Source organism: Callorhinus ursinus, unplaced genomic scaffold (assembly GCF_003265705.2).
Source record: "Callorhinus ursinus isolate GAN/ISIS: 27379988/994484 unplaced genomic scaffold, GSC_fseal_2.0 scaffold10, whole genome shotgun sequence".
Classification (NCBI taxonomy): domain Eukaryota; kingdom Metazoa; phylum Chordata; class Mammalia; order Carnivora; family Otariidae; genus Callorhinus; species Callorhinus ursinus.
Genome location: NW_027397072.1, coordinates 82,675,703 through 82,728,202, shown reverse-complemented (window position 1 = coordinate 82,728,202; position 52,500 = coordinate 82,675,703). Strand labels below are relative to the sequence as shown.

The 52,500-nt window shown below is 37.2% G+C and overlaps 1 pseudogene; it reads left to right on the top strand.

The window, feature by feature from the left end:
- Positions 1-32,795: 32,795 nt before the first annotated feature.
- LOC112821708 (ubiquitin carboxyl-terminal hydrolase 39 pseudogene) lies at positions 32,796-34,966 on the top strand (annotated as a pseudogene).
- The last annotated feature ends 17,534 nt before the right edge of the window (positions 34,967-52,500 follow it).

Below are 52,500 nucleotides of genomic sequence, written 5' to 3'. Positions count from 1 at the left end.
GAGCCTCTCTGTACGGGGTGCTCTCTGGTCCCATGAGCACCTGCCCTACACGGGAAACAGAGACCACAGACATGCAATTGATTATGAATATTCAAGGAACAGTTCAATCCTCTTCTACTTTGTAATTTTACTGGAAAGTCTATGAAAAACATTCATAGGAGTCCAAATATGTGACTTATAGTGTTATTGTTGGGTATATTCTTAAAAATTGTGTCCAAAATGAGATGTTTGATTGCATCATTTGTTTTCATAAATCCACCAGCACAGAAAAGAAGATCTTATGACTCTTTAACTAGCTATACAATCCTTATTTTTATTATTTTTTTTAAAGATTTTATTTATTTATTTGAGATAGAGAGAATGAGAGATAGAGAGCATGAGAGGGAAGAGGGTCAGAGGGAGAAGCAGACTCCCTGCTGAGCAGGGAGCCCGATGCGGGACTCGATCAAGGGATTCCAGGATCACGACCTGAGCCGAAGGCAGTTGCTTAACCAACTGAGTCACCCAGGCGCCCCATTATTTTTACTATTAAACAAACCTAGAACCAATGGAGCTTCTAACTCCCTTCCCCCATGCTAAGAGAATGAATCATTCAAGCCAGCACTCAATTTGAGCAAAATGACAGATGAAACTTACAAATGTTTTTTCAAAATTAAAAGAGAAATTTTTGACAGAGTGAACTAATCTGAACATTAAATAATAATAATCTCCAAAGGTCCCAATTTGATAAAGGGAGAGCCAACTATAAGAAACATCTGATTTTCTTTACCTTGGTAAATCTTCAAGAAATTATCTAAACTCTAATCTTACCTATATCATTATAATTATGCAAGACAAATTTAATATTAGTGTTATACTTTTTGGCAAAGGCAGCAAAACACATTCCAGTAACTGAGGATAAGAAATTTGAATTCCCCTGGGGCGCCTGGGTGGCTCAGTCGTTAAGCGTCTGCCTTCGGCTCAGGTCATGATCTCAGGGTCCTGGGATCGAGCCCCGCATCGGGCTCCCTGTTCGGCAGGAAGCCCGCTTCTCCCTCTCTCACTCCCCCTACTTGTGTTCCCTCTCTCGCTGTGTCTCTCTCTGTCAAAATAAATAAATAAAATAAAATAAAAATTAAAAAAAAGAAATTTGAATTCCCCAAACACAAAGGCGTATACACAAATGAATTAAACAACAACAAAAAAACCAATTTGCAGATAAACTGATACCACCCTTAAGTCATTGATCCAATTATATTTATCTCATAAAACAAATCTAAAGATCCAGTATCTAGATTGTCTCAAGTTACAGGATTTAGTCTGTCCCTGTGAGTTTTTTGAATAAACAGCCTACTTTATTAAAAATGATATAAAGCACTCTTTTGACAGTTTTGAATATTCACCTTGAAGATCCGTGACATGCTGCAATTTGTAATTTGCTGAAGTATCTATTAAAACCCCACCTACTCTGTACTGCAACTAATGTGAAGATAAAAGATTTTTTAAGGACATACAGTATGGATGGTTTATGGATATTCTCTTCACCTTGTGGCTTTCACAAGGTGTGTACATCTACATTTCAAATTGGTCCTCAAAGTAGCCAGCAGAGTGTGAGAAAAATTACAGAATGATGACTCTTATGAAGAAGAAGATATTTTGATGAATAGAAGAGTCTAAGATTGACTTTGGGGGGACTTGGCTAAGATTTGGACAACACTTTCAGACACTATATAGCTGATCTTTATATAACATGAAGGTTGAGGGTGTGAACCCCCACACAGTTGAAAATCCAGGTATAATTTTGACTCCCCTAAAACTTAACTACTAGTAGCCTACTGTTGACTGGAAGTCATATCAATAACATAAATGGCATATTAACACATATTTTGTATGTTACATGTATTGTATATAGTATTTTCAGAGTAACATAAGCTAGAGAAAAGAAAATGTTATTAAGAAAATCATAAGTAAGAGAAAATACATGGTACTGTACTTATTTATAAAAAAAAAATCCACCTATAAGTGGACCCACATTGTTCAAACCTGTGTTGTTCAAATGTTGACAGTATAAAAAAAGGGAAAAACACAATCATGAAACTATCTTCATATGAACTTCAGCTAGTGACAGATCATCATTTGTGAGGTTCTATACTCATGAAAGGTAATATGATTCAGAAGAACTCTGGATTTTGTTTTGTTTTGTAGGGGTGTGTTTTGGGGGTCTTCTCATTAGCCTAACCAACTGAGGTTCAACTCATATTAAATACCACCAGCAGGGTAAAGATATTTTTGTCTTACCTCCAGAGAATCTTTCTGAAAACAGGTAATATAGCATACAGGTCCAAAATTGAAGTCACAGTGCCTGGATTTAAATATAACCTCCTATGAATTCTAGCTGTGTAACGTTTCTAAACTAAATGGGAAAAAACTAGTAACACCTACATGAAATTTTCACAAGGCTTAAAGAAAAGGAGTCATAGCAGACATTCTGCTGGACCCAGTTAAGGCACAAACATCTGCCTTCCATTCCCTGGAAAAGCCTGGGAATCAAGGTCCCAAGGGACAAATTCTGACTAATCCAAGACAGGAGATGAAAAAGAGCAAGCATAGAAAAGTATTCTACTTTTCTACTCTTAGAAGACATCTCTGAGACACAGTGGTTCCATGTGGTCTGTGTAGAAGTCATCCTACTGAGTCTGAGAAACCCGCTGGGTTTTCTTATAAAGCTGCAGACACTTGGTCTTTCCTCTACTTCCTTGTCTCACTTCTTTCTCTCTTCCATTCACACTGGTCTGAGGTTGTACTCCTTTTTCTTTTTTTAAGATTCTTAACCTATTTATTTGAGAGAGAGAATGCATGAGAGAGCATGAGTGGGGTGGGGGAGGGGCAGAGGGAGAGGGAGAAGCAGACTCCCCACTGAGCAGGGAGCCCAACACAGGGCTCCTCAATCCCAGGACCCTGGGATCATGACGTGAGCCAAAGGCAGACACTTAACCAATTGAGCCATCCGGGTGCCCCTGAGGTTGTACTCCCAATGAAGCCTCGGCACAGAAGCTTTTTATGGGTTTTATCTTCTCTGCAACTTAGACCAATAAAGATTCTGATTTTTAGAAAAGAACAATAAATCTTTGACCAGAATTTATGAGAGTGAGAGAGAAAGAAAACACACGATTACTCGTATCAGAAAGGCAATAAGGACTTCACAAAAGATCCTGCACATGTTAAAAAAATAACAAGAGAAAGGTACTAATAACTTGATATTCATAAACAAAGTTTAAAGTTGTTCAACAATTTGGTTGAAATGGAAGAATTTCCTGAAAGAAAAGACAAAACTCACCCAAAAACAAATAGGTGTCCTGAAGTGTCCCATATCTGTTAAATAAATGGAATTCATAGTTAAAATCCTTTCATCAGAAGAAACTCCGGGGCCAGGTGACATCACTGGTAAATTATACCAAGTGTTTAAGGAAGAAATCATATCAATTTTGCATGGGTTCTCAAGACAATAGAAGGATAGATAACATTTTTCCAGTTCATTTTATGATGCCAATATCACACTGATGTCAAAACCAAAGCCATTGAAAGAGAAGGAAACAAAAATACCTTCCATGAAGTTAGCCACAAAAATCTTCATCAAAATGTTGGAAAATTGAATCCTGTGCTTTCTGACCAACCTGAGTTTATCTCAGGAATGCAAGGCTATTTCCAAATTCAAAAAATTCATCCACATAGTACACATACAAACAGAAAAGAGAAGGAAAAAATCCAATATGATCATCTCAAAAGATGAAGAAAAAGTATTAGGGAAAACTCAACAGCATTCCTGATTAAAAAAAAAAAACCTCTCAGGAAAATAAGAAAAGGAATTCAATTAAACCAATAATGAGTATCTATAAGAAGCCTATTATTCAAGAATAATTAATTATGAATGATGGAGTGTGTTTCCTATTAGATAGTACACAAGGCAAGGATGTCCAGTATTACCACTCCTATTTAGGATTGTTATGTAAAATACAGGACGTTCCATTAAATTTGTATTTCTGAAATTATATATTTAGTATAAGTGTGTCCAATACAATATTTTGGACATACTTGCACTAAAGAAATTATTTGTTATTCATCTGAAATTTAAATTTAACTGAATGCCATAGATATATATATATGTATGCATATATACATATACATATATAGCTAAATATACCAACTCTACTCCAATTAATCACTGTACAAAAGATTCTGGAGACTCAAATAGGGCAAGAAATAGAATAGAAGCCATACAAATTGAGAAGGACTGAATAAAATTGTCTGTATTCACAGATGACATTATTATATTTGTAGAAATGCCAAAAATTCTAAAAGGAAAAAAAAACAACTAGAAATAATAAATTAGTTTAGCAGGGTCACTGAATATAAGATGAGTACATAAAAAATCAATTGAATTTCTATATGGCAGCAATAAAAATTGGAAATTAAAATTTTTTAAAGTAACAGACATAATAATACAAAAATGGAATATTTAAATATACCCCTATCCAGATACAGAAAGAATATAGTGAAAAGTACAAAACACTAATGAAAATAAGCAAACACCTCAATACCTCAAGATATAACATGTTAATGGTTGGATGACTCAATGTTATTAAGATGTCAGTTTTCCCCATACTGATCTATAGGTTCACTACAGTACCAAACAAAATCCCAGAAGGATGCCTTTTTAAAGAAATTGACAAGCTAATTTTAAAATTTATATGGAAGGGAAAATGAAGTAAAATAGCCAAATCAATTTTGAAAAAGAACAAGTTGGGGAAACTCATGTTACTTGATTTCCCATTTACTATCAAGTCATGTAATCAAGACCGTGTGATATTGGGGGAAAGAACGATACACATGATTGAGTCCAGAAAATGGCCCACACTAAAGGTAAATTGATTTTTGACAAAAGTGTTAAAGTAATTACATGGGGGGAAAAAAAGAGTCTTTTCAACAAAAGAAACTGGAATAAGGGATATCCAAATGCAAGAGAAAGAAGAATTTCTTCCTATTCCTGCATCACATAAAAAAGTAAACTCAAAAAGAAACATACGGCCAAATATCAAGCCTAAAACTATAAAACGTCTGAAAGAAAACATAGGAAAAGATAGTTTTTCAACTTGAAAGAGGCGAAACATTCTTAGATAGACACCAAACCATGATCAATAAATGAAATAATAATTGATCATTGGACCCATTAATAAAATGAAAAGGTAATCCTCAAGACAGTGAAAAAGTATTTGCCAAAACACATCAGCATGTATATTCAGAGTACATATAGACTATGAAAAAATATCAAAAATAGGAAACCAAATAACCCGGTAAAAAGAATGGTCCAATGACTCGAACAAATGTTTAACCAAGTAGGAGATGTGGATAGCAAATAAACACATGAAAAAAATTTAAAAAACTCAACACCGGGGAGTAGCAAGATGGCGGAGGAGTAGGAGACCTAAATTTCTTCTGGTCCCAGGAATTCAGCTGGATAGGGATTAAAACATTCTGAACACCTACGAACTCAACAGGAGATCGAAGAAAAGAACAGCAACTCTGAACAGAAAAGCGACCACTTACTGGAAGGTAGGACGTGCGGAGAAGTGAATCCGAGGCGATATTTGGGAGGATAGACGGTGGGGGAGGGGGCCTCCGTCGGCCGCTTCTGGCAAGTGCTAGAGCCGCGGAGCACAAAATCGGACCTTTTAGAAGTCGGCTCCGCTGAGGGACATCGCTCCAGTGGCTAAGCGGGGGGTGGAACCCTCCCGGGACAGTGTGGTCTCAGGACCCTCGGGGTCACAGAAAGACCGGGGGTGCCTGACAGTGGCAGAGCTCCCAGGGATCAGAGCGGGGAAGCCGGCTGCAGAGACGGAGCCGAGGAGTGGGCTGTCAGCTCGGGGTTGCCATAAACTGTGATCCGCGGCACAGTCGGGCCACTCTTCTTCCAGCAGGGACCCAACAAGCGGCAGATCTGGGTAGACTCCCCTTCCTCCCCTGGGAGGAGCGGCGTGGGAGCGCACTGCAGGGATCTGCTGGGTTTAGAGACTCCACACGGGGTCAGGTGCCAGAGATAGAAACGCTCAGTCACAGGCCGGGTGAGCACGGAGTGCGGCCAGAGAGCAGGAAGATGGGAGTGACTGACTACTTTTCTCTGGGGCGCACTGAGGAGTGGGGCCCAAGTTCTCGGCTCCTCTGGGGCAGAGATTGGGAGGCCGCCATTTTCACTCTCGTCCTCCAAAGCTGTTCGGAAAACTTGCAGGGAACAAAAGCTCCTGAGAGCAAACCAGAGCAGATTCCTTAGCCCAGGAGGCTGCAAGGGCGGGGCAATTCTGCCTCCGGCAAAGATATTTGGGAACCATGGCAACAGGCCCTTCCCCCAGAAGATCAGCAAGAACCGCCAGGCAAGACCAAGTTTACTGATCAATGAGAATGGCAGAACTGCAGCAGTAGGGGAATACTGCACATAGAATTCATGGCTTTTTTACCATGATTTTTTAGTCTTTCAAATTTAATTTTTTTCTACTTTCTTTTTCTATTCTTTGTTTTTTTTTTAATATTTCTTTTTCCCTTTTCCAACCAACCCTTTATCAATCCCTTTTTTAACAAATCTTTTTTTTTATTTTTCATTTTTAGAGTCATATTCTATCCCGTCATAGTAGTTAACCTTATTTTTGGTATACATATATAAGTTGTTCTCCCTTTAAAATTTTGGGATACAGTTTCTTCTAACAAACCAAAATATACCCTAAATCTCTAGTGTATGGCTTTGTTCTAATCTCCTGCCTGATCACATTCTCTCCCTTTTTTATTTTTTTAAATCCTCTTCTTTTTTCAACCAACTTATCAGTTCCTTTTATAAAATCTTTTATAATTTTCATCTTTACAGTCATATTCCATCCCTTCATTGTATTTACTCTTATTTTTGTACACATATAAGTTTTTTTTCTTTAAAATTTTGGGAGGCACTTTCTTCTAACACCAAAATATGCCCAAAATCTAGTGTGTGGCACTGACCTATGAACCAGCCTCATCATATTTGATCATATTCTGGTTTTTATGTCTGTTTGTTTGATTGTTAGGGTTTTTTTAATCTTTTTCTTTTTTTATTCTTTCTTTTTTCTTTCTTTCCCTTACTTTTCCCCTGGTTTCAGGTCTCTTCTGATTTGTTTAGTGTATATTTTTCTGGGGTTGTTGTTACCCTGTTAGCATTTTGTTCTCTCATTCATCTATTCTCCTCTGGACAAAATGACAAGATGGGAAAAATCACCTCAACAAAAAGAACAAGAGGCAGTACTGACTTCCAGGGACCTACTCAGTATGGACATTAGTAAGATGTCAGAACTAGAGTTCAGAATGACGATTTTCAAGATACTAGCTGGCTTGAGAAAAGCATGGAAGATATTACAGAAAACCTTTCTGGTGAAATAAAAGTACTAAAATCTAACCAAGTCAAAATCAAAAAGGCTATTAATGAGGTGCAATCAAAAACGGAGGCTCTAATTGCTAGAATAAATGAGGCAGAAGACAGAACTAGTGATATAGAAGAACAAATGATGGAAAATAAAGAAGCTGAGAAAAAGAGAGATAATTACTGGATCACGAGGGCAGAATTCGAGAGAAAAGTGACACCGTAAGATGAAACAATATTAGAATAATTGGGATCCCAGAAGAACAAGAAAGAGAGAGAGGGGCAGAAGGTAGGTTGGAGCAAATTATAGCAGAGAACTTCCCTAGTGTGGGGAAGGAAACAGGCATCAAAATCCAGGAGGCACAGAGGACCCCCCCACACAAAATCAATAAAAATAGGTCAACATCCCGACATCTAATAGTAAAATTTAGGAGTTTCAGAGACAAAGAAAAAGTCCTGAAAGCAGCTCAGGAGAAGAGCTCTGTAACCTACAATGGTAGAAATATTAGATTGGCAACAGACTTATCCACAGAGACCTGGCAGGCCAGAAAGGACTGGCATGATATCTTCAGAGCACTAAACGAGAAAAATATGCAGCCAAGAATACTATATCCAGCTAGGCTGTCATTGAAAATTGAAGGAGAGATAAAAAGCTTCCAGGACAAACAAAAACTAAAGGAATTTGCAAACACAAAATCAGCCCTACAAGAAATGTTGAAAGAGGTCCTCTAAGCAAAGAGAGAGCCTAAAAGTAACATAGACCAGAAAGGAACACAGACAATATATAGTAACAGTCACCTTACAGGCAATACAATGGCACTAAATTCCTATCTTTAAATAGTTACCTTGAATGTAAATGGACTAAATGCCCCAATCAAAAGATGCAGGGTATCAGATTGGATAAAAAAAAAAAAACAAGACCCATCAATATGCTTTCTGCAAGAGACTCATTTTAGACCCAAAGACACCTCCAGATAGAAAGCAATGGGGTGGAAAACCATTCACCATGCTAATGGACACCAAAAGAGCTGGGGTGCCAGTCCTTATATCAGACAAATTAGATTTTAAACCAAAGACTATATAATAGGAAATGAGGAAGGACACTATTTAAAGGGTCTATCCAACAAGAAGATCTAACAATTGTAAATATCTATGTCCCTCACATGGGAGCAGCCAATTATATAAGGCAATTAACAACAAAAGCAAAGAAACACATCGACAACAATACAATAATAGTGGGGGACTTTAACATCCCCCCCTCACTGAAATGGACAGATCATCTAAGCAAAAGATCAACAAGGAAATAAAGACCTTAAATGACACACTGGACCAAATGGACTTCACAGACATATTCAGAACATTCCATTCAAAAGCAACAGAATACACATTCTTCTCTAGTGCCCATGGAACATTCTCAAGAATAGATCACATCCTAGATCACAAATCAGGTCTCAACTGGTACCAAAAGATTGGGATTATTCCGTGCATATTTTCAGACCACAATGCTTTGAAACTAGAACTCAATCACAAGAGGAAAGTCAGAAAAAACTCAACTACATGGAGGCTAAACAGCCTCCTACTAAAGAATGAATGAGTCAACCAGGAAATTAAAGAAGAATTTAAAAAATTAATGGAACCAAATGGAAATGAAAACACAACTGTTCAAAATCTTTGGGATGCAGCAAAGGCAGTCCTAAGAGGAAAGTATATAGCAATACAAGCCTTTCTCAAGAAACAAGAAAGGTCTCAAATACAAAATCTAACCCTACACCTAAAGGAGCTGGAGAAAGAACACCAAATAAAGCCTACACCCAGCAGGAGAAGAGAAATAATAAAGATCAGAGCAGAAATCAGTGAAACAGAAACCAAAAGAACAGTAGAACAGATCAACGAAACTAGGAGCTGGTTCTTTAAAAGAATTAACAAGATTGATAAGCCCCTGGCCAGACTTATCAAAAAGAAAAGAGAAATGATCCAAATAAAATCATGAATGGAAGAGGAGAGAACACAACCAACACCAAAGAAATACAAACAATTTTAAGAACATATTATGAGCAACTATAGGCCAGCAAATTAGATAACCTGGAAGAAATGGATGCATTCCTAGAGATGAATCAACTACCAAAACTGAACCAGGAAGAAATAGAAAACCTGAATAGACCTATAACCACTAAGGAAATTGAAGCAGTCATCAAAAATCTCCCAACAAATAAAAGCCCAGGGCCAGATGGCTTCCCAGGGGAATTCTACCAAACATTTAAAGAAGAATTTTTACCTATTCTTCTGAAACTGTTCCAAAAAATAGAAATGGAAGGAAAACTTCTAAACTCATTTTATGAGGCCACAATTACCTTGATGCCCAAACCAGACAAAGACCCCATCACAAAGGAGAATTACAGACCAATATCCTTGATGAACATGGATGCAAAAATTCTCACCAAAATACTAGCCAATAGGATCCAACAGTACATTAAAAGGATTATTCACACTATGACCAAGTGGGATTTATCCCTGGGCTGCAATTTTGGTTCAACATCTGCAAATCAAGCAATGTAATACGATACATTAATAAAAGAAAGAACCAGAACCATATGATCCTCTCAATAGATGCAGAAAAAGCATTTGACAAACTCCAGCTTCCTTTCTTGATCAAAACTCTTCAGAGTATAGGGATAGAGGGTATATACCACAAGATCATAAAAGCCATCTATGAAGAACCCACAGCGAATATCATTCTCAATGGGGAAAAACTGAGAGCTTTCCCCCTAAGGTCAGGAACACGGCAGGGATGTCCCTATCACCACTGCTATTCAACATAGTACTAGAAGTCCTAGCCACAGCAATCAGACAAAAAAAGAAATAATGGCATCTGAATCAGCGATGAAGTCAAAGTTTCACTGTTTGCAGATGATGTGATACTTTATGTGGAATATCCAAAAGATGCCACCCCAAAATTGCCAGAACTCAAACAGGAGTTCAGTAAAGTGACAGGATATAAAATCAATGCACAGAAATCAGTGGCATTCCTATACACCGACATCAAGACAGAAGAAAGAGAAATTAAGGAGTCGATCCCGTTTACAATTGCACCCAAAACCATAAGATAGCTAGGAATAAATCTAACCAAAGAGGCAAAGGATCTGTACTCAGAAAACTAGAAAATACTCATGAAAGAAATTGAAGAAGACGCAAAGAAATGGAAAAATGTTCCATGCTCATGGATTGGAAGAACAAACATTGTGAAGATGTCAATGCTACCTAGAGCAATCTACACATTCAAAGCAATTCCCATCAAAATACCACCCACTTTTTTCAAAGAAATGGAACAAATAATCCTAAAATTTTTATGGAACCAGAAAAGACTCCAAGTAACCAGAAGAATGTTGAAAAAGAAAAGCAAAGCTGGTGGCATCTCAATTCCGGACTTCCAGCTCTATTACAAAGCTGTCATCATCAAGACAGTATGGTACTGGCACAAAAACAGACACAGAATGGAACAGAAAAGAGAGCCCAGACATGCACCCTCAACTCTATGGTCAACTAATCTTTGACAAAGCAGGAAAGAATGTCCAATGGAAAAAAGACAGTCTCTTCAACAAATGGGGTTGGGAAAATTGGACAGCCACATGCAGAAGAATGAAACTGGACCATTTCCTTACACCACACACAAAAATAGACTCAAAATGGATGAAAGACCTCAATATAAGACAGGAGTCCATCAACATCCCAAAGGAGAACACAGGCAGAACCTATTCGACCTCAGCCACAGCAACTTCTTCCTAGAAACATTGCCAAAGGCAAGGGAAGCAAGGGCAAAAATGAACTATTGGGACTTCATCAAGATAAAAAGCTTTTGCACAGCAAAAGAGAGAGTCAACAAAACCAAAAGACAACCAACAGAATGGGAGAAGATATTTGCAAATGACATATCAGATAAAGGGCTAGTATCCAAAATCTATAAAGAACTTATTAAACTCAACACCCAAAGAACAAATGATCCAATCAAGAAATGGGCAGAAGACATGAACAGACATTTTTCCAAAGAAGACATCCAAGTGGCCAACAGACACATGAAAAACGTGTTCAACATCGCTCGGCATCAGGGAAATCCAAATCAAAACCTCAATAAGATACCAGCTCACACCAGTCAGACTGGCTAAAATTAACAAGTCAGGATACGCAGATGTTGGCGGGGATGCAGAGAAAGGGGAACCCTCCTACACTGTTGATGGGAATGCAAGCTGGTGCAACCACTCTGGAAAACAGTATGGAGGTTCCTCAAAAAGTTGAAAATAGAGCTACTGTACAATCCAGCATTTGCACTACTGGGTATTTACCCCAAAGATACAAATGTAGGGATCTGAAGGGGTACACGCACCCTGATGTTTTTAGCAGCAATGTCCACAATAGCCAATCTATGGAAAGAGCCAAGATGTCTCTCGACAGATGAATGGATAAAGAAGAGGTGGTGTATATATACAAGGGAATATTATGCAGCCACCAAAAGGAATGAGATCTTGCCATTTGCAATGACATGGATGGAACTGGAGGGTGTTATACTGAGTGAAGTAAGTCAATCAGAGAAAGAGATGTATCATATGATCTCACTGATATGAGGGATTCTTAATCTCAGGAAACAAACTGAGGGTTGTTGGATTGGTGGGGGGTGGGAGGAATGGGGTGGCTGGGTGATAGACATTGGGGAGGGTATGTGCTATGGTGAGCACTGTGAATTGTGTAAGACTGTTGAATCACAGACCTGTACCTCTGAAACAAATAATACATAATATCTTAAAAAAAAATAAGAAGAAGGTATCAGGAAGGGAATAATGAAGGGGGAGAATTGGAGGGGGAGACGAACCATGAGAGACTATGGACTCTGAGAGACAAACTGAGGGTTCTAGAGGGGAGGGGGGTAGAGGGATGGGTCAGTCTGGTGGTGGGTATTAAAGAGGGCACGTACTGAATGGAGCACTAGGTGTTATATGCAAACAATCAATCATGGAACACTACATCAAAAACTAATGATGTAATGTATGGTGATTAACATAATGTAATAAAAAAAACCCTCAATACCATTATTCATTAGGGAAATGCAAATTAAAACTATGAGTTATCACTCCACACTCTTAGAAATGATTTTTTTTTTTTTTAACTGACAATACCAAGTGCTGGTGAGAATATGGAACAATTAGAGCTTATACATCACTAGTGGTTTGACCACTCTGGAAAGAGCTTGGCAGTTTTGTATGAGGTTAAACATACATTCAGTATGCAGTCAGCAACCTCACCCCCAGGTATATACCAAAGAAAAATAAAAACTCATATTGGTACAAAAAACTGTATGCAAATGTTTTGAGGGCTTTATTAATGAATCATCAGGAACTGGAAATAACCCAAATGTCCTTTAATTAATGAATGGGGTGGGGCGCCTGGGTGGTTCAGTTGGTTAAGCACCCAACTTGGTTCCGGCTCAGGTCATGACCTCATGGTTGTGAGATCCAGTCCCATGTAGGGCTCCGCCCTCAGGCAGAGTCTACTTGGGATGCTCTCTCTCCCTTGGTCACTCCCACTCACGCTGTCTCTCTGTCTCTCTCTGAAATAAATAAATAATATTTTTTAAAAAATCAATGAGTGGGGTAAAGTTGTTACATTCCTGCAATGAAATAATTCAGCATTAGAGAGGAATAGATTACTAATACACAAAGCAATATGGATATATTGTGAATGTAATATTGCTAAGTAAAACAAACAAACAAAAAAGACTTGTCCCATTCATATGACATTCTGGAAAAAGGAAAACTGTAGACATGTAAAAAGTCTAGTGGTTGCCAAGATCTTGGGGCTTACCTATAAAGGAGCACTTGAGAACTTTTAGTGTGATTGAATGATTCAGTACCTTTTTCTGTGTGCAGTGCTAGTTCTACAACGTTACATTTTTCCAAATTCCAAATTCACAATCCAGTACGCTAAAATGGTTGACTTTTTCTTCATGTAAATTATACCACAATAAAATAAAAGTGAACTGGTAGAAATTAGTAATGATTCAGAAGGTAAGAGTAATACCATTCTAGAGGTGAAAGGTAAATTTTAGTAAAAAAAATGAATAAATAAAATTGACTAGACTATGGGATTGTGGAGGCAGATTTAAGGAAATTATACACAATAAAGTGAAATAAACAATGGCATACGAAGATTATGATGACTGGACATTAGATAGATCCAACATGCCAAGGTTGGTGTTTCTGATGAATAAAACTGAAGAGAGAACAGACAAAATTATTTATTAAAATATATTAGAAAAAACATTTTTTGAATTCCCAGTATGACTCTATTACCCAAAGAGAGTTTTCTTTTTCTGTTTGAGAAAACCCGGTGATGTCACTTAATTTCAAAGCTATGCAATGGAGGATTAACCAGAAAAATAAATCACCTTGACTGGCCCAACATTATCTCAACCTAGGCTTCTCCACAACCAGGGTCAATTCCTGTACACAGTAGGTCAATGTCAACAAATATCTGAGCAAAGAATGTACTAAGAATTTTATAAGGAGGTAAATTTTTCTTTAAGTTCAGAACTGCCGTAGTGACACCAATAATCCTTTATGGAGAAAATAAAATAGTATTGGAAGATGATATTCAACAAGCCCAGAGATGAAATCAAATAAAGAACTAAACACTTGGAACTCTATGGCAAGTGCTAGAAATGAATGTGGACTTGCTTAAAAGCACTAACACTCTGGATGCACAACATGCTATTATTACTAAAAATTTTGAAAATCTAGGGGTGTCTGGGTGGCTCAGTTGGCTAAGCGTCTGCCTTCAGCTCAAGTCAAGATCTTGGGGTCCTGGGATCAAGCCCCTAGTCCTGCTCAGCAGGGAGTCTGCTTCTCCCTCTCCCTTTGCCCCTCCCCACCGCTAGTGCTCACTCTCTCTCTCTCTGTCAAATAAATAAATAAAATCTTCAAAAAAATACATTGACAATCTAAAAATAAATCCATGACTAGCAAAAATCAGAAAATCCAAGACCAGATTGTATAAGAAAAAGTAACTGAATTTTTTTTTGAAGATTTCATTTATTTATTTGACAGAGAGAGACAGCGAGAGCAGGAACACAAGCAGGGGGAGTGGGAGAGGGAGAAGCAGGCGTCCCAAGGAGCAGGGAGCCCGACGACGTGGGGCTCGATCCCAGGACCCTGGGATCATGACCTGAGCCGAAGGCAGATGCTTAACAACTGAGCCACCCAGGTGCCCCAAAAGTAACTGAATTTATTACTTCATCTTTACTCTTTCTACTCAGGTAAAAAGTAAATACTGCTAACGTTGAAATAGTTAATTACTGAACAGAAGCAAAGCGGCGCTAACCACCAGCCCCTCCCCAATTTTTTTATTTTATTTTAGAAGTATCCTTTACAAATATCTGAGGTAAATAAACATCTACTTGTTATTAAACAACTAGTCCAAATTTATTTTCATTCTTTTTTCTGTTATTCAAATAAAATAAAATTTAGTATTAGGTTCTGTTTTTATAATTTTTTCTGTCTACGTATGATTCCACCTATCTATTCATTTATCATTCTATTTATATAAATGAAGAGAGATATATCTAAAATGATCTGAAATAAATATTAGAGCATTCAGTCTCTGAGTAGCAGGGAATAGGGTCATTTCTTGGTTTATTGTTGAATTATTATGCATTGCTTAAATTTTTGGTAATGAGCCTAATTTTTTATAAAAATAATATTGTATGTGTAAAAATTATAGAAAGTATTTGTCTTTGTATAATATGGAGTTTAAATGAGATGTTATGTCAAGTGATAATGTAAGATAGCTTCATTATTTTGCTTTTGCTTTCTTAGGCCGGCCTGTTTCTGATTACTATTATTACAATGATTATGCCAGATAATAGAATAAGGCACTAATATCTGGCAAAGAGTTTTGTTTCCATGTGCCAAAACCTAGGGGTTATTAATGATAGCCTGGAGAGCATTGCTGAGAATGCTGGCAACACAGTCTTCGGGCTTAGAAAGAAAGAATGCCTTTATCAATTACACCATTTGTCCTAACTAGGAGAGTTAATATGCCTGGATTTATTTTAGAAAGATAATATGTGTGCATTATGTTAGGGCCGAATTTATAAAATCACTGAGTTTTTGAAAGAATCGGTTATTTTGTGAGGGATACTATACCCATATCAATATAGCTCATAACAGGTTCAGGTCAACGAAGGACCATTAGAGGGGAAACCTGCATCACCTTATATGCTACTTACATTGTCATGAACAGACTATTAGTAAAATGGACATTAAAGATGCTGGTGTCTCAGAAGAAAGTGAGGAACACGTTCCTGGAAAACAAAAGAAGGGAGGTCCTTGTTATATAGTGGCAGAAAGTTTAACAGAATTTTGTCCTGCAGTTACCTAGAAAGCACAACTTGTGAAAAGATGAACCTGGATAATCAGCTGAGGAGACTCCCAAGAAAAATGTTGCAAGCTTTTCTGGCATCTTCATTCTGCTGATAGTGACATGGGCAAGGAGAGAGAGAAATTGAGTGAAAAAACTTTTAAACAAAAAGGAACCAGGACTTGATTATTTGGGAACTTACTGGCCAATCCAGATGGCAAGAGACAATGAAATTAAGAGATTAACTCAAAAACTGTGGCGTAGTGTAAAAAACTAAGTTTGTGGCTGGACAGTGTTTTACAAAAACCCCAGAGACATCGAAAGACCAGCAACCTGAGTCACACAAAAGGCTCTTTGAATAGATTAAGGACGTGCCTCAGAGATCCTCTTCATGAAAGCAGAGCATCTGTAGGAAGATTTAGGGTGTAGACTCTCAGCCATGTCAGCAGAGACCAAAGATAGAGAAAGCATTATCTCAGAAAGATTTGTGGACATGGCTTCTGTCTTACGGAGGGAACCCCTGTGAAATTCACATAAAGCTCACAAGGCTCATGAGAATTTTACATCAGCACTTGCTTGGACAGAAAGGGGACAGAAATGAAGGAAGGTTGTCAGACCCTCAAAATTCTACTGCAGGAAGCAGGCTAATGAAAATACTCCTCTGCAAATATTGGACTGGCTATTGACCTTAAGGCAGATTCTCTGGGGTTACCTTGGTTGACCCAATTTAATCACATAAGCTCCTAGATGCAGAGAAAGTTCTTTGCTGGAAGTCAGAGAGATGGGGCAGGAGGAGACATCGGAGAGGTTGAAAGAATGAGAAGGACTCAACCTGTCATTGCTGGACCAAAGCACATGGAAAGCATGGGAAGGAACATAGCTTCCAGTAACAAACATGAGTCTCCATCTGACAGTCAGCAAGTAAACAGGGACCTCGGTCCTGCAACCAAAAGGAACCAAATCAAACCAACCCCCTGAGGTTCTTCTTCAGAGTCTCTAGTAAGGAATGCAACACTACCAACACTATGACTTCCGCCTTGTGCAAGTATCAACAGGGGACCCAACCAAGGCCACTGGGCCTCTGAACTGCGGAAATTCTGAGATTAAAAATTGTGTTGTTTTAAGCCACTAAGTTTATGGTAATACATTACTTTACATCAGCAATAGAAAACTAATACAGTCCCATATTTCTTTAATGAGAAAGAGATTATTTAACAGAAACATAAGAGAGACTTCTCATCTGAACTTTGCAGGAAGGCCTATCGATAGGAGATTCCAAAAAGTGACCCATTATGTTAATGAATTTAATCAAATAATGGGGCAATATAGTGAAACCCATTAAGCCATTTTTTTGTTAAAAAAACAAAAACAATTCATTTTTAAACCATTGGCCATGTCAGCTACAGCAAATTGAAATGTTAAAGCTTTTCCACGTTTAGAATTATGAAAGCTTTAGGTGTCAGTAGCCTCTGAGATGACCTCCAATGGTCCCTGCCTCCTGGTTGTTTATACCCCTGAATAATCCCCTCCCACACTGTAGCTGGGCTATTCTTTGTGACCAATAAAATGTGGGAGAATCAGTGGCATGTCACTTGTACTTTTAGATTTGAAAAAGCACTGTGGTTTTTTTCTTGGGTCCTCTCCCTATCCTAGTTCATTTGTCTTGAGAGAAGCCAGCTGCTATATCATGAGTGGCCCTATGGAGATGCCCGTGCAATGAGGAACTGAAGTCTCCAGCTGTCGGTCCCAGGAGTGCACTTGGAAGTGGATTGCCATCCCAGTCAAGCCTTCAGACAACTGCAGCCCTTGCCAACATCTGAACCAAAACCTAATGAGAGACGCTGAGCCGGAACCACCTAGCTAAGCTATACTTGCCTTCCTGACCGACGGAAGGTAAATGAGATAAAGATTTGTTGGTTTTAGTCACTAAGTTTGGGGTAATTTACTACATAGCAATAGAGAACTCATGTACCCCACTAAGTCAAAAAAGGTTATCCCTTCCACAAGCAATTATCCATAGAAAATAAGTATTAAACTCATAGGTCCTACCACAGAACTCTTAAAGAATTCATACCAAGTGTTGATCAGTTCACCCCCAGATCAAACTTACATTAACTCTGGTTATAAACAGACTCACAGGAGTCAACACAGAATTACCACCAGAATGTATTGGGACAAAATGGTAAACTTCAGGTTCACCACTGTCTCTCCATTGTCTAACTTCATGCCTACCATACACACACATACATATACAAAGTATTCAAATAATAGTTTTGAACAAATGATTGATTGGTGGCGCACCTGCATGGCGCAGCTGGTTAAGCATCTGCCTTCAGCTCAGGTCAAGATCTTAGGGTCCTGGGATCGAGTCCCACCCACATCGGCCTCCCTGTTCAGTTGGCAGTCTTCTCCCTCTGCCCCTCCCCCTGACTCAGACTCTCTCTCTCTCTCTTTCACTGTCTCTCTCAAATAAATAAATAAAATCCTAAAAAAAATGATTGATTGGATGAATGCCCATATTAAAAGACTGTAACCTGGAAGTTCTTACCTATTGCTGCTCTTGTTCTCAGCCGTGATAATTACATCTACTACCTTTTCATTGGCCAGGGTCTGAATCATTCTCATCTCTTTACCTGTGTGCTTGTCGACCCTCCCATCCAGATTTGGCAACAACTTACAACCCTATTCATCATCTATTGCCACCGAGCAAGGCACCTAACAAAACCCAGATGCTTGAACAAAAATAGATGAAGAGCCTAAAGAACCCAGGTGTGGGCAGGACAGGCAGGGTTGACTTTTAATTGTACCATATATGTATCAATATATATGTATTTATGAGACTGCCTGAAAATGGCATTAAAATTCTAGGATTTGGGCTGGTGATGCTCCATGTTGCTACCATTTGGCACCTCTTGATTAAAATAATCACTCCAAATTGTACCTTCGGGATGCACTTCGCAGTTGTGCCTAATGGAATAACAATGAGTTCAAAGTCATATTGAGTCATTACTGACTATCGCTCAGGGAAGATGAGTTTCCTAAGTCTCTTCTAACTGCCACTGTAGCGGGAACATCCACATCAGGAGTTATTTTGGGTTTTGCTTCTTAGCTCTTTAAGTCAAAGCTTATCAAGGAAGTCTGTGCCTATGGCGTCTTTGACACCTCTGCCACCTTTTACGTCCTTTCTTTCTTTTTTTGTTTCAATAGACCAGCAGCAGCAGAAGAAATGAATGTGGCTCAGACTCATTAAAACTGATTGCCAAGGCACCTGCTAAGTAAGTGCTCTCAATATCACTGACCTTTGATCAGAATTCTGTTTCCTGTAACACAGCCATTGGAGCAGCAGCTCTCTGGGCTGCAAATGATAATATTAGGAAAGAAAGCTGACTGTTCACTGATACTGATGTGTGATGGGTTATTTGACTGAAAGGTTTTATTCAAAAGGCAGGAGATTCATCAGGAGAAAAGCAGGGCATAAAACGTTTGCAACAATATGTTTCGGCTACAACATGCCCTAACTGCTACTTCTGGCACACAACACCCCAAAGGCAGTAGATTCATAAGGGGGACATCATGAAAATATATTGTGTCAAGTGGAATTTGTCTTTTAATCATTGTCTATTTCTTCCCTGCCCTATTATGATTCTCTATCTATACGTCTATGTATCTAAATATTTTGCTAAGTGGGAGGAGGTTTCAATGGAATTAAATTGCACAGCTGTGCTCTTGGGGAATGCTTTATATATAATAATGAATAAGCTCCTTTTGAAGTTTGGTTATTTGAATCAGACAAGCCATCTAACATTTCATTACTTAGTAGAACCTTTTATAAACCCTATGATATAAATAACTAAGCAATAACAATCACAGATATATATTTCTTCTTACAACTAGATTCAAATATTGCAAATAACTGGTTAGCTTCTGTACCTATATCTTTGTGTGAGTGTGTGTGTGTGAATTCACAAAATAAAATGATAGGAAAGGCAACAAATCTGGAAAAGAGGAATTCAAATTTAAAAAGAAGTCAAGTCAAATTTGCTGCCCTGGTTATTTGACTGTAAGGTATTCATGAGAATGGAAACATGAAGTCAGGGGTTAATCTAACCATAACTGAAAATTTTATTGCACTAGGTGCCAAAATACTGGATTTCCAATGAGTCTTCTCTCTGAAAGAGAATTGCCAGATAAGAGGGGACACAGCTAAATTGGCTGTTGCTTGATAAACAACAAATGATGTTTTTTTAGTAATGGTGTTTTTTAGTATCAGTATATCTTAAATATTACAAGGGACATCCTTATACTATAAAATCATAGTTTATCTGAATTCCAAATATAAGTGAGAGTTCTATATATTTATTTGCAAAATGGGGCAACCCTACCTGTCTACCCTTTCTATTAGGCCAGAGCTTGCTAGGTTTGCTTGATTCTGGATCAGTTGTAGTACCAATGTATTTATTTTTCAAAAAGATATTTATTTATTTAATATTCTCTCTTATTCATAAAATGGCTTCTTTCTTATGACTTTTGTTGCAAAATCTCATACACTTTTAAAATAGAGCACGAGAAAACAATATGGGATAAGTAACTAAAAATATTAATCGTATGTCAAAATAAGATGTTGTCAATGTTTTTAATTTTCCTGACATCCCTTCATAATAACAGTTTATAAAAAAAAAAGGAAAAGTATTTGAGCACATCCAGTGACAACAAGGTGAAGAGACAACACCTGAATGGATTCTCTAGTCGACATTCTTATCTTTCTTTACCTAACCCTTGGAAATCTAGACCCATACAACTGTCCCCTCGCAAGGCCAGTGCCCTTCCTGGCAACACTAAGCAGAGTTAGCACAACACCCCTGTGATTGACCTTGGGTTATCTCTACTAAGTTGCCATCTAGCAAATATTTCTCCTAAAACTCGTAATGTTGCACAGTAGTAATGTGAAGAACACAAATGACACTTAGAAACTCCTTTCAGTAAAAGTGAATTAAAATACAGGACTCAAATCCAGAGCGTGAGTTAAGAGAACTCTTAACCCCCTATAAATCTAGGGAGAATATTCAATAAGTTATAGGGGCCACCATTTACATTCATCAAGATACATTGAAAACAATTCATAACTGTGTGTCAGGGATTTGTACTGAAGTCTGAAATAGAAAACTAGGAAATCTTTATATCTCTGAAGATTTTAAAGCATTAACAGCGAAAACCTATACCTTCTAGCTGCCCCAAAGTTGAGGAATACTTATTTTAAATTCTATCAAAGTATAGTTGACATACAATCTTATATTAGTTTCAGGTGTATAGCATAGTGAAGTGAAAGTTCTATACATTACACCATGCTCACCATAAGTGGAGTTACCGCCTGTTACCATACCCTATTAGAATATTATTGACCTTATTCTCTATGCTGTACTTTTCATTCCCATGACTTATTTATTGGATAACTGAAAGTTTGTATGTATTAATCCCCTTCACCTAGCCAAATTAGTATTATAGACTCCTTAAAAATTAAGAATTTACCCCAAAAAAGTGCTTAATTAAGAGTAGCCTATAAGAAAATTCAGAATGCAAAATTGCATTTGATTATTAAATGTAGACTTATATATGATAAAGCAAGTTCTGAAAGAGATTATGGGCCAAAAAAGCTACATTTACTGAAGTTACAGAAGTGCAGTTAAATGCAATTTAAATCTTATATTTAAAGTTCCAGCAATGTATTATCATATTAGTTTTTTAATTATAATTAAATTTTGAATTATTTTTTCATGCCGCAGGGAATATTTCTGGAAACTACATTCATATACCAAATATTACCTTAAAACAAAACAGTGGCGTCTCAAATCCACTTCAGACCTATTTTTATCTTTTATGTATCATGAAAATTTGGCACAAATATCCTTTGAAATGTACAGTTTTTGTGTCTGTTCTATGTACCATACATGAGAGTCACAACCATGCTTCATGAGACTCATAAATAAACAAGAAATCTGAAAACACTATCATTTTATCTTACATATTTTAGCTAAACAAACCAAAAATCTCACATTAGTTGCACCAGAAAATCTGGGACCAAGTGTTTGTACCTAGAGGGTAAAAGAGCATTCCTAATAATTATTTTCTGAAGAATGTTGTCAGACTTTGACACAATAGAGCTAATAGCACTAGAACCACAAATAAACGCAGCAAAACAATGATTTTGAAATCACAGCAACATTTGCAATTTAAAAGATGTATTCTTATAATCTCTATGAGACAAAATACACTATCGAACTGACTATAGTGCATGTGAAACCGGAAAAGGTGTTCTAGAAAATTTAAGTGCACTGGAGAGCTAAAATGGCAATTTATTCTACCAGACTTAAAGTGAGGGGTACAATAGGGAGAAGTGCAAGCTTTGATCTGCAGCAAATCTTAGGGCAGTGCTGGGTTGATGTTTCTCAAGCAGATAGATAGTCACTTGTTGGTGTCATCATCTATGCTCAGGGAGGCTGTGCACCTTTCTCTAGAGGTAGGCACCTTTCTAAACATTAAATCGCTCAAGGTGGGGTGTTGGGGGAGAGAAGGTACCACCTAGATGATCTTTATGAGTTGGCAATTTCTGAGTTGAAGGTTTCTATCCCACTCATTTCTTTATTCCCTCTGTATGGAATTTAAGGAATCAAAAAGTCTACACGTTTTGTCTGTCTGAGGTCTCTGATGATTCTTTCTCATTCTCTGATGACAAAGTAGAGTTTTGCTCCATAATTTCTAAACCTAAGTAGTTTTCTCTTTTATCATACTAATCTTTAGAAGGCATTGCTTCTCGGGCACCATTTTTTTTATTTTTTTTATTTTCTTAAAGATTTTATTTATTTATTTGAGAGAGAGAATGAGATAGAGAGAGAGCATGAGAGGGGAGAGGGTCAGAGGGAGAAGCAGACTCCCCGCTGAGCAGGGAGCCCGATGCAGGACTCGATCCCGGGACTCCAGGATCATGACCTGAGCCGAAGGCAGTCACTTAACCAACTGAGCCACCCAGGCACCCGGGCACCATTTTTTAAAAAACATAGCTTCAAAAATGCCATGTGGGAGCCAGAGCATAGTTATCCAATGATTCAAATTCACACCAGTAGGATAAAACTGTTTTGTGTCTTTATAGCAGTGGTGGTCACATGAATCTACACGTGTGATAAAATAACAGAGCTATAAACATTGCACCAGTGTCAATTTCCTCGTTTTGATATTGTACAACTATTTAAGTTGTAACCATTGGGGGAACCATGTGAAGGGCACATGGGATCTTCATGCCTTATCTTTGCAACTTCCTATGAATCTAAAATTATTAAAAATACAAAGTTAAAAATAATCACACTACGTAATTTTATTTCTTTATAAATATTATGACTTTGGCGTTTTCTCCTTCAAGGTAGCCTCCTCCCCCCTACCACAGGAAGGTGGGGAAACAGAATGAAACAGAGAAACAGTTAATTTCTGATGAAAATAGAAAGATACTTGAGACTCAAAAGACAAAGGGGGAAAAATAGACTAGAAAGTGGCTTAGACAAATAAGAATTTTAAAGTGAAAAATGAGAGGAAAAATAACTTGAGAAACAAAGCACATATGTATTTTGAAAATTCAGAGAAGTTAGAATTTCAGAATTAGTAATGTCCTGAGTTCATCTAGTACATTTGCCCCACAAGAGCAAAGTTGTGGCATTGTTCCAATGAGAAATAATGTCTATTTAGTAAATGAAAACCTGAAAGTCAATGGGCAGGCTTGGAGTTCAGGAAACTGGTAGATCAAAGCTAGATTTTGAAAAAATAAAATAGAAATAAATGATGCACCTAATTTTGAATAATAGAAAGTCAAATAAGCCTAAATTCAAATGCTGGTGCCTTACTGTATAATCTTAGGCACATTACATAATGTCTTCAGACCTCATCTATAAAACTGGGTAAGGACACCAACTTTTTCCTATGATAATGTGAAAATTGAGAATGTGTTGAACATGCATGCCTATATATTAGATATATTAAATATATAATATAATAGATATATTAAATGCATGTGATAGATACAAGATACTCTAACTAGTATCATTTAGAGCAATGCTTCCCAAATCCTATCATTACTTATTGCCTCACAATGTAGATTGCTGTCCTGCAAATAAACAAATGAAACAAAATAAGCAAACACACATACAACTGTTATCTTAATTAAAAAAGAACATACTATGTTCCTCTCCTGAATTTTCACCACTTGAACTAGCATATTAAAATTCCTGGAGTCAATAATATTTGTTGCTTAAACACATATTTCCTGAACTTATTTAATGACCCCACTGTTTAAGAAGGCTTTATTCTATCTTGTGGGGCACTGCCCTTGTTCAAATGGCCCAGAGAGATCGTCTAGGACCGAGATTTTTCCAAACACTTTCAGCAACAGGATTCTTTCATTTTTTTTCTAACTCCACTATATAAAATATACAAAGGTGATGAATACTTTCTTCAGGCGGTAAAAATCTTCATTATTTGATAGAATATACTTTAGTGTTTGCAGAATCCCTAAAGCAACTCAAACCTGTCAGGAAAACAGTTTGAAAATCCTGAGAGGATGTATCCTTGTGTTTCAGAAAAAGAATTCATCTCCATCAGTTATTCTCAAACTGAGGATCACAGACACATTCTCTGAAAGGCTTTTTAAATCATATTATTTTCATTTTAACTACTCCTTAAGAAAGTCAAATATCCTGAATGAACTTTGCAGCCATCTTACCACTAGGTGCCCATGTGTACCTTTGACAGCACACATTCTCCTACGGAATCAATGTTTAACTTCAGATCCTCTCAGAATTCTGGCAGATGTTTTTCTTTGCTTAAAAGGAAAAGCTGTTCCTTTTAAATGTAAGGAAATGTTATATAAACTATTTTGGAAAATGTTTTTCTCCCATTTTTTAAATGATCAAAAGGAAAAAGATTCCTTCTCACATTAGGAAAATATTAACAATGAAACATTCAGTATTTTCCATCATCTATCACATTTCCTTTTTATATGCTTACAATTGCCCTATTTCTCTGTTCATAGGGTGCTCATATACATCCTTTGGCTCCCTCCAACCCCGTAGCATAGTCAAAAATATTTGTGCTCCATGAAAAAGAAAAAAAAATCTATGCTCCAGAACTCGCTTGAATATAATTTTTCTTCTCTTATTCCAATCAAATATCCCTTTTGGTCACAGTACCTATCTCCCAGATTTTAAAAGAATGAAGTTGATTCATACTTAGAACATTGAAACCAGGGGACAACAAAACTTGGTCCTTGATGTATCATAGGTCTTACAATCTCCTCCAGGAAAAGAATGGAAAAACACTCTGCATATATTTACACACTGGGGAAAGTGTCATGAAGGAAATAAAGGATATACATTTGATGTAGTGATAGAAAACCCCAGAAAAAAATTAGTTCAGACTTTATTCTCAGAGCCATGGCAATCTCTTGAAGGAATTTTTGTAGGAAAATCAGGTAATTAAATAATCTTTAAAAAGTAACTTTGGGGAGTGCCTAGGTGGCTCAGTCGGTTGAGCACCCGGTTCTTGATTTCAGCTCAGGTCATGATCTTAGGGTCCTGAGATCAAGCCCCACATCAGGCTCCATGCACAGTGGGGAGTCTGCTTGAGGATTATCTCTTCCTTTCCCTCTCCTCCTCTCTCCACCTTCTCTCTCCCTCCCTCTCTCTCTTTAAATAAATAAATAAATCTTTAAAGAAAAGCAATTTTGGCTGCTGTGTGAAAAACAGATTGGAAGAAGACATTAGTAAAAGAGAAGACCAGTAATAGAGCTTTTGAAATTTTCTAGGCAAGAGGTAATGGTGAATTGGACTAAGATGGTGGAAACAGGTAAAAATTTGAATGCAAAGACAATAAAAACTTGCACATATATTTTACGCATGGGGTAAGCAGAGGGAAAGATCAGTGGTGACTCTAGATTTATGACATGACTCAGATAGTCCTTCCAGTTACGGAGAAAGAGAAGACTGGCAAAGGAATAAATTTTAGGTGGGGTTAAGGAATCAAATGTTTGATTGTGGATATGCTAAGTTCACTACACCTATAAATAGCCTACCCAAGAGGAGGTTTTATATAAAACTTATATGGCTGATTATAACAGAAAACATTTAGATTCAACATATAAGTTTAGGAGATTTTATCATATAAATGATTTTTAAACCCATGAAAAATGATGTTCTTATGAGAAGGAAAGACCCATTACCGAGTCCTGGAAACCTTCAATATTTAGTTTGGATAAGGAAGAACAAGAAAAAGAGGCCAGCAAAAGAGGAAGAAAAGCCAGAAAATGATCTGTCACAGAGGTAAAGGGGGTAGGACAAAGAAGTTTCCAGAAGAAGAAAGTGGGAAATTATGGTAAATGTCACTTAGGCACCAAGATGAAAACCGAACTGTGATCACGAGTGTTACAGTGACCTTGAAAGAGCATTCCATGGAATATGTGGCTAAAAGACCAATGGGAGACTTAAAAGCTTAGAAACTGAAAATCACAATTTCCTAGACTCTTCAGAGAACTGAGGTTACCACAGCTCTAATGTCTGAAGCAACAGGCACATCCTGAGCATACTGAAGATTTGTTTACATGGAATCCATGAGCTGGTAGAACAATTAAGTGGTAATTACAGAATTCCTAGAGGCTGAGTCTGAGCTACTATGAGACTGAGAAACTCCAGGGGACTGAAGTCATGGGAGGACCCTACATTTTTGCAAATTTTCCCTCCAGAAACCTCAGTAGATCCTCGGGGTGAGGAACTGAGAAAGATCCCCTCATGGCTCTGGAGTGGAAGAATAGTCACTGTGAGATACTCTTAGACTCTTCTCACTAACAAAAACCCAATCTCCAAGTAGGAGGAACCCCTCAGAGGGTAATTCTGAAATCTTATTCCAGCGAGAGGAAAGGAATTCTGCCTCACCCCTGCCAGTTCCAGGCTTCTTGTCTTACCTAAGAAAAAAGAAAATCAAAAACAAATGGAAATATAGTCATCAGGGGCTGGGCTTCAAGGAAACAGGGAATGCTACTGCCATAGAAGGAAGTGGGAAATAAGAGATAAGGTGGAGCCTGGAAAAGCTATAGAAACATTTGTGAAGAACCAGCTGAGACATGGGACCAAGACTGAGACTTAATCTGTGCACCACAACATCAACAAGATTTCATAATATTAATAGAGAGCTAGAAGAGCTGTAAAAGGCACAGCCTTTATCCGAGGAACAGTAAAAAGGGAAGCCACAATGCCATGAAGAGAAAGGAAGACAAAATGATAGAGGAATTTGAAACCTTTGGTACCTCTGGCCACAACAAACCTTAAACTCAGCTCAACTTCTAAACAGATTAGCATAAATCCTTGCACTAAATGTCTGTGTCACTCAGTACCTATTACCCAGTAAAATTTGATGTCCAGATTTCAATAAAAAATTATGGGGCATACCAAAAGACAAGAAAAAACACAATCTGAAGTTTCAGGGCAATTATCAGAAACAGACTCAGATAAAACACTGATATGGGAACAAAAATAACTTAAAGTAACCATGATTAATATGTATATGTTAAGTATGCTAATGGAAAAAATAGAAAGTATGCAAGACCCACCAGTAATACCAGTAAAAAGAAGGAAACTATAGGAAATAAACTAAAAATGAAAGACACAGTAACTGAAATAAAGAATGCCTTTGATGCATTCATTAGTGAACTCAACACAGGTGAGAAAATAATTTGAATTTGGAGATTATTCAATCAAAATTTTACAAAATGAAATGGAAGGAGAAAAATACCAGGAGAAGAAAGAATAGAGTAGCAGAAATCTTTGAAGTAATAGTGGTTGAAATCTTTCCAGTATCAATTGACAGATACCACACCCCCAATCTAGGAAGGTCAGAAAACAAAAGAGGTTAAATTAAAAAAAAAAAAAAAAGGTATGTCTCAAACTTCAGAAAACCTAAGACAAAGATAAAATCTTAAAAGAAGTCAGAAAGAAAATATACCTTACACATCAAGAACAAGGACAAAATTTACATTGGCCTTCTCTTCAGAAATCACACAAGAGAAGAGTGGAATGAAATATTTAAATTATTGAAGGAGGGAAAACCCACTGAACTAAAATTATACATGCAGTGAAATAAATCTTCAAAAGTGAAGTAGAAAAAAAAAACTTTCTCAGATACACAAAAACTGAAAAAGTTAATTGCCAGTAGACTCATCCTGAATAAAATATTAAAAGCAGTTCTTCAGGCAGAAAGAAATCTAGGTCAAAAACATGGATCTATGTAATGAAAGGAGAACACTTGAGAGGTAATAAATTAAAATATATATATATTTGTTATTTTTTATTCACAATTAAAAGATAATTTTAATACAACAATAGTAACCATGTATTGGGAGATTATAACATATGAATAAAAGAAATGAAAGACAGCAACATCAGAAGGAGCAGATATGAAATATGAAAATACTCTTATAGGTTAATAATATTAAAGGCTCAATTAAAAGCAGAGGGGCAGAAAAAGACATAAAAAACATATGCAGTGAATAGAAACATTTATAAAGGTGATAGATTTCAGGGGCGCCTGGGTGGCTCAGTTGGTTAAGCGACTGCCTTCGGCTCAGGTCATGATCCTGGAGTGCCGGGATCGAGTCCCACATCGGACTCCCTGCTCGGCGGGGAGTCTGCTTCTCCCTCTGACCCTCTTCCCTCTCATGCTCTCTATCTCTCATTCTCTCTCTCTCTCAAATAAATAAATAAAATCTTTTAAAAAAAAGTGATAGATTTCAATCTAGCTATATCGATAATCACTATCATTTGTGAATGGTTTCAAAACACTGGTTTAAAGACAGAGATTATCTTTTGATTTAAAACAACAAAAGCAAGAAGACCCAAATCTATGCTGTCTATAAGAAACCCATTTTAAATGTAAAGATTCAGATGAAAAGTAAAAGAATGGAGAAGTTTATACCAACCTAACACTTGCCATAAGAAACCAGGAATCGCTGTATTTTTTTTTTTTAAGATTTATTTATTTATTTATTTGAAAGAGAGAGACAAAACATGAGCAGTAGGGTCAGAGGGAGAGGAAAGAGAATCTCAGCCAAAGTCTGCGCTGAGCATGGAGCCAACGTGGGGCTCGATCCCACCACCCTGAGACTACAACCTGAGCCGAAACCAAGAGTCAGATGCCTAACTGACTATGCCACCCAGGCACCCAGCAGTTGCTGTATTAATTTCAGACAAAGCAGACTTCAGAGTAAGGAAAGTTATGAGGGATAAAGAAGGACATTACATAAGGACAAAGAGAGGACACTACTCCAAGAAGACATAACAATCCCAAATACGTATGTACATAAGAACAGATCATCTCCATACATGAAACAAAAGTAAAAGAACCGAAAGGAGAAACAGACAAATCCGTGTGGGAGTCTTCAACATCTCTCATAGAGAGTACCCCCAGATAGAAAGTAAGTAAGGATAAAAAAAGAAGAAGAAGAAGAAGAAGAAGAAGAAGAAGAAGAAGAAGAAGAAGAAGAAAGCAGGAAGGGGAAAATGAAGGGCAGGAAATATGAAGGGAAGACAAACCATGAGAGACTATGGATCTGAGAAACAAACTGAGGGTTCTAGAGGGGAGGGGGGTGGGGGGATGGGTTGGCCTGGTGATGGGTATTAAAGAGGGCACATTCTGCATGGAGCACTGGGTGTTATACGCAAACAATGAATCATGGAACACTACATCAAAAACTAATGATGTAATGTATGGTGATTAACATAATAAATTTGTTTTTAAATCTCAAAAAAAACTAATGGTGTACTATATGGTGACTAACATAACATAATAAAAAAATAAACAAAAGTAAACTCTGGTACTGTTTAACATATAAAAAAATAAATAAAAGAAAGTAAGTAAGGATAGATAACTTGAACAACAGGGTAGCAATATCAATCAACATGATCTGATTGATGTGTGTAGAATACTCCATCCAAAACAGTGGAATACAAATGGAACATTCCCCAAGATAGAAACACACCATAACAAATTTAAAGGAATGAAAACCATATAAAGTATGTTCTCAGACTTCAACAGAATTAAACTAGAAATCAATAACAGAAAAAGAACTGGAATATTATTTTTAATATTTGGAAACTATACCATGTATTGCTACATAATGTATGGATTAAAGAAGGTCTTAAGATCAATTACAAAATATTTTAAACTACACAAAAATAAGAACACCACTTTTAGTTTGAAGATGTAATGAAAACAATGTTTAGAGGGAAATTTACAGTATTAAACGCATGTGTTGGAAAAATATCTAAAATCAATAAGCTAAGTTTCCCTTTTAGATAACTAGATAAGGGAGAGCAAATTAAGCCTTCAGCAAGCAGAACTCAGGATATCATAAATATTGGAGCAGGAACCAACAAAACTGAAAACAGGAAAACGATGGTGAAAGTCAACAAAACAAAAACTGGTTCTTTGAAAAGTTCATAAAATTAATAAATGTCTTGACAGGCTAATGAAGAAAAAGGAGGAAAGACATAAATATTGATATCAGAAGTGAAAGAAGTGGTAAAGGCTAGTGATCCCTTCGTTCGGGAATCAGGAGTATTAGAAATAGCTTTGTGCCACAAGTCTGATAGTTTAGATGAAATGAATCCATTTTTTTGGACAACATGATCTAACAAAATTCATCCAAATGAAAATAGAAAACTTAGTCTTACATCTTTTAACAAAGTTATCTTAATATTTAAAAAAATTAAAAACAAATGAAATCCACCATGCCCACATGTTTTCCCAAATGAATCCTAATAAATGATTAAGGAAAAATAATACCTATTCTCTACAGTCTCCTCCAGAAACAATAGAAGAGGAGGGAACACTTCCCAAAACATTTCATGAAACCAACAGTAGCCTAATACCAAAACCAGATAAAAAAATCATTACAAGAAAAGAATATTGCAGACCAGTATCTCTTATGAACGTAGTTGTAAACATTCTCGAGAAAACAGTAGCAAATCAAATTCAACAACATGTAAAAAGAATTATATCCCAGGTATGCAAGGCTGATTCAGCATTCAAAAATTCAATTAGTGTAACCCACCATACTAACAGCCTAAGAAGAAAAATCCCATGATCATATCAATAAATATAGTAAAAGCATTTGACAAAATCCAACACCTATTCATGGCAAAAACCCTTAGCAAACTAGAAATAAAGGGAAGCTTTCTCAACTTGACAAAAGACATTTACAAAAAATTCCTACAGTTATATTGTACTTAATAATAAGAAATGGGATGCTTCCCCCCAAGATTAGAAAGGAGGCAAGGATGTCCTCTCTCACCACTTCACCATCTTACTGGAAGTTCTAGTAGCACAGTAAGACAAGGAAAACAAATAAGAACCTAATAGGTTGGAAGAAATAAATAAAACTGTCTCTGTCGTTCTAGGTAAAAAAAAAAAAAAAAAAAAAAAAACCCCACCCCAAAAAAAAAAAAAAAAAAAGTATCTCTGGTTTTGTAAAAAAAAAAAAAAAAAAAAAAAAATCTCCCCCAAAGTCAACAAAAATATCCTGGAAGCCAGTAAAGCAAGGTCACAAAATATAAGATGAATGAATAAAAGTTGATTCCTTTCCTATATACCGGCAATAGAATGTTACAATTTGGAATTTGAAAATAAAACAAAATGTACAACACATTAGCACCCACCTCAAAAAGAAATACTTAGGTATGAGTCTAACAAAATGTGTGCAGGATAAACATGTGAAAAATTATAAAACTTGGTAAAATAAATCAAAGATGTAAGTAGTTTCAGAAATGAGTAGAGACTATAAGACTATAGACAGAAGAAGCTATACATAAACAATGTACTCTAGTTGATAAAGTTATTCATTGTAGGGATATGAATTAACCATTTAAAACCACTGTACATGTATACAGGTATTGAACAAATAAACAAACAGATGTAGGATGATGGGAGCCAAGTGTCTCACATCAGAGTGGGATATTACAGGTAAGCAAGGGAGGAGGGCTAGAATAAAATGTGGTCCTGGATTGGAGTCAGAGATACCAGTATAAATTCATGTTTCTTTAATATAGGTACAAATAAATACATATAGAAGTAATAATAGATTCATGTGTGTTTACATGGATTAGAATGTACATATTTATTTCCTAGTGCTAACTGCTAAGAAAGCCTAGGAGAAATGACACACCAGTAACAAAAAGCAAAGCCACCCCTCTAATCCTGGTTTCTAATACCATTCTCTAATAAAAGGAACCAGGGCTCATTGGAGAAATGGCTGGTGCTAAGATTGGGGCAAGAAATACACAAGATGAGACTGGAACAACTTGTAACTCCAGAAAGTAGGGAAATGCTCAAAAAACAAAAACAAAAAACATTGGGGCTATGCCAAAAGAACACAGGAGCCAACTGAAAGATTTCCTGATGGCCAAAGCACAAATAATTCTAGCAACAACATAAACCTAAAAGTATTGGAAGTTAGCTTATGGAATAAATAATCGTAAGTCCACACTGACATAAAAAAATGATAGAGATAAATACGTGGGAAAGAATAGACAAATTGTCCATTCAAAAGTTCCCAAATAATTTATATAGCTATTTCCCTTCAAGAAAATACATTATTCCCCAACCCTTAATTGTACATAGAGACTATGAAGAAGCTACGAAGCTACAAGGGCAAAATTCTTTAACCATTTCCTGGGAATATGGGATGTCTGGGTGGCTCAGTGGGTTAAACGTATGCCTTTGGCTCAGGTCATCCTCCCAGGGTCCTGGGATCAAGCCCTATGCCAGTTTCCCTGCTCAGGGGGGAGTCTGCTTCTCCCTCTTCCTCTGCCCCTTTCCCCTATCCCCTGCTCCTGCACTTTTTCTCTCTCTCAAATAAATCAAATCTTTTTAAAAAATTCCTGGGAATAGAGTCGTGGCGATGTCTGGTCGGTCCAAGCGTGAATCTCGTGGTTCTACCCATGGGAAGCGCGAGTCCGAGTCGCGGGGCAGCTCGGGTCGCGTCAAGCGGGAGCGAGATCGGGAGCGGGAAGCCGAGGCGCCGAGCTCCCGAGGCAGCCCCGTGCGTGTGAAGCGGGAGGTCAAGCCGGTGAGCGGGCGGGAGACCCCGACGCCCGTGATCCCGGCTGTGCGGGTGAAGCGGGAGCGCGAGGCCGGCGAGGACTCTGAGCCTGAGCGGGAGGTGCGAGCAAAGAATGGCCGCGTGGATTCCGAGGACCGGAGGAGCCGCCATTGCCCATACCTGGATACCATTAACAGGAGTGTGCTGGACTTTGACTTTGAGAAACTGTGTTCCATCTCCCTCTCACATATCAATGCATATGCCTGTCTCGTGTGTGGCAAGTACTTTCAGGGCCGGGGTTTGAAGTCTCATGCCTACATTCACAGCGTCCAGTTTAGCCACCATGTCTTCCTCAACCTCCACACCCTCAAATTCTACTGCCTTCCAGACAACCATGAGATCATCGATTCCTCGCTGGAGGATATCACATATGTGTTGAAGCCCACTTTCACAAAGCAGCAGACTGCAAACTTGGACAAGCAAGCCAAATTGTCCCGGGCATATGATGGTACCACTTACCTGCCAGGCATCGTGGGCCTGAATAACATAAAGGCCAACGACCATGCCAATGCTGTCCTTCAGGCTTTGTCTAATGTTCCTCCTCTCCGGAACTACTTCCTGGAAGAAGACAATTAAAAGAACATCAAGCGTCCTCCGGGGGATATCATGTTCTTGTTGGTCCAGAGTTTTGGGGAGCTGATGAGAAAGCTCTGGAACCCTCGAAATTTCAAGGCACATGTCTCTCCCCATGAGATGCTTCAGGCTGTTGTCCTTTGCAGCAAGAAGACCTTTCAGATCACCAAGCAAGGGGATGGAGTTGACTTTCTGTCCTGGTTTCCGAATGCTCTACACTCAGCGCTGGGGGGCACAAAGAAGAGAAAGAAGACTATTGTGACTGATGTTTTCCAGGGGTCCCTGAGGGTCTTCACTAAAAAGCTTCCTCACCCTGATCTGCCCGCAGAAGAAAAAGAACAGCTGCTGCACAATGACGAGTACCAGGAGACAATGGTGGAGTCCACCTTCATGTACCTGACTCTGGATCTCCCTACCGCTCCCCTCTACAAGGACGAGAAGGAGCAGCTCATTATCCCTCAGGTGCCGCTCTTCAACATCCTGGCCAAGTTCAGCGGCACTACGGAGAAGGAATATAAGACCTACAAGGAGAACTTTCTAAAACGCTTCCAGCTCACCAAGCTCCCTCCATATTTCATCTTTTGTATTAAGAGATTCACTAAAAACAATTTCTTTGTGGAGAAGAATCCAACTATTGTCAACTTTCCTATTACAAATGTGGATCTGAGAGAGCACTTGTCTGAGGAAGTACAAGCAGTGCATAAGAATACCACCTACGACCTCATTGCCAACATTGCCCATGACGGCAAGCCCTCGGAGGGCTCCTACCGGATCCATGTGCTCCATCATGGGACGGGCAAATGGTTTGAATTACCAGACCTGCAGGTGACTGACATCCTTCCCCAGATGATCACGCTCTCGGAGGCTTACATTCAGATTTGGAAGAGGCGAGATAATGATGAAACCAACCGGCAGGGGGCTTGAAGGAGGAGTTTAGGGTTTTGCTCCCCAGGGCTTTGGCTGAAGATGTAATAATAGCAAAGTTGTAGCTGACCATGGGCTGACTGGCACATTCCCTGAGCCAACCCGTTTTGTGGGTTCGGGTTCACACCAGGGCATCAGAGGGGCCCACCTGTCTGGGATGGCTCTGCACCGTCACCCAGCTCTTCTGAGATCAGTTGATTATAGATTGATGCTCCTTTCTCCTTCCTGTCGAGCTCCCCTCTAGTTTCAGCAGGCCAGAACTCCTTAATAGATGTATATAATATCTTTCTGGGCATCTGGGAGTATCTGAAGGGCAAGATGATGTCTTTTACACATCAGAGCCTCAGGATTCTAGGAATAAGAGCATGAAGCCAGTAATATCCTTCTTCCATCGTAGGTGTTTTTCCTGCGGTTCACTTCATTTCCTGATGTGTATTTTGGAATGGATTAAATGTTTTCCTGTTTTTAAACCAAAAAAAAAAAAATCCTGGGAATAAATAAGGTTGACATTGCTGTGGGGAAGAGAAGTCTGCCTACAACAGAAAGTAATCTGAAAATACATTAAAAAGCACACATCATAATTGAGATAGGTTCACTCAAGTCATCCAAGGATCTTTTAGGATTTGCTATTATATATCTCAATGTAACTTACCAAATTGATCAGCAAAAGAAAATAAATGTTATTGCCTTAGTAAATGTAAAAAAGAATATGATAAATTTCAACATGTATCTGGATCACAACTCTTAGAATGTTAGAAATAAAAGAAAATTTCTTAACTTGATGAAGATCATATTTCAAATATCTGTATCAAGTATCATTCTTCTAATGGAGACTGAAGACAAATATCAAAGATGTGTCCTATTACGCTATTGTTAAAGATAGTTCTAGATAGCTTAACAAACACAGTGAAATAATAAGTGGTACAAATATTGAGAGGTACTATAAAAATTTTATTTACAGAAACTGTGTTTACTTATATGGAAAAATCTAAATAATCACAGAACAGTGCAAGAATTTATAAGCAAAGTTTACTACATTTGCCAGACACAAACTCAAAAAAAATAAAATGCATCACTATGTCAGCTATAATCACTTAGGAAGTAGATACTAAGCATAATTATAGATCTGTAAGTTACCTAAGAATTAAAATAACGTGGAAGTCATAACATATTTGTATTTTTTAATCTTATTAGCAGACATCTGAGAAACATAAATATAAAAGCAAAGAGAGGAGACTCCCCTAATTAGATTTAAACGTACTGAAAAGTCACTGACATCAACACCAAAGAACTAGAAAAACTAAACAATTTCAGGTGACATTATGCAGGCCCAGGTCAAAACCAAATGAAGCAGAATAGATACATTGTCATATATCAGTGATCTGATTTGAGTTTGTGTCTAGGAAATGTGATGCATAACAAAGAGGTTCTATAATCAGTTAAGCAGGGGAGAAGATTGATGACCAGAAGGTAATGGGAATCTGACGTATCGTGGGGAGAAAAAAAACATATAATACAAACATTTAAACTTACATCAAATGTATACTTTAAAAAATCAAATTAAAATAAGTAAAAAAATAAAAATTGTTTCTCTTTCCAGTTTTCTAACAAGCTCCCAGGTAAGGCTGATCCTGCTGGTCCATGATCTACACTTTAAGAAGCAAGAACATGGGAAAGTAACAGTAACCTCATGTGGTGGCTTTAAATCATATCAAATTAGCGGCATTGAGGTCTTTCCCAGAATCTCATCCTCTGTTCGGTTCTGAGTTAGGATTGGCTATAAGAGAAATGATATAGAAGGCAGAGTCAAAAATTAGCTCTCTTGACTCCGAAAAGGTTCATGTAATGTCAAGTGTGGGTACAGCTCATGCATGTTGCTACCACCAGCTGGCTTCCCTGGTTGGTAGGTGGCTGCGGTCAGGTCTTGCAGCTCCCGTTGGGTCTCTTCATCCTGCTTCTCCAAATCATGGGCCAGGTTTGCATGTGGCTGTATGGTAGACTGCATCTGCATCATTACCCATGCCATCCAAGTTGGAGGCATGGAGGCAGTGCGTGAGCCGTGTGGCAGACTCCAGGTCATCCACACGGGTGACAGTTTTTCCTGCTTTCCCCTACTTTACGTCCATCACCTCTTCTGACTGTTGACCCAGAGCATGTCAGGTCCAGCTCCTGAAGTAGGGGCAACGGACTTACACAGAATGTTTAACCAGCTCATGGCAGGATGGCATGCGGTCAAATCTCCCCATTCACTATGTAGGGATTCTGCTGCTCTGCCCAAGCCCAGAGTAACACACCTTCAGGCTGGTGGCAGTGGGGAGATAATGTCTTTAAAAAAGACCCTACACTAGAAAATGTGAATAAGTAATGATGGCTATATTCACATTAAAATCCAGCACTACTCATTGTAGGCAAAAATAACAGACAGATGTCCTTTAAGGAGAAGATTTTGCCAACTTCTAACCAGAGCACATCCACACTTGAGATATTCCAACATTTCAAAGAACTAATAAAAATTGACAAGAAGGAGACAGGAAACCAAGTAGAAAAGCGGTCAAGATATATGAAGAGGCAATTTGCTGGAGGAATAGCGAACAGGGTTTAAAAAAACACTTAAACTCACTGTAACTAGATAAATTTTCTAAAAATGCAATGAGAGAATCCTTGATACCCAAAAGACGAGCAAAATTCAGCTAATACCATGTTGGGTTTTTTTCCAAGTCTTGGAGGAAACGGGGACCCCCAGCACATGAAGTATAAACTGCTGAAGTCATTCCGGAGAGTCATCAGACTAGCACTTGATGAAATTAAATTTGCACCTCCTGTGTTACACCTTTGGGATTCGCACCGCCTCCTCCCCCACCCTCAACAATTCAGGTAGCGAAGGGACTGGGATGAAGATTTTCAGAGTAGCGTCAGGGAAGATGGGAGAGGGAGCAACGCCACAGCCTGTCACTGTGGGACAGAATAAGGGAAATGTGGTGGATGACCCTTATAGAACATCATGCAGTTCTTAGGAGTAATTAACTCACTGCACCCGAAACAAACCTAAAGAGAAAAGAAATGTTGAGTGCAAGATTTATAGTTTAACTCTGTTTGTGTGAGTTAAAATACAGATACAGAAAGTCATGCTGACCTATTTGTCTTCAGAAATATATAATCTACAGGCCCATAGTAAACATTTTAAAATGGGTTGCTTTTGAGGAAGAAAAAGGGGCAACGTGCTCGATGCTGAAGGGGGAAAAAAATCAAGGAAGAATATGATTAAATCCAGTACCTTTATCTGAGGTTCAAATAAAGGAGAACAAAGGAAAGAAAGAAGGGAGATGAGGAGGAGCCCTTTTAGACATTTGCAAAGCAATCTGAGAGCCTAATCCCTCTGGAGCTTCTACATTTTCCCCAGTAGTTTCCTGTTCTAATTCTCAGTCAACTCAGACTTTCCTGTATTCCCTTTCACACATCGATAGGTGGCAAATTGATCTGTGAGCACCTGGTCAAGCGTACAGCATCAAGCCAGCTTCCATCTTGTCTTGTTCTTATGGCTCATCCTATGATCATAAGGATCAACCCACTGCTTTGATCTCTGACACTTTGAAGAGATGGACTAAGGAAACTATTTTTTAATACCCAGAACATACAACTTCCAAATATGCACCTCTTCATTTTTTGACCTTTCCTTAGCCATTTTTCTTGTGGGCAAATGGTCATCCCACGGTTCAACATACCAGCATTGGTCTCCCAAACCACTCCAATCCCCACGTTCCCAAACACCCAATTGCTGCCATGGAAAGGTTTTCACTGATGAAATTAGGAAACGGCACCACTCTCTGACCAGAAAAGCATACTCACACCACAGGAAGGTAGCTTAATGTGTTGTTCATACAGACGTGGACTTCACAGGAGATCTGGAAAAGGATGTAGAATCAGTGAAAGACCTTCCTCCTTACCTTTAGATAAGCAAGCAAGCTTTGGTTCAGGCAGCATAGCATGGGGTGGTTAGCAATGTAAATTTTCAGAAGCAGTTGTTCCATAAACCTTGCATTAGTAGAAATGTCTCCCAGATTTTGGCAACAGATTTTTACGTTGTCTTTTTATACCTGGTTTGTGTTTGCAGAAGCTATTAGAGAGTATTACAGCATACTCGCCAAAGTCATTTTAAAAAGAACCTCGCTTTCTCTGATACTAATCATATAAGCTTTTAGTACAAGCTGTAAACCATAAATTTCTACCTCACTGCTTCTCTCTTTTTTTTTTTCCTTTATAGCTTTCGGAGCACTAGGTCTTTTTTCATTACCTCTTTATTTCTTTTTATTTTTTTCCTTCTGAATCTCTTTTACTTTCTGCTATTTCGCAACTCGCCTGTCCTTTCTTCCCATCTTCTCTCACATGGGCTCGGAGTTTTTCCGACCCGGGTATGGTCTGTTTTGAAATGTTCCTTTTCAGCCGGTGTTTAGACTTCCAGCTTCACATCATGGCGAGTTAATTACACAGTATATACTGAAATATTGAAGAGTGTTTAATAGCGCCCCCCAGCACTTAGGGGCAGGTCAGCCAGTCGCATCTTCAAACTTCCAAATAAATTATTTAGAAAATGCCATTCCTCCTCTCACTTGGGAGCACAAGGTAGGGAAATAAATAAAAAACAGAAAAATGAAATCAGCGTCTTTGACTACTCACTCGATATAAATCACTATTTATTTGGGCCAGATGACCATATGAGTCCATTGTTTCTCCAAGTTATATCAGAGAGTCCTAACTTTTAAAGAACCGCCATAATTTTTCCCCAACAGATTTTGGCGATTACACCAACAAATGAAAAGTATTTTTTTTTTTTTTACCGATACCTATATTTTAGCTTTTGCTTTCGTCTACGCATGGATGAATCTCAAGACAGAACTTAAACACACCGAAGGAGGGCAAAAAGAGGCGAATTTTCAAAATGGCCAGTGCCCTCGCCTCTTTCGCTAGAGATTGGTTTGCGTGCATCTCTTAGAACTCCTCCTGCTGTTCTTTACTTCTTGACAAATTACGAGTTGTCATCGTATTGTAAATAACAGTTGGGGAATATGTAATGAAAACTCTCATGGGCCGAGGAAAGCATCACATTATTAATTTGTCAGAAATGCTATTACCTAGAGAACCGATTTTTACATTGTAGCTTTTGTAACGTGGCACCAGAGCGACACCCACCGAGCAGCATTTAGCAATACCAGGACGTGTATGGGGAGAACACGACCAGTGGGATCCCCCCCTCCCAAAATTGCCAATAATATCTCCTGGAAATTAAAATGGCAAAACGATTTTGGGAAGAAGTTTTCACTTAGAAATCCAGCTTTCCCTCTCATGTTTCTCATTTTAAATCTTTTAACTCTATGGAACTGTTGATATTGGGCCTACAAGAAATAGGGAAGAAATCACCCTGTGGTTCTGGCTACCTTGACTTGGACAAAATCACATTCGCCTACCTCTCAGGAAGCATGTTATTAGCCAGAAAGTGAAAAAGCAAGTTTAGATTTCAGAGAAAGTTATGAAGGCCAAAGTCAAATGTCTGTAATTGTTAAAATATATCACCAGCAATCTCAGGTCCTATCTAATGCTTTATCCAGGCTCACCAAGCACTTTTGGGGCAGTACTTCTAGTATTTCTCATGCAACAGCACACATTTCATGAGATCATTAATCTGAGTCCTTGTAATGATTGTTCCATGCAGCTTTCGATTATGGAGCTCAGGGAAAGGGAAAAATCAAAGGGGTGAGTAAGAAATCTTCTGCTCTACCTAATGTCCAGACGCCCTTCACACATAGAATCATGAGGCCATGAGAATGCTCTGTCTTATCTTCTTACTCTTTATTCAGGATTTCTACCACATCATATAGACTGTAAAAAAATTGATAATGGATATACAATAACTGGTTTTGGTGGGCTGGGGTAAGTATATATTCTGCTTTTATAAAAGTATATCAGAACCAAAGTCAAGATTCTGATTATGACACTACATTAGAAAAAGCTCTCTGTACAGTTTGCAACTTCTAATGAGCCTTTCCACTATTTCAAATAAAAGTTATAGATTCGTTCCTGCTTTGCCAAAGATCAATTGACCATATGATTTCACTCATGTGTGGAATTTAAGAAACAAAACAGATGAACATAGGGGAAGGGGGAGGAAGAGAGAGAGAGTGGGAAGCAAACCATAAGAGACCCTTCACTATGGAGAACAAATTGAGGGTTGATGCAGGGAGGTGACTGGGGGGTGGGCTAGATGGGTGATTGGCATGAAGGTGCTGGGATGAGCACTGGGTATTGTATGTAAGTGATGAATCACTGGATTCTACACCTGAAACCAATTTTACCCTATATGTTAACTAACTAGAATTTAAATAAACACTTGAAATCAAAAAAAATTCTATATAAAGTCTACTATAAAGTACTTGTAACTTTTGCCTTTTCACCTGGAACCATTTGCAGCTATAATACTGATTTAATATGCCAGAGTGAGAACCTCTCAAAAATGCCCTAGAAAGAGGCAGTCTAGTTTCACAACTGAATTAAATAAATCACATGTTAAAGTTTCAGAACATTTCTTATTGCTTATTTCAGTGAATATAGAAAGCAGGATTACCTGTCTTTTGCTTCAAAGCTGTACTAAAATTGTGTATCTTGGAAAATGCTGATGATTTTTACATGAATTTCTATCAAACAAAAGAGAAACCTTTAAAATACTGTATATATACATTGTAAGTTACTTTTCGTAATGTAGGCCAAATATTTCTAATTTTATTTTGCTGTGGGGCAAGGTGGTGGGAATTTTGAAAATGTATTATATGACAACAATAACAACAAAAAGTGATGCCTTTTACGATCATTTTTCTTTTTATTCCACTCCCCCTCTCCTCAGGAGGAAAATTAGAGAGATACAAGCTCTCTGACTGTTGTCTACTCCTTCCAAGATTATTTTGCATTTTATAACTGGACCAAGTTTAAAACTTCCAGAGTCATAAACCCAAGTGTCCCTCCTGAAAAATATCCAAAACTGAAGATTTTATTTGAAGGAGGGCTCTTGTGGGGATCCAACAGACCATTCTTTAGAGTGTCCTTGGGAAAGAGGAGATTCACTCACACAATACACAGAAGAAACAAAACACACACTTGAGTGCTTTTCTAGACTCTTCCTAGGGTCCTTGTATAAGCAATATATTAGATTTGTTTCTTTCTGACTTACAAATCTTAGATTACCTAAATGAGGTCTCATATAATTACTTCTGAGGAGATGTTGAGTCTGAGCTTATAATAAAACATTTGTATAAAAAATTTTAAATATGTCTGAACAAAAGTCTAGAACATAGAATACTCAAGAAAAATATGTTTTTTAATTATCCTAAATCAAAACTTTATCTAAATAGATCATTCAGAACTGATCATGTGTATATATGTTCTCTAAGAATAGAGGAAAGGTTAAGTTCTTAACATTTTGATAAAAAGAAGTTATGAATGAAGGACGATAATGGCAGGATTTCTAGTTCCTGCTTGAACATGTAAGGATTTCAGTAGTCATCACTCTTGTACTTAAAAGAAAACTGAGCAAATTGAAAACCAGCAATTTTTCTTGGACTTTTTAGAGAACTACTAGAAAACCACCATTCTCAAATCTGGAGAGACAGGCAAATATAAAGAATCCTTACTGAGATTTGCTTAACTGGACCAGAAGCCACTAGAGTCATAAACAAGTGGGGACAATAAAATAAGAATGCTGATAAGGAGCTATAGGCTGAGTCTTGACCTGCATGAGAATGAAAAACTCCTGGGGGCAGTCATCTAAGGGGCTCCCCAAACTTTGCTGGGTTCAACTCCAGGAACCCTACGTGGTTGTCACAGTGAAGAACTAGAAAGATCCCATCATTTCTCTGGCTGGGAGAGAAGCTTGATAATCATGAGGAAATACTCCTAGAACACTTTCCATAACAAAGGCTCACTCTCCAAAGGGAGAAAATAACTTAGCAGAGTCATCCCTATGGGGGAAGGACATCTCTCCCACTCAGCCTCCAATTGCTTTTCTCGTGCTATTATAGAGAAAAAGGAGCTAAGAAATACTTGTGAAGGTCAAAGTTCAGGGGCACAGGTCCATTAAAAAACTGAGATTGATAAGATTTACAGAATACTTCCTTTCGCCATGGCTTTCTACCTGAGCAAACAGAGCTCTACTGTGTGAACAGTGTGTTACAGCCAAAAGAGCTGCAAGACACAAACTCAGGGAAGTCAAAAGTCAACAGGAGGGACAAAAACAAGGACACTGGAGGAATGGCAGCTTCTGGCACCTGTAGCTACAGCAGACTTTAAACATGGTCCAACATGTGGCTAGAATAACATAAAGCTTTATAAAACTCACAACCTGCTACCTCAGTTCCTACTACCTGACACACTAGGTCTGTCAACAAAAAAAGTTACAAAGCACGCTAAGGCAAGAAAAAAACACAAGCCTGAAGAAATAAATTAAGCATCAGAAGCAGACTCAGATATGACAGAGATGTCAAAGTTGTTGGGTGAGGATTTTTAAAAAAATGATGATTGGGGCACCTAGATGGCTCAGTCGTTTAAGTGGCTGACTCCTGATTTTGGCTCAGGTCATGATCTCACGGTCCTGGGATCGAGCCCCATGTGGGGCTCCAGGCTCAGCGGGGAGTCTGCTTCAGGATTCTCTCTCTCCTTCTCCTTCTGCCCCTAGCCCCCTCCCTAAATAGATAAATATTTTTAAAAAATAAAAATAAAAAAATGATGATTAACATGTTAACGGTTCTAATGGAAAGAGCTGATAACAAAAAATGACATACCGGTAAACAAAGAAATGAACATTCTAAGAAAAAAATGAAGAGGAAATGTTAAAAGTAAAAAAAAAAAATAGACATATTGAACAGAAAAGAAGAATTCCTTTGATGGACTCATCAGTAAACTGGACATGGTTGAGAGAAGAGTCCATGAGCTTGGGGGCAACTGGGTGGCTTAGTCAGTTAAGAATCCAACTCTTGGTTTCACCTCAGGGTCATGATTTCAGGGTCCTGGGATTGAGCCACAGGTCAGTTTCTGCACTCAGCACAGAGTCAGCATGGGATTTTCTTTCTCCCTCTCTCTCCGCTCTTCCCTCCTGCTTGTGCACACGCTCTCTCTCTCTCTCAAATAAATAAATAAAATCATAAAAAAAGAGAACAGTGAGCTTGAAGAAAGTTCAACAGGGACTTCCCAAACTGAAATAAAATAGGAACATATACTTTTTAAAAAGCAGAACATCAAAGAACTGTGACACAATTTCAAAATATGTAATAGATGCATAATTGTGATGCCAAAAGAGAAGTAAGAGAAAGTGGACGGAAGCAATAATTAAGAACCTTCCAAAATTGATGACATACATCAAACCACAGATTCAGGATCTCTGAGAACACTGACCAGGACAAATACCTCAAAAAGCGCGGATAGGCATATCATGTGCAAACCTCAGAGAAATAAAGACAAAAAGAAAAATCTTGAAATTGGCTGGCGGAGGAGACAGGCACATCCTACCTATACGGGAATAAAGATAAAGATGAGAGCAGACTTCTCAGCAGAAACCATGCATGCACAAAGTGAGTAGAGTAAAATATTTCATTGCGGAAGGCAAAAAACACCATCCCAGATTCTATATTCAATGGGATTATTCTTCAAATGTAAAGATTCCCAGACAAACAAAAATGCAGGGATTCATTGCTGGCAGGCAGCTTACAAAATTTTTTTTAAGTTCTCTTAATGAGGAAAGAAAGAGATTTGCTCAGAAGTTTGAATCCACATGACAAAAGAAAGACCACTGTAGAAAGAATAAATGGAGGGGAAAATTAAAAAATATATATTTTTCTTAGAATTAACTGATATAGTAGATGCATATTTGTTTAAGGTAATAATAGTAACAATGTATTGGGTGATCATAAAACATGAATAAGTGATATGAATGACAAGAATATAATAAGGGATGAGAGGATAGAATGAGAATATTGGGAATATGATATTCAAGATGAACTAAGACTAGTTAAAATGTAAACTGCAATCTCGAATGTAATTACTATTTTTTAAAGAAGAATAATTGATATAGTAAGAGAGGATATACAACAGAATCATATAAAATGCTCAATTAAAATGAGAAGAGGCAGAAGGGCACTTGGGTGGCACAGTCGGTTAAGCATCCAGCTCTTGGTTTCAGCTCAGGTCGTGATCTCAGGGTCATGATCTCAGGGTCATGAAATTGAGCCCCCATTGTGGCCCCCTGCTAGTGCAGAGTCTGCTTAGCTCTCTCCCTTGCTTCTTCTGCCTTTCCTCCCACTCGCACACTCTCTCTCTAAAATAAATAAATAAATCTTTGATAACAAAAATGACATACCGGTCATTCTTAACCTTAAATAAAGGCAGAAAAAGATGGAAAGTTAATAAAAACATAAAGAATAAGTGAAGCAAATAGAGAATAGTTACAAATACGCTAGCTGTTAATCCAACTATATCAAAAATCACTTTGGGTGTGGGAGAAATAAGAAAATGGGATTAAGAGGTACTAACTTCCAGTTATAAAATATGTAAAACATGAGATGTAAAGAATATATAGATAATATTTAGATAGCATAAAGAATATATTAATAATATTATAACAAGTTGGTATGATGACAGATGGTAACTAGGTTAATGGTGGTGATCACTTCGTAATGTATATTATTGTTGAATCACTATGTTGTCCATTTGAAATTAATATAGTATTGTTTACCAACTACACTGCAATAAAAAAGAAGGATCACATTAAGCAGAATGCTCTAAATAAACCAATTAAAAGAGAGAGATTGACAGAGTGGATTAAAAATAACAAACAAGAACCACCAAATATTATCTACAAGAAACCCACTTTAAATATAAAGACACAGATAGATTAGAGGGATAAAGGTAGGTATTCCACACTAACACTAATCAAAAAAAATGATAGCAATTTAAGACAAAGGTGACTCCAGAACCAGGGAAATCATCATGGGGAGAAAGGGCCATTACATAGTGATAAAAGAGTCAATTCTCCAAGAAGATATAATAACAGTCTTAACCATATGTGTACCTAACAATGGCATCAAAATATGTGAGGCAAAAACTGATAAGAGTTGATAGGAGAAATAGACAAATCCACTATTATAGTTGGAGACTTCAGCCGTCCCCTTTCAGTAACTGATAGATCAAGCAGGCAGACAGTAAGACTAGAGTTGATCTAAACAGTACCATCAATCATCTTATCTAATTGACATTTATAGAATGCTACATTCAACAACAAAAGAACTCACATTGTTCTTAATCTCATGTGGAACATTTACCAAGATAACCACATTCCAGTCCTTAAAACATTGCTTACATCATTCAAAACAATAGAAATTCTACAATCTATGTTCTCAAACCACAATGGAATTGACATACAAATCAATAACAAAAAAGACATTTGGAACATACCTGAATATTTAGAGATGAAACAACTAATCCTTAAGAAGTTTCAAAAGAGAAATTTAAAAATAGTTATTAATTGCAATCAGAATACTTCTATCAGATGGCAACTACACTCCTGGTGAGTACAGCGTAATGTAGAGACTTGTGGAATCACTGTGTTGTACACCTGAGACTAATGTAACATTGCTCACAAACTCTATTTCAATAAAAATAAAATTAGTTAATTAATTAACCATTAAAACTACATATTGGAAGAGTATACCATGTATCTAACTATATAAACCTGAAAATCACCAATTTAAGATATATTCTAAAAATATTGGACTTAAAAGAAAAACATTATTTGGGCACCTAGGCAAAAAGAGCAAATTATATAAATGACAGAAAATTAGATTCTCATCAAACTTGTGTCAATAATGGTTTATACCAAAGAAAAATGGAGTACTAATTCAAGATATTCAAAGAAAGAAAATGTTGAGTCAAGGATTTTACATCCAAGAATATAATTATTATAAGATTTCTTATGCATTTATGTATTTTATGTATTTATGTATGTATGTATGTATGTATGTATTTATAGAGATAGAGCACAAAGGGAGAGGCAAAGGGAGAGAGAGAATCTCAAGCAAACTCCGTGCTGATCATGGAGCTCAACTCTGGACTTGATCCCTCAACCCTGAGACCATGACCTGAGCTGATATCAAAAGTCAGACGCTTAACTGACTGAACCACCCAGGCAGCCCAAAAACAAAAATTATTTTATCAAAATTTTCAGGCTGCAACAAAAGTAGTGCTTACAGAAAATTTAAAGAACTAAGGGAATATTTCAGAAATGAAATATCTCAAATCAATATTCTCAGCTCCCACCTTAGGAAAATAGAGAAAGAAGAGCAAGTTAAGTCTGAAGTAAGCAAAAGAAAATAAATAAGAAAAAATAGAGCAGATTTTAATTAAAGTACAAGGAAACAACAGAGAAAATAATCAAAACCCAACCTGATTCTTTGAAAAGATCCATAAAATTGATAAATTCTAGCCGGACTAACTCAGAATAAAAGAGAGATGGAAAAAAATGAATGAATATCAGAAATGAGAAAAAGCTTACCACTATTGATTCAATGGACCTTGAAAGAATAATAAGAAAATACTATAAACAACTCTATACCCGCAAATTTTATAGGTTAGATGAAATTGATTAATTCCTTGAAAGATACAAACTCACACAAGAAGAAAGAGATCATCTGAATTCACTGACATCTATTAATCAAATCAAAAACTAACAACTTTCAAAAAAATAAAGGATAAGATCAAATGATTTGACTAGTAAATTCCATGAATCATTTAAGAAAAAAATGATATGCATTCTCCACAATATTTTCCAGAAAATAGAAGTATAGGGAACACTTTCTAATTCATTGTATGAAGCTGGCATTACCCTAACACCAAAATCAGATAAAAACAAATAAAGAAAAGAAAACTATAGGCCAATGTACATGGACATAGGGGTAAAAATCCTCATGAACATAGATGTAACATACAAATATAGATGTAAAAATCTGTCATGGACATAGATGTAAAAATCCTTAATAAAATAACAAATCAAATCCTAGCAATGTATTAAAAAATCATATACCATGACCCAGTGGGATTTATTCCAAATATGCAAGGCTGATTCAACATTCAAAAATCAATTAATGCAATCCATAACTCCAAGAAGCTAAAGAAGAAAAAGCAAAGGACCATATCAATAGAGGCAGAACAGCCATTGACAAAACGCAGCAGCCGTTAAGGATAAAATCTCTTAACAAACGAGGAATATATGAGAACTTTATCAATTTGGTAAAGGACGCCTTAATAAACCTACAGCTAACATCATACTTAATGGTGAGAAACTGGAAGCTTTCTCCCAAAGATCAGAAACAAAGCAAAGATGTCCTCTCTTCCCACTTCTAATTGACATAATACTAGAATCCCTAACTAGTGCAATGAGATGAAATAAAACAGAAGGAAATAACAAATATACAGGTTGGGAAGTAAGAAATTAAACTTTCTTTGTTCATAGATGACATTATTGTTTGTGTGAACCTAAGGAATTGACAAAAAATAATTGGAGAAAGTAAATACATAAAATAGTAGTGAATTATAACCCAAAGTATAAAATAAATAACTACAAGTCCATACTGATATAAATAAATGTTTGAATAAATAGATATCTTGTGAAAAAGAATTCCAAATAATTTAGGTAGATGTGTAGATACTGTACCTTCAAGGAGATAGTACATAACCTCTCACTCCTTAAGTGAGTTGCACATAGTGCCTCTCTTTCAATGGGTGGACTATGGAAATAGGGAAAACAATGGCTTCACAGTGAAGAGACCTAACCAACACTACCCCAGCTGGGTAATCATGATTAACAGCAACAGTGATATGTCATATTGATGGCATGTACTCTGGAAAGATGTAATAAGAATGGCACTTTATCCCTGTGGTCTTCTTCCCAACAATGCATAACCATGATCTACTGAAGAGAAATGTATCAGATAAATTCCCCTTGAGGGAGTTTCTAGAAAATACCTGACCAGTATTTCTCAGAATTCTCAAGGTCCTCAAAATATGGAAAGGCTAGAAAACTGTGATAGCCAAGAGGAGCCTTAGGAGACATTACAACTAAACGTAATATGGTATTCTGGATAGAATCATGAAACAGAAAAAGGACCTTAGTAAAAACTAAGGAAAGCTACATAATGTGTGCATTTTAGTTAATGCTGATGTATCACTATTGGTTTATTAATTGCAACAAATGTACTAAACCAGTGTATGGTGTTACTAATAAAGGAAAGTAGGTATGGGGTATATAGGACTCTCTGTATTATCATTGCAATTTTTTTGTAAATCTAAACTTTTCTAATTAAAAAAAATACTATAAAGTGAAAAAGAAAAGATAATGACAAATCTTACTCTGGGAACTTGATGTTCATTCCTTCCATCAGACATGGCATAGTATGAGTCACGTGCACTATAAAATGATACTTCCTCTATGATAGGTGGTGGCTGGTGGTAATTTGAAATCCATAATGTCATACAATTTTATTTCTGAAGACCATTTAGAATCTGTGTTCTCTATTCACAGTCAATAACTGGCTTTCACTAATCTAATGGTCCAAAACGTATTTATCGGAAACTTAGAATGTTAAAGGCACTTTGGTAGACCCTACCGAAATTAAGAGAATTCAGAGAGATACGTTATCCTCAAGGTACCTCTTTAAACCACAGCTTTTTAAAAGAAAAAAACAAAAATAGTATCCAACAAATGCCTTTTTTTCAAAAGCTGTGGATCAGATTTTGCCTTGCCAATGCTACTTCTTATCAGAGAAATTCTGCCTCTTTATTGTAATAAGTATCCCAACAAGCCTAAGATGATATGTAATGAGGATCACTGTTCTCTTATTTTCACAACGAGGAAGACCAAGGTGATTTGTCCAAGGTCACGCAAAAATAAAGAGAAAGAACTGAATTTCAATGTATTCATTCATCCACTCAGGCCTGGCTTAGAGTTATTTCATGTGAAAGTGATTATATTGCAATTAAAAGAAAAGTCCTCCAGGATGGAATTTTGTCCTGAAAAGAATATATCACTTTTGAAGTTAATCTTAATACTTTATATTTCTTTTTTTTTATTGTGTAAGCATTAAGAGTAAAACAAACAACAACAAAAAAATCCAGCAAAAGCATTTTTCATTTTAATTCATTTTTAAAAGAAAGTATTCAATTTACAAGAAAACATTAGTGACATTTTTCACTTAAAATGTGGCACTATGACAAAGTGGAGGTCTACATCTGCTGATATTTTAGAATGAAAGAAAATCAGCAACTTTTCTGAGTGTCTTTGTAGATTTATGTAGTTCAGATGTTTTAAGTAATCCAATCATTGTGTTACATTCTAGCCCCACATTTTCCACCTCCTGTAAGGGGAAACCATGGAAAACTATAGAAAAATTTGTCAATTATATTGAAACTAACACTCATTGAGTTTCTCCAGTATTCTCGCATGCTTGTGGCACCTTTCAAGGAAATATCGTCTCTCCATACATTTCAACATTCCTATTCTTTTAAAGCCTCTGGAGAGATCATAATCCTATCACCAATCAGTTTATCTGTAACATAAAGGCATTTTAAAGGAACTCATCTGAATATCACAAGTTAGAACTCTAATCCAGAGCATAGGAATGTTTTGAAGCCAACATAAAGATCTGTGTTTTAGCCATAATCACTGTGGAGAAAAGCTCAGGTCAAAACCCCTTAAGTAAGGCAAGGCTGTACCAGGTATTTTGGAACATTTCACAAGGTAGTGAGAAAGGCAAGTAAACTGTGGATGTTCACTTTTCAGGCTTAGTGGGCCTTGATTGTTCTCACAATCTCATAATAATATCTATACTACAGATAACCAAAGGGCTAGCAGGGATAAGGTATATACCTATTCTGTTCATCTAACGTGATTTGGAATGTTTCTCAAGATGCTTCATATGCATAGTTCATGGGGATTGAGAGGTGTTAAGTCCATTATAGCAGGCAAACATCATGTAACATCCTCACTAGTTAAAATTTTCATTGAACAATTACTTTGTGTGGATCACTGTGATTTCTGCCATTTTGGACCTCGGTGTCCAGGGCATAATCTTCTTTTTGTTTTCTACCCACCCTTAAAATATTATTTCTAAGGGATATCTGGGTGGCTCAATGGGTTAAGCATCTGCTTTCAGCTCAGGTCATAATCCCAGGGTCCTGGGATCAAGCCCCACATCGGGCTCCCTGCTCAGCGAGGAGTCTGCTTCTCCCTCTGCCTTCCGCTTCCCCTGCTTGTGTTCTCTCTCTTGCTATCTGTCTCTGACAAATAAATAAATAAAAATCTTTTTTAAAATGTTATTTTTAAGCCACCATTTTCTTAGCTGCACAATGGGTTTCACACCAGGGACCTGCAATATAGGGTCACTGGGAAAGTAAGGGAACCAATACACTGCACATTCTCCTAATGGTGCCTGACACAGAATAAACACTCAATAAGTACGAGCTATTATGATTATCACTAGATACAATACATTTTTCATGGAGAACATTAATTGCTGTATTATGCAATTCTATTTCATGACAAAATGTGTGGCAATTAAAAGAAACTTGTCTTTAAAATCTTTAGAAAGACTTCCAAACCGTCAGAAACCTAATTCCAAGGGAAAGCTAATAAGCATATTGCTGTGTTGCCAAGATTCAAACGTGACTTCATTCCTTTAGCATGAGGAAAAAGAATAAGACTTCGCTTTAAAGTGTTCTTTAAAGTTGTAAGAATGAAACTTGTCATAAATTAATTCCAGCATTTCAGGTTAGAATAAATTTCATATGATAACAACTTTGCATCTTTTCATTATTAATAAGATCACTGGACTCTTTCAAATTGCATTGTATTCAGCTTGATCTTTTTGTCTTTCGTGGCACATGACTCTCCGTATTTTGATTGAGTGGCCTTTCAGAAATGATTTGTAATTTTCCTAAATTAATACATTTTATGCAAACAAATGACACAGTGATTCTTTGAAAATTCTGAGACCACAAATGGTTTTCCCTTTAATCTTTTGTTTCCAATCACTGAATGATCAAAGATATTTTATTTAAAATGAGTCATTTAATACATCGAGCCACCAGGTACAATTTGGATTGTCCATGGCACTGACTTATGTTTACATTTCAAACAGCTAGATAAATCTATCAATGACTCTAACATGGAACTTTTACATTATAGTCTTTCTTAACTACTCCTACAGCCTCATAAATTTTCTTTCACTTCTTTGGAAAAATACAAATGGAAGGAGCCCGAACATCTAAAGAAAGATCTTTCAGTTTCTTAAAATCTAGACCCTATTTCTGAACAAAATTATGCCGCTCTCACAACACTTTCCTTTTCCAGCCTCCCTCCATTCACTTAGTTTCTGTTCATTTACATTTTCTTTTTTTCAGTCTTCCTACATCCTATCCCCAAAGCTCAGAGCTGCAGATGGAGGAGGAGAAAAGATAGAGGAAGAACATAGTCAAGCCTGCTGAGGACGTCTCTAGTCAGAATTGAGTGAGGGAGAGATTTTGAAACTCCTGATAAATGATAAAGGTCAGGAAACAATGCTTTTTGCTGCTATTTCTTATCCAGGAATATAAACAGATATATATACCTCCACGTTCACTTTTATCTTAAATTGGTTTTCCTATTAAATAGATCTACTCCATGACAGTATGCAGTCCCTTTTATATTAAAATATTTTTCTTCAATTATCTTCTATTTGATATGCAAAAAGTAATAATCATAATATGTAAAATCTGTTGATGCTGAACAATGCAAAAAGGACCAAAATTTAAGCAGCGTTTCACAATATTCTCAAAACTCCTGAGAAAGAATTTTTTTTTTTTAGATTTTATTTATTTATTTGAGAGAGAGAGAATGAGAGAGAGAGAGAGAGCACATCAGAGGGGATAGGGTCAGAGGGAGAAG